General features: G+C 31.2%; 5 protein-coding genes across 6 annotated transcripts in view; 2 read left to right on the plus strand and 3 right to left on the minus strand.

Moving 5' to 3' along the window:
• LOC112690710 overlaps positions 1-10904 on the minus strand; it is a 15707-nt gene extending 4803 nt beyond the window's left edge. The window contains exon 1 of the mRNA XM_025564782.1: positions 10781-10904. The gene's annotated coding sequence lies outside the window, so the exon portion shown is untranslated. The remainder of the gene's footprint in view (positions 1-10780) is intronic.
• LOC112690719 lies at positions 1862-3767 on the plus strand. Its single transcript, XM_025564792.1, has 5 exons — positions 1862-2024; positions 2090-2220; positions 2500-3391; positions 3461-3633; positions 3715-3767. Exons 1-5 carry the CDS (start codon positions 2020-2022, stop codon positions 3765-3767), a joined length of 1254 nt encoding a protein of 417 aa, XP_025420577.1. The 5' UTR covers positions 1862-2019.
• A 14088-nt stretch (positions 10905-24992) lies between the features above and the next one.
• LOC112690730 (probable inactive serine/threonine-protein kinase scy2) lies at positions 24993-47473 on the minus strand. The gene is made up of 3 exons (XM_025564804.1): positions 47173-47473; positions 28996-30400; positions 24993-25165 (listed from the first exon to the last, which is right to left on the minus strand). Exons 2-3 carry the CDS (start codon positions 30362-30364, stop codon positions 24993-24995), a joined length of 1542 nt encoding a protein of 513 aa, XP_025420589.1. The 5' UTR covers positions 30365-30400; positions 47173-47473.
• A 99-nt stretch (positions 47474-47572) lies between these two features.
• Positions 47573-60484, plus strand: LOC112690883 (ankyrin repeat-containing protein kinase A-like). 2 transcript variants are annotated; one of them, XM_025564997.1, is made up of 5 exons: positions 47573-47817; positions 47954-48119; positions 48311-48464; positions 57696-57771; positions 58197-60484. In XM_025564997.1, the coding sequence occupies exon 5, from the start codon at positions 58269-58271 to the stop codon at positions 60153-60155; it is 1887 nt and encodes a 628-aa protein (XP_025420782.1). In that variant the 5' UTR covers positions 47573-47817; positions 47954-48119; positions 48311-48464; positions 57696-57771; positions 58197-58268; the 3' UTR covers positions 60156-60484. The 2 variants fall into 2 exon arrangements, with proteins under 2 accessions (XP_025420782.1, XP_025420778.1); XM_025564993.1 differs by lacking the exon at positions 47573-47817 and adding an exon at positions 57069-57514 and having other exon boundaries at positions 47884-48119.
• Positions 60485-62618: 2134 nt separating this feature from the next.
• Positions 62619-63854, minus strand: LOC112690739. The gene has a single exon (XM_025564815.1). It carries the CDS (start codon positions 63852-63854, stop codon positions 62619-62621), a length of 1236 nt encoding a protein of 411 aa, XP_025420600.1.
• Between the last annotated feature and the right edge of the window lie 4761 nt (positions 63855-68615).

Genomic DNA, 68615 nt, shown 5'->3' on the forward strand with positions numbered 1-68615 from the left:
TCTGGACACGCCACTGTCACGTCCATGTAATTATATAATTAGTATATATTATTATATCGTTATTTATCTTGTTTTTAAAAAGAGCACTTAAAATGGAAACATCTTACGGCACTTATTATTCCTGCTTCTACAACAGACGATCCTGATTCCGAATTGAATTCCATTGAGTCTATTAATAACTTATCAAATATTCAATCTTCTTCAACAAATTCTAATTCACAAACTGAATATTCAACTTTAAATCAACCTTTAGTTAAACGTTCGCGTCAACTTAAATTATACGGTACAACAAAAATAATGAACTAACTGTCGCAGAAAATAATGAAATTAACAAATGTGTAGTAAAAATGATTACCACCGATTATCAGCCCTTGTCAATAATAGAAAATGTTGGCTTTTTAGAATATTCAAAACAATTGCAACCATTATACACTCCTCTAAGTAGAAAATTATTGACTACAAAACTGTTGCCTGATCAATACAATGTAATTTATTTAAAGCTAAAATATATGTTGGAAAACGTAAACTATGTATCAATCACTACAGATATGTGGACATCTGATTCTACTAGGTCGTACATTACTGTAACTTGCCATTTTATATTCAATGATTGTTTGTATTCTCCAGTTCTTGCTACTAAAGAAGTTATAGATAGCCATACCGGAAAAAACATTGCTTCGGCACTTTCAAACATATTTAATGAGTGGAATATAACAAATAAAATTATAACAATAGTTTCGGACAGTGTTGCAAATATAAAACATGCTATAAATGATCATTTACAAAAATATCACCACCCATGTGTTGCACATACCCTAAATTTAAGTGTGAATGAAGCCATTAATCAAAATACTGAGTTTCTCAGGGTGTTGAAAATATGTCGAACTATAGCAGGTCATTTTAAACACAGTAATCTTGCAGCAGAAAAATTGAAAGAATTTCAAAAACAAATGAGCCTCCCCGTAAATTTTAAACACCGCAATCACTTGAATTGCGAAATTATTTAATCCCATGAATTTGAATTTTTTTGTTCAAATTTATTTACAAAGGAATACATGCGATAAACTCATATTTTTAGAATATATATGTATAAATATATAAATGTAATTGAGGATCTTACTTCGCTTAGGTGTGGGAGTCATTCGATATAATGAGAACGATCTAAAAAAAAAATCAACTAAAAGAAATTTCACATTCTCAAAAATATTTAAAAGTTAACACAAGTTAAGTAAAAATACAATAACCAATATGTAACATTAAAAGCTAACAGTATTATAGCATTACATAATTTATAATCACAAACCATTCTTCCTCTCCGTATTTTTTAAATTATACTTAAATTATTTTGATTTGTCTTTTGTTACTCTGACACTTCTTCTAGGTATTCTTCAAGCAAGTCGATTAAATGTAAATACATACATACATACATCGCAAGCATGTAGGTACCGATAAGTGCAATGAGGTACGACTATGACGGTTTTTAATTAGAAAAAGAGCTGTGGAGAACAATTCAATTAATCTATATTTATTTTTATTTTATTTATTATACTAATGATTAGTTTTGTTTTTTATAAATACCCAGAATACAATATAAAATTCATAAAATATAATTTGACTGTTTATATGATTACCTTCATTTGTTGTCCATTACTTAAAAAACACGATAAATTATAATCATACAGTGGCAAATACATGCGTGTAATTCAAAAGTAGACATTTTTAAATTCGCGATTAACAATACTATCAACGGGAAAGAGTTTTATTATTAATATTTACAATACATCATACGGATATTCATAGTTTACGACCAATTTATTAGCTTTTAAAATATTATGCTGGCAGCATGTACATTATTGTTTGATCGCCTGGTAGGGAATTCACCATCTATCGCGTTGATTGCTAAAACAAAATTCTATACCAGTTATTCGTTGATATCGAACATTTATAATAGTTGATTTTCACGATCGCAAAATATATCGTTTCGAATATTAGAATTCACCGAAGAACCTACGAGAAATAATGGCGTAAGTCGAATGGATCGGAACTTAACCGAATACGAATTATTTAACTCGTTTAATTTATTGCACAGTTACCGGGCACACATTATGAGCAATCATTGCAAGGACATCACGAACCGTGGAACAAAGAGTGCTTGGTTCCTTAAATGTGTGGGATGCAACACTAGACGGATTTACTCATCGCATGTGTACAAGTGCACTGGTAAATAATTTTTCAATACTTTATGCGCTCACAAGGCCGTCGAGGCGCATTGGGACTATTTTGCCCCAGACCCCAAACTTTTGGTGACCACAACATCCATTAGTTTTGTTATTAACCCCATAATTACCCCTAGTTGCCACTATATAGGTCTCACCAAACTCTACGACGGCCCTGTACACTCGAATGACATTATTACCGTTGCATTTTAAGATATTGTTAAAATAAATCATCGGCGTTTGTTGTTGTCTCATGAATATTTTTTCTCCCGGTGTTTTATAGTGTGTAAGGTGTCCATACACAAACGTTGTTGGGAATTCGGTCAGTGCTGCGCGATCAAGGCTGCAAACGAACGGTCGGCCACTATCGCCACTGAAGTTGAAGTCTCCGAGAACGCGGGACCATCTACACGGATGATGGTGGACTTACGCGAAGTCTCGACGGAGACAACCATAATGCATTTGGTAGATAATTCAATGCAGACGGACGTATTCGACCAATTAAACGTCTCAACTGAAACCGATGTGTTGGACCAGTGTCACACAACTCAGACCGAGATATTAAACAAGTCTCACGTGTCGACTGAGATCGATGTGTTCGACCAATGTCACACATCGACTCAGACCGAGGTGTTTGACCAGTTTCACGTGTCGACTGAGACCGTTGTGTTGGACCAGTGTCACACAACAACTCAGACCGAGATATTAGACAAGTCTCACGTGTCGACTGAGACCGTTGTGTTCGACCAGTGTTACGCATCGGTTCAGACCGAAATATTGGACTCGTGTGATGTGTCGACTGAGACCGATGTGTTTGACCAATGTCACGCATCGGCTCAGACCGAAAAATTGAACCCGTGTCATGTGTCAGCTCAGACCGATGTGCTGGATTTAGACCAGTGTCACGTGTCGAGCCAAACTGAACTTGGATATGACCCTTTACTGATCGTCAACGAAAGTGCAGTTTCTCCCGGAGATGTTCCGATGTGCGGAAAAATCTACAGTGGACCGGCGATGGCATCAAACAGAAATACTCATGAGTTATTGTCCTTTCCAAATGGTGGACCAGAGGCTGGTGACACGGACGACGGAACAACCGTATTGAACGTAGACCGTATGAGTTCGAGGACAGAACTCACAAAAGAAATTACAATGACGGCCAAACAACGGATGCGGTATTAATGTTTTTATGATAATACTAAACAAATAACCGATAATAATATCAACGTGTGCCCTCTCACCAGTAAAATCAAAGTAGAGAAGAACATCGCGTTGAAAGTGAACACGGATGCCGTATCTGCGCTACAAGAATTGTGTATGGCTCGATGGTGGAAAATACCGGAGTATCATTCATGCGTTAAAATAGCTGATAACCATTTTCAAATAGAATGCTCTTTAAGAGGGTACACGGTCAAAGGTACGGTCAGCTTTCTATGTGTTTTCACTTTGGCGTTACGTGTAATCACAAATCGTTATGTAAAAATATGTGCTTATACAGGCGAAGGATGGTCGAAAAAAGAAGCTAAACGTCAGGCAGCCTACAATGTGTAAAAATGGTCGTTAAAAATCAAGATTAGCTTCATTGTATTGAAATTGAACGTGAGATGAGCGAGGATGTGATTTTTCGGCTGCATCCGAATTGGGTCCCGAATTATTTTAGGTACACTCAGAAAAATATCTTTCAATGTTTTAATGAAATGGAATCATTATTTTGAAGTTCAACGATTTACCTAGAATTAATACTGAATTATATTAAATTAATACAATTTTCTTTAAAATAAATACATATTCAATACATTAATATCCATAATTTAAAGATGACTAAATCAAATTAACAAAAAAAAAATGTTTGAAATAATGAAGTCTATAGATTCGTTTCAAGCATACATCCTACTTAAATGTAAAAAAATATAATTAATTTAAAGAATAGTTTGATAGGTTTGAATACCTCTAAGGCCCTATGTTTTAATGATAATAAAACATTATTTCTAATAAATGTTTTATTCTAGATTAATACTAAATTTATGTAAAATAATGATTTTTTCTTTCAACCAATAACCAAATATATCTTTAGTTTAATTAAATGAGTATTTATTTGAGAGCACTAGATTTGTCTTAAAATCAATACAGTTACGTCTAGTGATGGGAACAATCGAGAAAAAATAACCTCGATTACTATTCGCTCGATTATTTTAATCGAGTGAATTACTCGATTACTATAATATCTCGATTACTAATCTCTCGATTATCGAAATCACTCGATTATTCCCATCACTAGTATACACCGTCGGCAATGATCGGAAATAGACTATATACGATAAAGTTCACTGCGTGAAACAAAGCCAGGTGGAAGGGGAAAAATGCGCAGAAATCGTGTCTTCTCTTTTGGAACAGAGTATAGATTACGGTCTACAGAGACAACCACAATGACAATAGTGCTTTAACCAATCAACCAGCGCAGCGATACGAAAACGGAATAGATTCACATAATTTGTAATTAGTAATCCCATAACCTAATCGACTATTATATTTGTAACGATATTTCACTGTTACTGCAGTCTCCAGTCTTATTAAAATTTCAAATCGGACCTCGTCCTTGTGTTCTGTTAGTCATTGTCATGTCGAGTAAACGACTCGGCGATCTGGAAAAAGTTCGTGCAAAAAAAAGACTTTTACTGTTGAAAACTAGTGTTAAGGGCTACAAGATAAAAGATTTTTTTTCAGATCAAAAAAAATCTAAAATAAAAGAATTAGTAGCAAGTAAGTGATTTTTATTAGCATTATGGCAGTAATGTAATTTTATAAAGTTGTATCTACCTATATGTAATTCGTAGGCATTGATTGGGGTGGGGGAGTAGGATATATAAAGGAAATAAGAAGGTTATTGTTTTTTAGGGCCGGTTAAAAATGTATGCTGAACACCCGACACAAAATCCTGCGCACGTCTATGAGTTAAGGTCCCCACACACTGCCGCGGTGGCGGTGGCGATATTAAAATCGCAGACCTGAACACATTGCGGCGGTGGCGGTGGCGGTGGCGGTGGCGATTTTTATCCAGTATAAACATAATATATTCAGTGCTTAAATTGGAAAAAATTAAGTAGAGGAGCTATGGTAGAGGTGAAGACATTTATTTTTTTCCGAAATGACGATATCGTCGATCGCCAATATTAATAATAAACGGTACAATGTATAAAGTATAATACACCAAATTCACAGACATTACTATTTATATTTTTCAAGAAATGACGACGTTGTCCTTATCATAACCATCATATAATCTTTAATTATAAAAATAGTTTTGATATTATAAATCGTAAAATTCATTTCCCAATTAACGTAAATTGAAATTCACATAAAAATTATTTTGGACATCAATTAAGATGAACGTCGCGTCCCCCCGTTCCGGTGAAAAAATATAGTTGGGGTACGCAAAAAAAAAAATAAATAGTAGAGGAGCTCCGTCCCCCCTGCGCACCCTCCAATTCGAGCACTGAATATATTTATATATTATATACAATAATTGTATAGTTAATTATTAATTCCTATGTCATTGATAAATTGACGATTTATCTATATAGTACGTTAGTAGATACTATATTAAGTACTTATACTACTGTACATATCATATTCATTATATATATAAATATATATATATAATATTGTATTGATTATTTTTATATGAATTATTTTTAATTAAGTTAAATAGTATATTAAACTATAACTTGAATAGTTTCTACGAAATAATCGAAGTCTAGACTAATATACAGGCCCGGCTCAAGTGTTTAAACAAACATAGACGAAATTTAGTTTTTCCGCCCCTTACGTGCAAATATTTTTTTTATACATAAAAATTGTCGAGGAAAAATGCTGCCTTAGGCGTGGGCTTATGTCGCTTACCCCTTGAGCCGAGCCTGCTAATATGCACCATATATATATTAGATAAGTACTATTAGCGTATATTTGATAAGTCAATAGAAAATACCGCTGAGCGGTGGCGGTAAAATCGAGCATGCTACGGTTTTTATAAATATCGCAGCGGTGATATTTTACCGTGGCCGAATTACCGCAGCAGTGTGCGGACTTCCATTACAATACGAGTGTACAAGTTTAACGCCACCGCTGCAGTGTGTGGGGACCTTTTAGGCGTTAAATTCCGTTTGTTGATGTTAATTTGATATATAGGTTTTGTATCATTTGTTTTCATTCCATTTTATCATTTTAGTGCGGTGCGTTGCATATCCGTAGCCATTGTCAACGGCGGCGATAAGCCTCCGTGTGCGACCGGTCGGGTACGTCATTGCATCGTTATCATTGCATAAAAATGTGTTCGTTATTTCACGTTGTCAAACTATTCGGTTACGTTCAGAAAATGTTCTAATTGTATTTTTTCTAAAAAAAAAAAAAAAAAACGTTGTACGTATTCTTTCAAGTCATGGTCTCAGTGCCACAAATTTTTGTAAAGGTCTCGTGTTTTAGTTTTAGTGCGGTGGCACTCAGACATTTTATCTTCGTCTTGGTGTCTGGCGGCCATAGACTGCGGTGGATGTCGGCACCATCTCTCTCTCTCTCGTTTTTTTGTCTTGGTGATGTGCACGTCGTTTTCAATTTGTTCGAATGTTCGTGCAGTCGTCTTCGTGAAAACTACGTTTTTGTTCAACTTGTCATTTTTGTCTACTGTAAATCGACCATCTGGTGAACTATCGTTCCATAAAATTCGTTGTTCAGTGCTGCGGACCTGTGCATTCTCGTCTGTAATTGTGTCAGGGTGGTCGCACGTACCCAGGGCCGTGACAACTATTTATTTGTATTATTTTGTAACTCCGTGGTATGCCGAAAAAGACAACATTTTTGTCACAGTTCCGGTGCGGTCGCGTGGGATGAAACCCGCCACTCAACACAGTTACATATTGTGAGTATTGGTCGAACATATCTGTTCCTTGTCGCATTGTAAAGGTCGAGGGGCCTAGCCATCACAGGCGTGATTGTTATATTATTTCCATTGTCATCGTAGGCACATTAGTTTTATTATACAGTTGGGTTTCGAAAACCCGAACGAGCTTGAGAAATATCGCATCCCTATATTAATACATCTATGTATGGGTATCATTATAATGGTAAATATATATTTTAAATAATAAAGTTAATTTTATGTATATAATAAATATTATATTTACTTGCTGTATATACACACACATAAATATATATACCCGTGTCACGAGAGAAGTAAACCGTGTCCCGACCGAAACGAGTTCGATTGTGCGCATCCCCAACAATTTGAAATATCGATACAGTACGATCACTGTATTAACGGTCGGTACCATAGACGTATAATATTATTAGTCTATGGTCGACACACATGTATAATGTTTATCATAACGGTATTATAACGTATACTCTACATAGTGTGGGTCACATCTTCGAACCGCGCGTTTGCTTTGACATTTGTTGTATACTGCCTAACATTTTGTCATTTTGTCATTATTTTTTTTTTTTAAAATGAACATTTTCAATGAAGAATCGACATGAATCGAATGATCCTTCTACATCTGTCGAACAAAACATTGATTCTTCAGAAATATTGTCACCCTTAAAAAAAATCTCCAGTTTGTTGGAAGACAGCAAAAAATAAAAATAATATATCTATACAAGACAAAAAATAAGAGCAACCAGGTATGAAGTACAAAGAATTGATGGCATCTCTTTTAAGAGACTCCGGTATTGGAATGCGTACGGTTATAAGTACAATAAGCGAATACAAAAAAAAGTGGTGAATTTACGTCGTCGTGTAAAAAAAATATCGTCTAACAAACCTGGAAAAAATTGATGATTTTAATAAAAACACTATACGTCAGAAAATTTATGGGTTTTGGTTGAGACGTGAGATTCCAACTTTGAACAAAATTGTTCAAACTATCAATAATGATCCAGATCTTCCAAATATACCTTGTACATCTTTACGAGGGATATTGAAAGAATTAAATTTTAAATACACCAAAAGAAGCCGAAACAGCGCATTAAGGGAAAGAGGATATCTCGTGGTATGGCGACAGAATTATATTGAAGACATATGGCGTTATCGCAGTGAAGATCGTACAATATACTTCCTCGGCGAAACATGGGTAAACGCTGGATTAGATATACAATATGTGGTAATGGTGATAAGATATGACATGATTGACGATTGTCGTCTAAGATACGATCGTTCCGTGTTCGTTTGAACATTTTGTGACTTCTAAATACTATAACACGCCGAGTCGCGAACTGTACAGTCGCGTCGTACAGTCACGGGACCCTTAGTTTAAAAATATTTATTTTCCCAGGCTGAATTTACTAATCCATTTTTGTATCTACATATTTTTTCGGCGTGGAATTTAAAATACCTCATCATTATTCATTAGACATTTAGGTTTTGGACAATTAATCTATTGTATTAACCCAAACGAGTAACGACAGTCTATGGTAATCCGTATTTTTTTTTATTTTTTTTATATTTGCTTTTATTGGAAATATAGCAATACAATTATTTAAAAAAAAAAGAGTAATCCGTATTTCGTATATATATATATATATATATATATATATATCCGTACAACCGACTGACGCGACAGTGTTGCTCGAACGTGACTTCACACGATACTAGATGTTGTCAAAATACTATCGGTGTGCCGCGTCTATTATTAGTTTATATGGTCGAAGGATTTAATAATATGATTTACTTTTTAGCTTGTTAATATTTTTTATTTTGTCATGCTTTTTACCATAATTTAATATTTTTGTGACTTTGTTTGCGAGTATATACATATATAGTTATTGTTTAGGTTCACATATATGTGATTTATATATGGAGTGTGGTAGTCCTCAATAAAATATAGAACTATCTCTTTTAATATCTTGTTTTAGAGCATACCCTCATTCTGTACATATAACTTAATTGTCACTTACAAATGCCTAATAATGATTTCTATCAATTTATAGTTTGAATTGGAAAATAATCTTGTACAAAGTTTCTCGTTACTTTCAGTTGGTAAAGGAATAGCTTTTAATTTAAATGAATATCTATGCAATGTATTTTATAAACACCCATACTCAGACTTAGATCATGTTTATTTAATTAGGCTGTTAGATTCACGATCATTACATGTGTTAAATTTTTAAATAGGAAATTTATTTCGGTATGGCAGTTAAAAAATAAAAAATTGACAGTTTTAAACATTTGTAAATAGTATTTTATTATTAACAAACACTTGACATCTTATTAATTTATATTTGACATAATTTATCATATTTTATGACTATTTAAGAATTATTATTTTTAATTGAATTCTGATTATTATTATTGTTTTTGCTCAATTTAGCATGTACACTTATCAATTGCCTAATTTTTATTATTTTGTAAATATATAGTTTAAATTGATTTAAAAAAATATAAAAATGAAATTGTGATATGATAAAATTTGTATTTTTGTTCGTCTTTTGTTCACTAATTTCATACAGTTGTTAGTAAGAGTAACTAAAAATGCTTAAGCAATTCAAAATGTTATAGTTTATTGTTTATTATTGCATCTTTAATTTTTAGTGTACAAATTGTATTTTTCGCACCGTAAGAAGCGTCAAAACAAACAATGAAACTAATTGTTTCATTATAATAAAAAGTAAATCGTTTTATCAAATCTATATCTGAACTAATAATACTAAACTAATAAGATCTCAATATATAAGCGAACTACAACATGACCGATACGTTTTTGTTTCTTTCAATTGGTACTTCGGATTTAATCAATTCTGTGATAATTTAGAGATGCCGTTCGAAAAAAAGCGAAACTGAAAAGGTGTATATTTGTGTTGCCTATATACTGGAAAAAAATACAACCACAAAGTATGCGATAATATTATCTCATCCGTGCCATATCATTACTCATGAACCGTATTCAGCTAATATCGAAAGGTCCTATTATTCTTTGAATTACAATCGTATATGAATTTATTAAAACACAACTGGCTAAGTTCTTGAACCTCAATTAGCCTCACTCGGATAAAACAACTAACGAGAAAATAAATGAATCAAAGATAACAGCGTTACAGGTGGTATATAATGTACAATATACGGTAATATATTGTACAATATTTTTTTCGTATCTTTCATGGAATATGCCTCGTACTCAATATGTTCATACATTACGTCATGCTGATAGCATTTATGTCCGTTAATAAGTTGATCTTGTAAGTGAGCTTATAGAATATTTAAATTACTAACGACCAACGTGTTTTACACGTAATCACAAATAGTTGGTGTTTCATATCGAGTGTCGTAACTAGAGGTTGGCGAAATGGGCAGTTGTCAAGGGGACGCGCGATTGAATTGAAATTAAATTGGTTTTTTATATAAAAAAAAAAAACCAAAATAAAATTCACCAATAACAGTTACGGCACTACATAATCGACAAATATTTATTTAAAAAAAAAAAACATTTTTTCCTAACAATAAAAACCATGCATAAAATGTTACGAAAATGGCCTAGCGATTTACAATTATATAAAATCGTGCACATAAAAAATCTCACCTGACAGGAACGACGAAAACACCTGCTCGAAATCCTCGGTCGAATCTCGGGGTTGATTCGATGGCAGCTGGACAAGCGTTCGGAATGAAAAAATCAATGATACGGCAGCGGTGGTAGCGGTGAGTGCATGTGTTACGTTCAACAGCCTTGAAGTAAATGTGGACGGTGTAGAGAAACTTATTATGTGAATCGTTTGTGAACATCCATTCGTCTGGTATATCACCCACTCCTGCATTCCTGGTAGCACTGGATAATAGTCCTCGGCTAAGGGTTACCAAACTGTTATTACTTTGGATTTCTATAGTTTTCGATATTTTTTTTTTTTATAGTGAATAATTGGATATAATATTATATTGAACGGGTAATATTGTACTCAGATAAATACACCATAATTCCGTGTAAATTAAATAATATAAAAAAAAAAATCAAGAACTACTGGGGCCCTATTCTGAACGGCGTACAAACGATTTCTGTACGTTAGAATCGTTCGTATACTAATCATTTGTATAAATGGTATTTTAAAACGTCATACGGACGTTTCCGTATAACTTATGCGTACTGTGAATGCCGTCCGTTTACAATGCATGTACATTTTACGTAGTTTAAAAAAAAAAAAATTACTTTCGTATTGTATTTTTTTTGCATTGGATAATAATTGTAATGTTAAAAAAAAAAAATTACTCCGCTAACGCGATGGTCAAATAATTGAAAATAACGTAATGTTAAAGATTTAAGTAATGTTGTTTTTGATTGACATGCGATATGCGAGTGTATAACATTTATAAATTGTGTGTGCATATGATTTTATGAATATACCTAACATTGGCTAATGGCGTTTGACATTTTTCAATTGTGCTTATTTTATTGTTAAAATTGAAAGTAAGTATGTAATATCTACCTATAATGTAATATATATTATAATACCTAAAAATACCTATAATTATTAAATTTGTTATTTGGATAATATTTTATGTTATGGTTTTAATGGTATAATATAATTATTATAGTACTTATTAATATAAGTAATAACTAATAGATAGTAAAGCTCGAGTAATGGTATATATTTTAGTATACTTAATCATTCATACATAATAATAATTAATTTATTAAATAATGAATAATGAACATTTTACTAAAATGTTAAGTGGAAAAATTCACAAATAAAAATCGATATAACCATTCATAAATTTGTGTTTCAGTTTCACTACTCAAAAAGTTATTTAAGATGCAGACGGAATAAACCGAAAAATTAAATCTGCGTCTGCCAGTCAAGACAAAAAAATAACTTTTGCGGAATTTATGACGGATCACCCTGGGTTAAAATAGTTGTACTAGGTACTAAAATACTTAACTACCTAGGTATAGGTATATGTAATATGGATTCAGATCGTTAAGTTTCGCCCTACCGTCAATAAACGAAATGATAATATGTGATTATATGAATCGGTATTCACATGGTATGCACCATATATTTAGTTTCCGTATAATATAGCATCCTAATAATACTATTTAATGTATATTACAATTATATATGAACAATAATCTTCGAACAATTTTAAGTCCGATAATTTTGAAATACACACAAATAAAATCATTAGAACGCAACAGTCCGTGTATAAACTTCCTATGGTATTTGTATAATAAATTCGTATGATGTATAAAATAGCCTTTTCTATTTCATACGGAAATTCGCATAGTTGATCTGTACGTACAGGTATCATTCACATGTACCAATAAGCCGCGGCATACGGATAAAAAGCGGGTTTTCCATACGAAAACCGTTCGTTCGCCATTCAGAATAAGGCCCCAGATCACTAATGTTTGGGAATTCCTCCTGCAAGGGAAAATATGCATATTATATTATGACCTAATCCACACCAGAATTAACAGCAATAATAGTATAAATAATAACCTTTAGGTTACATTTGACTTTTTTGTTACATGTACGATAATATGGTTATCATCACGATTTAATATTTATGATTCAGTACTCGTTAAAGTTACTTCAAGGTTGATGAATCGTCAGTTAAAACTTTATGTGTAAACCTTACGATTTTGACTGACATACTACAGTGAGTTTACCTACATCTATAAGTTGTAATTTTTGGATGATAATAAAATAAGAAATCACTTAATGAAAAAAAATTAAAAATTAGAATTTTATAGTGTAGGTACATAAGAATTACACAACAATATTATAGATTCTTAAAAATAAATGTTATAAAAACTTCTGGACCTTATATACACGTATAATTGTATTACACGGATAATACATGCATAGGTCATAAATCCATAAGTCTTAAAATTATTTTATATACGTGATATCGGCTGTAATTGATTGTTATAACTATTTTCTACCAGCTCATCTGTTCCATAATGAAATGAGCGTAACGGTGACCATTATATGAGTAGTATACAGAGTTAGTTCTTCTTGATGAATGACTAAGGCGAACTTCTATTGATGCTTCTCGGGGGTGATGCTTGAGGAAGTCTGTCATTTGGTGATGCATTATTTTAATTATTCTTATTACTTTTTATATATTAATTGTCCTTTATAGTCGGTATCCATTGTTTTGTTTAATTTTTATATTATTATTATATTTTTCCGACCAGTATGGTCAAATTTCATTCCTTTTCTTTGATTAAAATTTTAAGGTGGAGATCTTACGCTCGACCAATCCAAATTTTATTTTGTTTACTATATTTTTTATAGCATTAATGATGTATTTTAATTTTATTTTATTACATCTCTATATAAAACTATACGTTCCGACTTTCAAGTCTCGGCTATAGGTTGGCGACTCTACGGTGTGTCACATAACGTTCCTTTCTATTCAATATTAAATACAAAAAGTGTGAAACGTTACAATTTATTTATATGTTATATTTAATATGAAATGTGTTCAATAAATATTCAGACGAAATGTATTAAACATTTTTTATAGAACAACCAACTTTGAACTCTTACTATTAATGACTGATTATAGATCATGTTTAATATTTTATACTGAAATAATAAACATTATCTCTAGTTTCTTTTGGCATAACAACATTATCGATAACATTAAAAAATTTTCTGTAGTAATTATAATTATTTTAATCTGGGTATTTAGTGAACACATCTCGTATTCCAGTAAAAACACTGCCATCAACTTCGTTTAAAAACCTTGCTTAAGTTAAAAAAAAAAAGATATTCAATTTAAAATATCAAAAAAGGGTTGTATAGTCATTTAGTCAATTTAATAATTTTAGAAATATTTAGTATTAATAAAAATATTTATAGTTGTGTTTGATGTTAAATTTAGTGATATTTTTAATTGAAGTTGACGGAGTGTTTTGTTGATATATCACTCATTTTTTAATTAAAATTCTGAAAATAGTAAACTCTTATATTTGTTTTTATTGAATGAAAGAAATGATGGAATGAGGATTTCTTAGACCTAAGTTTTGATTTTTAAAAGTATAATTTTTCTTAATTATATATGTACTCGTACATGCATTTTTATTAGATTTTAAATTATTTTTTTACGAGTTGATGAATATTACTGGAAAACAATAATGTAAACATTTTTAGATGCACGTGGTCATCGCTTATATAAAACATATATGAGTATTAATCCAACCCATTAGTCATAATGACTAATAACATTTGTAGAACAAACACAACATTTCTAAGATAATACGTCTCGCATGACTACTGAACTTAATGCTAATGAGATGATTAATAAATGCTTATCATTATCTCTATTACCATTATTGTTCAAATAGCGATAACGACTAGAAACGTACCATGGCGTACAAAGCCCGTCACTTGATGAACGGTCGATGAAAAAAAGAACAGATGTTGAAAAAAAAAATATAACATTTCCAGCAATTACCACGCTAATACTTAAACACATTTATCTGACTGTAGTCGTCGGATGAATTAGAAATATTTTAAATCCCGTCTACACAGAAAACCAATTAATCCGTGTAGTTTTCAAATCGACTGATTCATCGGTTTTGGCTGTACAGTCGACAGAAAGATATTTGTAAAATTACACGTGTTAAATACAAGTTAGACGATTCGTGTTAGTATATAGAATATACTATATACCAGTGGTTGTCAACCTTTTTGAGTCCTCGGCTCCTTTTGATTTTGAAATAAAATATACGGCTCCCATACGAACATTTAAAATAGATTAGATTAGAGGCAAATCATTAAGTACCTACCTAATTGTAAATAATAGTCGAAATATGCTATTTCTTGATATCGCAAACACGGTTATCGACGGCCGATCTGTCTCACACACGCAACATGTAATATGTATTGGTGCGCGGAAATTTTATTTTAAGTTTTTATTGCGAACGCGGCTCCCTTGATAATAATCGGTGACACCTCTGGGAACCGCGACGCACAGGTTGAAAATCACTGCTGTATACCGTCGTCACGCACTTCTCGTTTTATTGTTATTCGCAGCTACCGCGACTGGGTCCATTAACTTATTATCTATATTTCAGTTAATTTGAACAACTGCATATGTTGAGAGTTTATAGATAATATATACAGTAGCGTACAAATGTTGGGGGGGGGGAAGTGCTGGCGCTGTGATTTGCGAGGCCCTGTGAAAATAATAAACGCAAAGCGCCAGATCTGGATATACTACAAAATAAAAGCGCGAGGCCCAAGAGCCGATCCAAAAGTGCGATTGCACTTTTTGCACACCCCTCACGACGACACTGGGGGAGGGGGATTAAAACCACATTCGAAGACTAAAAGAATCCAATTTTTAAACGGGTAAAATGCAAAATATGTACATCATAAATATTTTATCATAATTATTTTAATGTGTGTTTAATATAAATTGTATTATTTGTCAATTATGATGAAATCATAAAAATATTTATTTTTCATCAAAGGAGGTATACAAATATACTTTGATATTGACATAAAAACTATGTTTACAATTCAATCACCCCACCCCCCATAAGAAAATTAAAATTGAATGTATGCCACTGAATATACACATGTCTACAAAATATATATACATTATTAATAATAATAATAATTTGCTTCGACGTATAGTTTTGTGATACAGTTTTGTATTTTACACATATAAATTTTTAAACAATGAGATTACAAAATGTCATAATATATTTGAAATTAATTGGAATTTTTGACAAGACCGTTGACTAATGTAATACATTTTTTATAGTAACATGGTAGAATATGAAGTAAACATTACTCGGTTCTATATAAAAATGAATAGGTAGTTCTTGCGCGTAGTCGAAATAAATATATAATAAAATAATAATCAAAACCGTAATAATGGAACATGCAAAAAAGTGAGTGTAATACAATAGTGAGAAAACATTGAACAATGCGAATAACGAGCTGTTCGACGGACACGACCGACATCGTGTGACGGAACTTTGGATACTTATCGCGTCGTTAAACCGATTCGTCCGGTTCGGTCTAGGGCGATACCATCGAGTTACCACGTTTGTATCTATGTCAGCATCAACCCGAAATAACTCGAACAGTTGACGCACAGCAACCGGTTGAACCGCGTATCGGTTGGCGACACCGGTCGGTCCGTCTCCGGGCCGAGGACGTACGGAGCCCACCCGTAACCCAACGAATGGTCGTAGAAATAGCGTCGGTCGTCGGCGACGGGACCGTTGACCGGGTACGGTGGCGGATTGCTGCGCGTCGCCGTCGGCGACCGTCCGCGGTGTGCGTCGCTCAAAACGAGTCTGTCATGACCGGCCGGCAATGGGCACTGGCCGTGGATGCTGTCCAAGACCAAATCCTCGTGACGGACACCGTTAAACGGCTGAGCGTCGCAGACGTACGGACGAACCTTGACCTCGGGCCGGCCACCACTCAGGTCCAACGGTGCCGCCGCCACCGTCGCGTCGTTGAATCCGACCTCGCTCTGGTCGTCTTTCAGGTACAATGATGCCGCCACCTCGTCGTCGACTTCGACCTCGTTGCCGCTCAGGTCCAATGGCACCGCCGTCGCTTGGCCGTCCGCGACCCCGAACGGGTAGGGTTGGAAAGCAGATATCGCGCCCGTACCGTTCGTACCGCGGTCGCCGTAACGATTTATACTGCCGTCAGTATCGGCTCCAATCGGCAGTGGTCCCGGAACGCCTGCGGGCGACTCGAACGATGGTGCCGGTGTCATCGGCCGACCGACGAACGAACGATCAGCGACGTCGGCCGGTGTTGTCCGCACGATGCCGGACCTGACGAGGCGGTACGGCGTCGGATGCAGTAAGGACCACGGCCGAATCGACTGCCGCAGCACCGGAGTACGTGGCCGCAACCGGTGTAGATCGATCGTCGTGTTCGGAGTCATTGTCACTCGACCGCTGGTCCGCACCCAAGAACGGTACTGCTCCGATTGAAGATGCAACAGCTGTCTTCTCTCGGGTTGAAAATTGTTCCACATTTTGACTTCGGTAACAGCTACGCAATGATCAATCAGAAACCGTATGAAAAAAAAAAAAAAAATAAACGAGAAAATGAATAAAAATTATTCATAGTGATAATCGTATGTCGCTGTCGAAATATGTGTTACCGGTAGGTACTGCGTGTTTCACACGTATTTTTATAAAATATGCGTAATATCGAACAATCGCGGACGTTTGAACAGAATGCATATTTAGTAGGTTAGTTAAAATACGATCCGTATATATACAAAAATACGGAATATTCACGACACCGAAACCTATTTTTATACAGTGCAGTCGCTCTGTGAGTTTCATGGGCGTTCCCATTTGATTAGGCAAATTTTTGTTGTTTTATTAGGCGTTTTCGCAAAAAAAATGTGTGTTTGGATTAAATATTACTATCGATGATCAAACTTTATTCTGTAAACGACAGATATGAAAAAAGTGTTGTGTAAACGACAACATTTGATGTAGATGACATTCTTATTGAGCGAGCAAAAGCAACGTTATCGTATTGTGTTAGGCGCCCAATTTTTTTTAATATTAACGTATACGCCATATTGTCGTTTATAACAATTTAATTCGTTGCTTACAGCATATTTTTTATGTAAACAAATGATTGATATTTAATATATAAGGAAAAAATTAGTCAAGTGATAACTACATAGTTCAATTTAATTTTAATTATTCTAACAGCTGGAAATTTAAGAGCTGATTTATAACGATTAAAACCTCCAAATAATTTATGATAACAATTATTATTTTTTATATCGATGACGGTAATAATATAATTATCAAATTTGATTCAGAAAACGTAGATCACACGAGGTAAGAGAATGTTTAAGAATTGTTGTTTTATAATTTTAATTGTTATTAAAATTAAAAATAATTTTTTCATTGTATTTTAATGTTATTTTATTATTTTGTTAATTGTATTGAACGAGTTATATTTTGTTTATTTCTGTCTAACGAATTTTTTATTTTCATTTTTTTTTTAATAAAAATAATATTAAAAAAAATAAAAATAAATATATTATAATAAATCCTAAAATAATAGTACATTTTATTCAAATTTATTAAGAAAAAACTTGTTTAAAATATTATTCGTAAAGACGTGGGTATATGTCAATTAATACATTTTTAAATGGCGTTTGAAGCATTTTTTTTTTAGTAAATTATGTATACGAAATAAGTAAAAGTAAGCAAATTAAAATGTGGTAAACGCCTAGAATATTATTTACATATTTAAAAAAGAATCAAAAAATTAATATATTCTTAGGAAATTAAATGTATCTTGAAGATTAATATAATAGGTGTATGTGAAAAAAATTTAAGGACTATCTATAAAACTACAAAAATGATACCGTTTTGAAAATAAAAGTAAAGATAATATCGTTTTTAGGTTCTCATGAAAAGTATGAAATGTTTCACTTATACCAAATAGCCTTTTAACCTATTTATAATATTCTCAAATATACATATATATATATATATGTATGTATACAATATTATACATACAATATAATATTCAAATACTTAGTTTTGATATACAGTTATCTATAATGGTTGTTATGATTTAATACTAGAGCTAAATAAAATATCAACTTTTTTCTCAGGTATATATATTCTATATATATTCTCAGGTATATATATGTATATTCTCAAGTATGTGTGTGTGTAAAGTGTTAATTGAAAGACATTAATACCTTTTCAGACACCAGAAATAGCAATTTTAATTGTAAAAGTTTACAATTTTACCTTATTTAATACCATTATACTAAAATTACAATCATGGATATTTTAACTATACATCTATTACCTTCTTATTGGTGTAATATGTCATTTTTGATAGTGAAAAATGTTCAATTAACTTTGATACTTCAATATTTTCAATGTTACATATCTGCTTGCGACGCAGGGTTTTTATGATTTATCACACGTAAAATGTATTATGATACTCACTTGAAGAGAATTTGACGAAAATATTGTTGCACAAGTCCTCGGGTGAATCACACTCAATGCCGACAAAGGCTCAGGATCGTAAGCGATGGTAAAAAATATTAAGTAACGTGTACTTCATCGATCCTGAAAATGAGACGCCCGGCAATGTTACCTGTTGGTCACGGCTTAACTGTGCAGGAGGTGCTGGCTACTACACGAGGTTTGCGGCGGATCGAACGATTTTCAAAAACAAAAAATACCTGTAATGCAGGCGAATTATCCTCATTGGTCGATTGGATTTTATAGGTTTAGTGTTGTGTGACTGAAATACGGTTGAACAATGAAACGTGCTCGTCATGTGATCGAAATACAGTGGCGTAGTCAAGATTTTTAAGTGGGAGGGGCTAAACAATTTATAGGGCAGGTTAGGCTAGAAAAGATTTGAGACTTCACCCATCACCAAATTTAAAATATATTTCCAGAATTTTAAAATGGTTATAATAATATTTATTAAAATATAATTAATAATAATAAATTAAAGATGGTCATTTTTGGTGCATCGACATGATTTAACATGGTATAAAAACTATAATGATAATACAATTTTAGTGTTAGACGAAAATCACCATAACGTTCACGATAATTACCAAAAATATAGTAGTATTCACGGTAAAAATTATATACTTATGTATCTACAAATAACAAATACTCGTAATTCGTTAACATTTAGTTAATACCAAATAGTAGTATACTAATTTAGTACATACACATAAACACGATTCATAAAGGGAGAGGGGCTATAGCCCATTAGCCCCCTCTCCTTGGCTACGCTACTGTTATAATATGTATAATCAGATTTCAAAGTATTTTAAATACTTACAACAAATACGATTACACATTATGCTTTAAATTTTACAGTTTGTTTTTCATAAAAAAATTTTCACAGAGACCCGATGTATAAAAAAAAATATTTGTTTTTATGTTCATGGTCTCTAACATAATGTTGTCGCGATTGATTTTTTTGATGCATGCTGTTAGTTCAACAGTTTTTAACCCTTAACTACACGCACAATTTTTTTTTTTTTAATTTCTACACCAATTTAGTTTACACAGAAATCAATGTCGTATTGTATATATATTTGTTTTTATTTACTTATAAAAGAACAAATTTCTATTGTTTTAAATTAAATTATGGTCTTTAATTATCGCATTATCGTTTTCATCGCTTCCCACTTCTTCCGATGTTTCCGTATCCAATATGTCATTCACTGTATTTGGCGTAAGTTTTGACCCAATTTAATAATAATAATATAATTATTATATAATAATTAAATATTAGAAAAATAAATGGCATCATCGTCGATATAAGACGTAAAAATTACTTACATTATTACACGCGCAAAGTATTTCGTTCATCGATACAAAAAGGAGCTTGTTTATGCAACTATAAACATCAAATTACGACCATAAGTGTCAACTATAAATGTTTAAAATCTTACTATGTATAAAAAAAATCGGTAGATAATGCACGAAATCCGTAATTTTTTTTTTATAATGGATTACCAACCATATTATAGTCAGTATACTAAAAGTCAGTTATATTAAGGTGGCCGCACACGAGCAACTTTTTGTCGCGCAACTATTTTGTCTTTGTCACCATCTAGTTGCTTCGGTAATTGAGAGCGCGCACACGACGATCAACTATTTCCTGTAATAAATAATTACATAATAAAGGATTTAATAATCCTGTATAAATCGAATTGGTATCACATAATAATTGTGAACAAAATAAAACGTTATAACTAGGACTCGAAATGGACCGGAATGCACCGGCACGCAGTTTCGGTTTGCGACAAATTTTTTTTTAACGTTCCGATTCAAACAAATTTATACTGTACCTACCATATTTTGGTAAAATTTAAACATTTTGCAGAATTGTTCATGGTAAAATATTTAATAAACGTCAAACGATCGCAATACATAAGTACATTTATTGCTTATTTATACGATAATCGCCGTCTGCCCATAGTATATTTTAGTTTTACTTACACAATATATATGTGACTTTTAAAAGTTAAAAATAAGTAGTTAAAAATAAAACATTAGGTTGTTTGATTTGTAAAAATAAAACAAATTTAGGATTATCTGTTGTTGACATAACTCTTCACTTTTCCAAATCTTGTTCAATCATTTTGAATGGAAAGTCAAAAGAAACCTAAATGTCTAGTCTAAGAAAAAAAATATTTTAACACAATAAATCTAACGCTCATCTTAAAGCATTAGAATTACATAAACAATCAAAAGAAAAACAAATAGAAAAAAGTTTCGAAATAAGATTTTTGAAATTATTGAAAACAAAGTTCACTACTACTGAAAAAGTTTTTAGAATTATTTATAAAATTGTAAAAATTCAAAGACCTTGTGTTGATTTACTAAATAAAATAGATAATAGATTAACAAGTTTTAAATAGTATGAATATGGGAAATATTTTACACTCTGATAAAACGTCTGTGGATATAGCACTCCATATAGCACCAGAGATGAAAAAAAAATGATTTGCCAAAATATAATTTTAACTAAAACAGTATAAAATAGTAGGTACAACTTATGTATTAAAAAAGACTTAGTATTTTAGGAAGGAGAAATTATAATTTTGGTGGGTTAAAGCCCCTAATTCTATGGTATGTACTAAAAAAAAAAAGAGTTCCAGTTCAGAAAATTTTCAATTTCGAACACTGATTATAACGAAGAGCACAAGTGGTGCATGGTTGGCTATCAATCACGTAAGGTGACATATCCATTAAGTATGAATAAAATCATCACCTCCAATTTTTTTGAAAGGCATGTTAGAATTCAAAGATCTCTGTAAATAATTAAATAAGCAATCTCATTAGTAAGAATACTTTTTTCTACAGATCTTTAAACGGACAAATTAATAATACAAACAGCAACATCTTGACATGAAACACTGTGTACGTTGTCGTCGTTTTGCATATATGCATATGAGTATATATACCATACTTTTAAATGGAAATTGGATTTGTTGCGTTGATTGCTACATTTATCGGTAAGTTTTTATTACTAGTTAAAAATTATTACTTATTAGTATAATATGTTATAATATTGTGCATAGTGCTTTTTAAGTAAGCAAATTATAGCTGTTTTTTTTATTTTAGTTTGTAGGTTATAGCATTGATTTTATAATAAAAAATATATGTGTATTATGAAATCAGGGCATACATCAATTACGCCGAAAATCGCAGGTAAAGAAAGAAAAATTATGGGATAGAAAAAAGGTATACATCAACTGCGCCGATCGATATTCCAATGTTATAAATTGTGTACGCCAATTGCGCCGATCGATATTTTAATGTAATAAATGGTGTACGTCAATTACGCTGATCGATTCTTAAATATATATAAACGTCTATAATACTATTTCTATTATAACTACATATCGGTTTTTACGTGTTTTAATTTAATATATTATCTATACCATAAGTAAGTTTGAATTATATTATTGTATTACTTGAAGATAAAACAAATTACAAAATGTGGACAAATACCGTGTAGGTTATAAGTAAATCCATAGTATTGTGCAGTACAATTCCACGCGTTGTTCGTATAGTCGTTCGTTTAGTTGTCGTGGCTCGTGCTTAAATTTATAATGGAAATAGTATTAAGTGAACGTGGTAAAGAACTAATTATTTATCAAAATTATAAATTTTCTTACAAGGAACTTACGAAAAAAGGGCATAAATGGCGGTGCGCACACAAAAGTTGCAACTCTAAGCTGTACGTAGATGAGGGTAAAACTACAATTTTATTTGAAGAAATTAGACATGAACATCATCCTCCTAATAACCTGGAACGTCAAATTATATCAAATCAGGTGAAAAGAAAAGCAATGGACGATTTAACAGAAAAGCCGTTAAAAATAATAAGTAAGAAAATATCTAATCATTTAACAAACAACCTCAAAACCGACGATATTCCAAATATAAGACAAAACTTATATAGAGCTAGACGAAAAAATACTCCGATATTGTCCACAAATTTGAGAGAAACCCAAGAAGCTTTACTTAGCATTCCAACAATTACGAATAAAGACGAAGAATTTTTATTAATAAACGATTCTGAAAACAAAATAACGGCATTTTCAACAATGGCTAATTTGAAATTTCTCTGTAGTCAAGAAAAATTATTTATGGACGGGACATTTTCTTACTGTCCCAAATATTTTTATCAATTATTCACAATCCATACAGTTAAAAACGGTCATTATATTCCATTAGTTTTTTTTCTTTTGCCAAATAAAGAAACTAAAATTTATGAACAAGCATTTAATAGTTTAATTGAGGTATATAAATCGAAATTGTCTGTACATTTTCAACCAAAAATTTGCATTGTAAATTTTGAGCAAAGCATACATAAGGCTGTTCTTACAGTTTGGCCGAATATAATATTACGTGGTTGCCGATTTCACCTCTCTCAATCATGGTGGAGAAAAATCAAAAATTTAGGCTTATCTTCGGAATATAAAAATCATTCAAGTGACATTGGAAAATGGTTAAAGTGGATATTCGGCCTACCACTACGTGAACCTGAAATCGTCAGCAGTTGCTTCGCGGTTGATTTTATGAGCATTAAACCAATGGACGAACGAATTGATACGTTTTGTGATTACTTTGTTGATACGTATATTGGCGAAGATGCAACTTTCCCACCGTATCTTTGGGCATCGTGAAATATTTCAGGCGAAAGAACGACAAATGCCTGTAAGTCGTTTCACTCAGCATTTGGGAAATATTTTTATTCACCACATCCAAACATTTTTGTTTTTTATGAAGTTTTGAAAATTATTCAACTCCAATCATATATAAAAATAAATAGCGTCGAGAAAGAAAATAAGAATAAAAATCATAAGAATAAAAAACAAAAAACCATGGTTGAAGACAATATGTCCAAGTATTTAAATGGAAATTTAGATATGTTTGAATTTGTACAACGAATAAGCTACCACTACAAAAAATGATTATAAGGTAATTAAATATAAATCTATTTTTATATCTACATTTTCTAATTTTAATTTAATTTTTTTAGATTGAGATTAAGATTCAAGGCACTTCATCAGAAAGATAAATTTGTATGTAATATATATATGTAAATTATTTTTATTTACTTTTAACTAATATAACGTTTTTAATACCAGCGCAATAGATGTATTCCTATTTAATATACCTTTTTTATACCGGCGCAATAGATGTATACCTTTTTAATATACCTTTTTTATACCGGCGCAATAGATGTATACTATACAGGTAGTGTCCCAAATTCGGCGCAATTGACGAAACCCCTAAAATCAATGGTTATAGGTTATTTGACAACTAAATAATGCCTACTCCACTATCTAGTGACGGATTTGTGTGACGGTGTTGGAAACCGGTTCGATGTTCTGAACGCGCACCACCAAGCGAACCGATGACTATGCGTTTGGCCACAGCTGGCTTGTATTTTGAGGTTAATGATCATAAAACACTAATAATTATAAAGTAATTAAGTATGATGTAATTTAATTTCCATGATGCATACCTACGTCTCATAACGATAAATAATGCCTATATTCCATATAATGAAGTGAATGAACATTTTTCGTGAAAAATTAAAACGAAAACAATAACATTTAAAAAAAAAATATTATTTTATAGTGTAACGAAAATTGTTGTAGGCAAACATCGTAAATACTGTATAACAGACGAAATGCGTGACATAGTGAAATATAACAGGTGGACGAATACAGTAGAAATCATTTCGTTCGCAGGTATTGAAAAATTATATTTGTGTACAGAAAGGAGGTTGTTTTGCATTGTTAAACCCGCATCTGTGTAGGGTGTAAGGATTATGGAGGTGTATGGTCACCGGGAGAGGGCTGCTAGCCATAATTCCATTGTCCGGCCCGAGACTTCCAACTGGAACGGCGGTGAGAAGATTCCGGTACGGCGCCACTGCGTACAAATATTTCAACATACGTGATTTAACAGGCTTCCTCCAAATTATAATCGGTGGGCCTCACCGTAAATTTTTTTTTCTTTAAGTAAGTGTTAGTTTTGTCGCATGCGTCGTTTGATCGAAACACATCGTTAGTGAATAGGATTGGTATTTTTTTTTTCTCTGAGGCAGTGTGGTTCACTAACTGTACTCCACGGAGCTCTGGGGAAACATACGAATTAATATTGAATCAAATATTATTTTTGTAAAATTTTTACATATGAATGCAGTTATGAAATCACCGATTAAGTATCTATTCATATATCATTAATATTTTTATATTGAAATTTGAGCTATCCAGATTATAGAGTATGTACGGAACAGAACATAATTTGAAGGGACACTGTGATGTCATAATCTTCTTGGCAGAAGAAAAATTATACGTGAAAATGGAAATGTTTAAAATACAATAAATACATGGATAAAAACAATTAAACAATTTAAAATATTAATTTATAAATATTATGAAATATACACTTCAAATCCTAGATATGTAAATAAGCAATATTAAGTATGCAGATCTGACTTAATTCACTATAGGCTCGATAATCAGCAAATATATATTATAAGATCAAAGAAAGTAAAGTATAAATAATTATAGATCTGATTGTGGATTACAATTATACGATGCATTAGAGCCCAGTATCGTATATCAAGAATAAAAAATACGATTTTCATGAGCTTCCTATAAGATGAATAGCAATAAAAATATATGAACATGGAAATCATGAATAAAATATCGAATCCATTAAATATTTGTTAATATATTCCTAAACATTGTAATACCATTGGATGGAACGTTGCTGTCGTATTATAATTACTATGGTTACACAGTGGATTATACATTTTAATGTTTTTTTTTTTCAAATAAAGTTTTTCTTCAATAATAACTAGGCTTAGGGACTTTAGCATTTGCATATTTTTTTAATTATTGTTAAATATAGCAGAGTGCGAAATAAATTCGTTTCTAGGTGCCATGATATCAGATCTAAAATTTGAATGTGCATATTTTTGCATATTTGATAGATTTTGCAGGAGATTGCATATTTTAAAATGTTTATGCTTATTTTGCATATTTTGACAAATTTTTCAAATTTCAAATTAAAAATTATAAATACATATTTCAACATATCGAAAAAAAAATGTATTTAGAGGACTTAATACTTCCAGTAATATGCTATCTGCAAACTACCTCTCATATCTCGTTATAATTTTCGTGTAAGTATAAATAATACTATAAACCTGTATCGACCGTATAACCCGCTAGATATCGAACGGATGTCGATAAAGTTAGTTGATATAGAATAATAGATTATTTGTTTAGTGTCCAGTTCATTTGATTATTATCCAGGGTCGTTGCTAGGGGTAGGGGAAAGGTGCCTACGTCCTGGGCGAACATAAAAATGGAAACCTTGCGTTTAATGTTAAAAATTACAACGGTCAATGTCGTATATTTTGTTTACAAAATCTTTAACATCCTTCATATTATAATTAAAGCAATCATCGAAAAAAATATCTATTAAGCGTAGTATTTTCAAATCGAAAATACGTAAGGGCATATTTTGAAGATTTGCCCTGGGCGCAATGTTTGGTTGCTACGGCATTGTTACTATTCATCGTTGTTTTTGCGTCTCGCAACCAACGCAACACAACGTCGAATCATACGTAAAACGTCGTACGCGTATATTTTAGAACATTGTGTAATGCCGAAAGTAAAAAAAGTCTACGAGTAGCTGACTATAAAGTTTTGTTTCGGAGTTTAAAGATACATTTACATCCGATGAACATGTTTTATTTTGTGTTCTATGTGTTCATTTTTTTTTTTTTTTTTTTTTAATGCATATAAATGCATATTATAATTTATATTTTAATGATTTTAGAAGCATATTTGTGTATTTTTTAGAGCTTTAAGTCCCTAAGCCTAATAATTACCTTTAATGTGTGACAACATTATTACTTTAGTGAAAGATTATTAATATAGTGGTTATTTACATTCATATTATTCGGTTTGAACTGATTGCCGAGCGTGACGGTCGAATGTATTATCATGTGATTATACTTATTTAGAACCCAGCGTAAAGAAATTTCACTTCAATAACCCACCATATCGAATGTCCAAAGCTGAGAAAGTTAGCTAATTTTTCGAACTCTTTTTATAATTTGAATTAAAGGCATTTATGATATTTTTTTAATAACTACAGTCATAAATATGATATTTATAATATATATATATATATATATGAACTATGATTGTAAAATTACAAATAAATACGAAAAAATAGGGGCTACTACCTACTACTTATTTAAAAAATTAAACATGTATGTATCAATATTCATTATAGCAATCCGGATGTTATGCCTTATTTCTATAAAAAACTAGTTATAATTATTTAAAACACCATATATTATACATACCATACATATAATTATTTATATGAGAATACAAGTAGTGCCTGACTTAAATTATAATAAAGTATTATAAACACGGATAAAATTATAAATTTATATTTAATTTTTAAATTATTATAATTTTATTACATTAAAAAAAAAAAAAAAATAATATTTAAAAGTATATAAAATATAAATCATAACTAAATGAAAAAAAAAATTGTAACAAAAATGGATGAAATAATAAAAATTTGATTAAAAGTACAAACTGTTGAGTCTAAAAAGTAGGAATAAATTAATATAAACCATATAATATAAAGTAATGAAAATAATAATTATGTTAAGTGTAAACTATTGGAGCCGTATACGATAATAACAATGTAATTAATTAATATTAGAGAATTTTGACATAAGACTAATGACTATTGAATTAAATAACTAATAAAATATTACTAATTATAAATTATTGAACAACAAACATTTTTTTTTTTTCATTTTTTTTTTTTTTAATGTTTGATAGAATTTGTAGCTTAGACATATGACAAAAAAAAAAAAAAATTATTAAAATATGTAATAAAACGTCGTTGATTATTGAAATTAATAGTAAATAACAACTCTTAATATTATATTGTGTACAATTAAAATAATTTAACAATAATATATACCTATTCTAAAAGTTATGAAATACAATAAGTGACTTTTTGGTACGTTGGGATGCAGTTAATAACTTTTATGTAGGTTATAGCGTGGATATAGCTGACAGGTGAAACGATCTTTAGCTGTATCAATTGGGGTGGCGGATGAGGATTACAACTGCGGATGGAGATTGGTTTTTACGCATAGCGCTGTATGCTTCTTAACTCGAATGTAGAATAATCATACTGGTTTAAATTTTCTGTATATTGGTACAACATAATAATATTTAGTTATGGTCACATTTGTATTTATTTTGAGAAGTTATAGTAAGTATGGAGTTTTAAAAAATATAACGCTCTGATTAAATCGTTCAGTTCATTTTTTTTTCAATTTTAACAGTTTTAGTTTTTTTAATATATTGATTAATGTACTAAAGTTTATAAATATTTATTGGACCCTTCGCGGAATTACGCTTTTTTTTTGTCTTGAAATCTTTTTTCTGAAATTGAATATTCATGGTTTGGGGTGCTATTATTATTATTAGCTTGAGAGGTGATAGGACTCATTATTTTACTGTCTTTGCTAGCACTGCTAGCTAGAGATTTTGGCATAAATATCTTGGAATTCTTCACATTACTTTGAGTGTAGTTATCATTTATTTGTAGGCTATTATGATTTTTAAATTGAAACTTGAAAACCTCAACAGTACTAACAGATGGAGTGGTTTTATCATTAGGATTTTTATTTAAGTCATTAAAATAGCTCATTCTTTTATTTTCAATAGAAACATGTTCATGTATATCGTTGGTATAAGAATTCAATGTTTCAAAGTTTTTGGCGAAGGTTGATTGTGGTTCTGGGTCATCAAACAAATGGAAATTATTGTTGTTACCACCGGAATACATGCCATAACTCTCGTCCCCATACTCCAATAGTCTATTGTATTTACCACTTTCTCCATTTTCTAAGCTGTTTACATTTAATGACCAATTGAGATTTAAATCGCTACCTGTTATAAAATAATTATTTTGATTTGTATCATAACGGTTGTCATATTCAACGTTATAGTATTTATTATGTGTAAAATTATGATATGAACTCTGATCATCTGTAGCAAAGACATGAGACGGCTGACTCAATATTTCTTTTGAAGTCGCTGGTAACAATTCAACAGCAGAAAATGGAGTTTTTTGATTGGAGACTTGTTGATATTTTAATGTTGTGGGTTTGGGTTGAGTTGGCAATGGCGATTGCGCATTGTAAAGTTTTATGAGGGGGGTTGGAGTTTGTCGCAATGCTTGATACTTGTTATGATGTTGCAGTGATCGTCCAAATGTTGCGGTAGCAGACGTAAAAACCGGTTGACTCATTGTTAGTGATTTAATTTGATGCGATTGATTAAAATTGTAACCAGTAGAAGCAGTTTTAGCGCAATTACTGTTACTACTTTCTTGTTTAACATAATTGTTGTATAGACTGGAATTATTGGCAACAGTGGTAAAAGTCTGATAATTTAATTTTTTCGGTGGCTCTGGCAAAAACTTAACAGATGACAATAGTTTTTTTTGAATGGAGGCTTGTTGATTCTTGGATCTTGAATGTTTGATTTGAGCTGGTAATAGTGATTTCGAATTATGTTGTTCTGTGATAGGGGATGTACTCTGTAACGTTGTAGTAAAATGTGGAGGCTTCTTCAATGATTTGTCCCAGGTCTCTGGTGACAATTCAACAACAGAAAATGGTCTTTTCTGTGTGGAGGCTTGTTGATACTTGGATGTTGTAGGTTTGATTTGAGATGGCAATAGCGATTTCGAATTATGTTTTTCTGTGATAGGGGGTGGAGTCTGTAGCGTTGCAGTAAAATGTGGCGGCTTTTTTAATAATTTGTCCGAGGTCTCTGGTGACGATTCAACAACAGACAACTGTTTTTTCTCAATTGGTGTTGTGGGTTTGAGTTGAGTTGGCAATAGTGATTGCGAATTATGTTGTTCTGTTAGGGGTGGTGGATTATGTGATCGTACAGGTAAGTCGGACGGTTTGCAAGTGTATGAAATCGGATTTTCCAAATAATTCTCGCTTTCTTGGTACAACATATTTAACAAATTGTTTGCATTTGGCATTTTGAATTTCATCAATGGCGAACGAATTTAAAATATTGATGATATTATCTAAAAAAAAAAATAAATATGAGGAAAATATAGAGTACTTGATATAAAATATTGTGTTAAGTACCTATTGCTAGTAAAAATCATAACTAATTAGGGTTGAAATAGATGAAGATTTAGCTTAGTGCTTTTCGTTTAAAATTTTATACATATGGAACCGTATTTCTCAATTTTTTAAGCGTAAAATAGAACATATATCAATTATTGTAGAACCAGGATCTAAATACATAGGTTACGCAACATCAGTAAACGGATCTGCTTTTCAAATTAAAAAGAGTATTATTGAATTTTTAGAATCAAATAGTATAAATATTACAGATATTGTTGCAATTGTTTGTGATGATACAGTTGTAAACGCAGGCTTTAGAATAGGAGTTATTCGACAAATAGAAGAACATTTAAAGAAATCATTCTAGTGACTTATTTATCAACTTCATGCTAATGAATTTCCATTATGTCATTTATTTAAACATCTGGGCAACATAGACTTTCCGGTTCATTGGGAAAATAGATAAAAATATGTCACAAACTACCTGTGGTAAAATTTGATCAAATTGAAAGTAATTTACTTTTTTTATAAAATGAAATTGATTTAAGCACTGACCAAAAATATTTGTTTGAAATGTGTTTAAGTATTTCTAGTTGTTATTTTAGTATTGGTTTGTCTAAAAGAAATCCAGGAAAGCAAGTACATTATAGGTGGTTTATCACTGCTAATCATATTTTACGATTGTATGGTATTTCCAACGGATAATTTAAGAATTTTAGCTTAGTTTATATTAAAAGTGTGCGGTATCATGTAGTTTTATATAAATATGAATACATTTTGTTACATCTGGATCAAAACACCTTTGAAAAACCATACAATTTTCACGGTATCTACTAGACAACATACGAAAAATTATTGATCCTGTAATTCAACGAAATGCATATTTTGGATTACCTGAAAATATACTTATATGTATGTTATTCGATGATTGTAAAGACATTAAAAAAATAGCTCTGCCAAAAATTATTTTCATTCAAAAAAAGATTTTCGATTAGATTAAGTGTTCAAATCACTTTTTATACATGCTTAAAAATATAATTATTCAATTTAATAATTTATAATTATTTGATAAAATTCAATTTTATGTTTTTTCCCAAACATTTTATAATATTTTTCTAGAAATTTGAAAGAAATGACTTGCAGGTCGAAATGACAAGGCTTTGCACTTGAATAATTTTTTCAGGTTTCGGGTTTCGGGTGTTTAATATATTCGAGTGTTCAAATACCGCAATACAACATTTAAACAAACGTTTGGGTGTTAATAACCATTATTATTCGGGTTAATATTGGTTAATACGCGTGTTAAGTAGTCAAGGAAAAATATTATTTTCATTGATGGAGGGCGGTGGGGAAATTGAACCCCCTCCACAAATGAAATATTTATATTTTTGTTACCTACCTATGTAATAAAATATTAATATTTTATACAACTGTGCAACAGTTTTTTAGACGAAACTATCATTATGTTAATTTCAAGCAATGGTGTAACTACGATTTATTTTCGGGGAAGAGGGAATTATTTTATATGTGTATGAAGCTTATAAATTATATCTATTAAAATTAAAAATACTAACACTATGTCCTATTCGTAGTTAGTACGAACATATCGTATGCGACAAAAAACAATTTTGTATTCTGCGTTTGTATTTGTGGCATAGACGGAAATCGGGAGGGGGGTCTTGAGAGGATTAAGCCTCCAGAAATATAAAGAACAGGTCTTAGCCCACCTAGCTCTAAAAATTGTTAAGTGACTAAAAATGCAATAATTATTATAATTGTAAAATGCATTTTTAATAACCGAATTAAAAAAAAAAATATTTTGTGATAAAAATTAAATCAAATTCGTAAGATTTTACAAGCTTCTTGTCATGACTTGGGACGATCGCAATTAATGTAATATTAATAATATGTAATAATACCCGTATAGATTGTTTAATTTAATTAATTAATAATTTCTGTTTAGAATATCTACTCCAAAAATGTTTAAGATAAGGCACCTAATTGTTTTTTTGTTTAAATTGTTGATTAAAAATGTCAAACTGTCAAAGTTCGTAAATTGTCTTGGAATAAATATTGCGCACTGTGGTCTCTATAGGTGTAATAAGAAAATAATGCTCAGTCCCCCCTCCTCACAAATTTTACCAAATTTCGGTCATGTGCATAGTCAGTTATTCGATATTAGTTTCATTTCACAAAATAAAATTTTAATGCAACTAATTAAAATGATTATAATAGAAATCGTATTTATACTTATCATTAAATAAATTACGAAACATATGTTTTAGAAATCAAATTAAGATCCGATTCTGCGATGCACATATAATTTAGAATAGGATCATATTATATTCATATTTATATATGAATATAATTCATGACGTAATTTAAGGCAAATACCACAAAAATATTTTTATTGCCATACATAAAAAATAAAGTAAGTATACATAAACAAAGAAATACGATTTCTTTAAATCATCATATTATAAGAAAAAAGTTACAACATATTTGCATTGAAATTATTTTTTAATTAGCTAAAAGTAATAATTTACTTAATTATTTATCCCTTATCACAAATTTGAATTTATCATCAACACTACGTCTTATTATACCTTGAAACAGAGGTGTTAGGAATAAAAAGGTGTTTATAAAATTATTCGGCAACATAAAGTCATCAATTTACTTGGCATACAATGTAATAGAAGATTATGGGTTTAATTTAATCTTTACTATTCGGCATATATTTTTATATAATAAAACAATTATTAACTTATTACTATATAGGTCTGTGATTCTCAAAAATGGAAAATGTGTGGAATAAAAATTGCATGCATTTTTTCTGTATCACTTTTTCGTACTAACACAAATATTTAAATACTTAAATAATAAAGAAATAAATAATTGCTGCAAAATGTGTGTTATTGTATTTCATGGAATGTGCAATAATAATTCTATAATAATTATAAGATAATAAAATAATATACGAATAAGTATTACGATTTTATGGAAAACTTGAATTAAAACAATTTAGGGACCACTAATATAGGTTATACATAGTCCACATAGGTAAAATTTATTTTGTGGTTCCACAAGTAGATACCAGAACATTAATTTAACTAATTTGGTGTAACTCAACATAAAGTAAATCACAAATACTTAACATTAACATGATGGTAAAATAAATGGTACTGAAAATGTGTATAGATTTATTTTTATACTTATTAAATAAGATCTTTGGAGAATAAATTATTGACTTTTTTTCCATCAATAATTTTTTTATTTTGTAGAAATGTCAGTTTTCAGGCATGCCATATGGCACTTTTTTCTGTGAATAAAATGTGAAGTTAAAATCAACAATGCACCGGATTATGGTACCGTTAGGGATAGCTCAATACCAACTCCACCACTTTCAACGTACCCGTCTATATCAAATCGGTCACGGTAGTTCATTTTGTAGCACGAGTGTAGAGAAGACTTCGAGTGTTATACATGTATGATACATAATATTTTATATTTTGTACTATGCCATCACAAAAATATATGTCAACCTTAAAGGAAAATATACGAATAGTAAGATTCAGTTTTTTTCTTTTTTTTTTTTACATAGCAGGAACCACAAAAACGTGGTACTGGATATATATCAAATTGATCGATAAATTAAAACATGAAAGGTAAAAATTATTTATTTTCATATTTTTACATATTATCCTAATGTTTTATGCTTACTATACCTCATATTTTTCTGTTTTTTAAAGAATATATATGCATATATTTCATTGTTTTTTAACACATAAAGTTTAAAGTTCTGAATTAATTATCAGCTATAATATTCTTTCATATATTTAATAAATGTTTTTGATTTTATCCTAGTAGGACTGAATAAAAGAGGCAAGGCGGTAAAACAGACTTAAAGAATACTATCGTAAAATATCATTTGAAATACCCCCAAAAAAAAGGTTTCAAAATAAACTGCTATTGTTTCACTTATATTTTTTCAAGCATTCAATATGCACATTAATTTATAATATAGACGACCTGTTGGGCGAATCACGTGTATATTTGATCATTACATTAATTAATAAATATACATGAATTATTAAAGCATATCTACGCATGAAATAATGGGAATGTTTCCTAAACCCCCATCCAAGAATTAAATAACAAGGATTATGAATTACACTAAAAAAACATTTGAAACAAATCCAATATTTTGAATCATGATATTTATACGGATATGGATATTAGAATTTGCACATTGTGAAGTAAATATTTTTTATATTTATCAAGTATAGGGCTATTTTAAATATTATTGATCACGGTTTCAGAACGCCTGAAACTAATTGTAAATATATTTGTAGAAAATACCATGATAATTAAAAAGTATGTATTTCTAAAAATTAATTGAAAAAAAAATCGATTTTTCACTAACGTTAGAATTTAAAAAATATACTTGTATTTAAATTATGCACATAATATGTGGATTTAAATAATTAAATTGTAGGTGCAAATAAAATATACCTTAATGTGACGTGTTTTTGGATGTTGTTGAACTAATGAACCACGATTCCTCCGAAGACAAAAACCGGCGATCGAAATCGTATTGAACACTGATCGAAGTAGGTAGCGACTGACCTCGGTGATCGCAGTATAACCAAATAGATCTTATAGTTGATGATGTCGGATACACGAAAAACGAGAGTGCACACAACACACGATCCTAGTGACAGTTTTTAGTATTAGTCTTTGTGGACCTATCCAAACCTACGTTTTTTTTAACTATATTTTTTAATATTAAATTTTCTGATATTAATAACTCAAATTATAATATGCGATTTACAATATATATATATATGTTATGGCTAAATTATCCGAATATTGTGCACTCCAACTACACTGGTTGGATAAAGTAAACATTTAACATTTAAAATAATAGTTTTGAACACATTACCCGACTAAAGTAACTTTAGCCATCATGTTATTGGCTAATGTAAAATATTATTAATAAATTCATAATTATATTTTATTTCAATAAAATGAATTAATATAAGTTAACAATTAAATAATAATTAACTACATGATATTCCCTATATTAACCTGGTATTTTGAACATTAGCTACTGATTGATGGTATAAAAAATGGACAAAACCTGGTATTATATTTTCAACGGTATCCTAAATTTAAGATATAAAATTACTTATGGTGCTATTTTCATAATGTGAAGGCCATAAAAAGATAAGATGGGACTATCTATCACTACCATTTATTTCGCGGTCATTTATTGTAATCGTTTGATGTTACCTATATGAGTTTAAATTAGTTGAGATTTAGTTTTGTTCGGAGTAAAACGTCAACGACTGAAATATGAGTTCAAAGGACAATTTTTACGTGTGTTTTAATAAATTAATCGCGAAAAAAAAACATAGTTCGATTATTGTTAACTAGTATTAAACATCGTTAAATGTCTAAATGTCATATATATGTTTAAGTATAGCTTTCAACCATAGCTGTTTGTACCGAACTATTTAACTATATCAGTTTCTTCGTATCATTCGTATCGTGCTGTCATTTTTGTTGAATTTATTATTTCCATGTATATAAATGATAATTAAAATTCATATTTTAAATTACTTTTTTTTTCTATGCTCTGACCCGCTAGATTTTAATTTTCTAAAAATTGGCCCTCTAGTAACTTTGAGTTGCCCATCCCTGCTATAGACGGTGGTGATTCAACGATCTACTACTACGTTCAAAACGAAAGTATGTACGATATTATAATATAGGTCATGGGGGCAAACACAGAATGATTGCTGAAACAATGAAAAAATATAAAAATATCACACAAGAAATTAATTAAATTAATCATATCAGCCATATCAAGCGATACAATCTACTTCCAAGATCTGATTTTTCTGATGAATACAAGCTCATACTCACAGCTAAAGAATCTAGCAACCAACAGAGAGCCATGGCTATCACGATAAGGAACTCTTTTTAGATAAAAAAAAAAATATATCAAGCGATGTTTGGTAATGTTACAAAGGTAGCTACAAACAATATATCGTCAGAAGAAGACTTAGAAAACGTATTGCAAAGTATTGGGAGAAAAAATGAAGAAAGCAATTCTACCAATCCTAATCAAGTAAATATAAGAAATAATAAACAATACATAAATTATAGTACGAGTTACAAAATTTTATATTAGATACTAATTTTTTTTTCGTAGGACGAAGAAATACATAAACTGTGTGAGACTTGTGGAAGTAATATTCAAGTAGTAGTAAACGAAGGTATCAATCGACGAAGTATTTGTAATTTATGCGCAAAAGAGGTAATTTATTTTCAAAATTAATTTTTACTATAATTAATACTATTTAAATTAATTTATTTTGTAATATTAGGTATTGGTTTGTTATATAGTATCTCCGTCTTTTATTGTTGTATAGATGTTGGTGAGATAACCAACCAGTACCTAACTTTATTATTTATTATACTCAAAAATACTATAAGTACTCTTTATGTACACCCAAAAAAATTAAAATATTAAATTAAAAATCACACTATTAACATAGGTATAGTATATGTATCATTTACAGGCGCGTACTGGGTCCATTTTCCCTACCGGGAAACTGGATATAATTAGGACCCACTTAATATAAATAAATATAGAAATCAGTCTCATGTATACCTATATATAACAATAGCCAGGTTGTCTACCCATTTTTTACATAAAACTATAAAATAACCATAAACCTAAATATACCAAATAAACCAAATCTACATTTTGATTTAAGTTCTATAAAAATAAATATATACACAACAGTATTAAAATAATTATTTTTATTTAAGTAATCTTGAATAAATTATAAATAAAATATTAAAAATTTTTTTTTAAATGTCATATTAATCAAATAATATGAATAGTATGGTCTTAAAAATAGTTCAATACAAGTAAAATAATATATAAATTGTTCAAAAACCAAACTTTCAACATTCTTAATATTTCTGTGTTTTTATAATTTTAAGTTTGGAAAACGATTGTTTACTCACTACTTGAATAAGAGAAATTTTTAAAAGAAACTTGTAAACTTCAAAAAATACATTATACTCTAAAGCAGGTGTAGTATGCGCAAAAAATTTAAATTATTAAAAATTGTACACAAAAATAATATAATATATACTATTTATAAAATGTTGGTTGTAAGAAATTCAAATAAACAAATTATATATGTATACGTAACAATATTCTTTATGCTTTCATATTTTTCGTCAACATTAGTTTGTGAAAGCTTATTCACTACAACAAATTAAATTTAATTTAATTACTCATAAAAAAATGTTTTGACCAATGAAACAATTGCTGCTTGTGTTTCATTAAGAATGATTAAAATTTAATAAAAATAATATAATAAATCTGTAATTTTATTTTTATTTTTAAAAAATATAATATTCTTTAGGCACGTGAAAAATTTTCAAAACCTAAAAAGGAAAAATTTGGCAGTTGAACCAAAAAAGGTTGGTCACTAAAGAATATATTTTGAATTCATAAATAATATTTGTTATGTACCTATCATAAACATGAATTACATTTTTTTTTTCTTGTACACATTATATTACTATCATTTTCCTGAGAATATTCAAAATTATCGTTGATAACTATTAGGTAATCCAAGTTAATTTATCAAAAACTTTATTATAAACAAATACAATCAGAGTAATATATACCCGCATGTCTTGCAGTATCGTAACAAAAAATTTCACGCGAAACTCGGTCGTTCAAGGTGCTATTCCAAAATTGGGTACGGTCTCCTCGAAATACCATGCGTCGTTCGATGATCTCGGAAATCGGTCAACGATCTGAATATCGCGATCGAAGGCATATTTTTTCTATTCATATTTATGCCTTCGACAATGATAGTAATCGTTGACCAATACACGCGAATAGTATGCAGTACCTATTATCGTCTGTCGCGAAACCTGACCGGACGCTGATTTATAGCCCGCACCTGTCGCCGGGGTCTTTCCGGCCACCGATATCGTCTTGGCCGCCGGTCGCGTCCATTTCGTCAGCGGCCTCTCCTTGGCCATCTTTTTGGGCCTCGAGCACCGTTTTCACGTCGCACAGTGGGAGGAATTGCATTTCTAGCTGGCCAAAAATAGAAAATTTAGGTATGGTGATTAACGATTACAACCAGGAATATTTGTTGCCACTGATATGACGATAGTAAATATATCACATTATGTAATAATTGTTAATTAATGAACTGATAGGAGTAGGTAAAGTACTGAAAGATTATTGAATTTAGCGTATCATATGGTAATCGCTTATTATTCACGCAGTTTTCATTTTAGTTTGTCCATAGTCGTTATTTCATAAATAAAAATCTAATTGTTTTTTGCTAAATCAAAAATAGATTAACCAATAGAAATAATTAAGTACTATTTATTAATTAAAATGTCGTAATAAAAATTCATAGATATCATGAATTTAAAGAAATTCAAATTTATTTAATTTTCATTTTGTAGACATTTTTTTTAGAGGCTCTTAGAGGTGTGAATTTTTTTTTAGTTTAAGCTTATATATATACACTTTGAAATATGACATTTATAAGTTGCCCCAATTTGCCCCTTATTGAAATAAATATATTTTTCTAGATGAAATAAGCAATGTAAAAAATCGCTGTTTATTCGAAGTTTTGAAAAATAATGTTTTTGCATCAAGTACTTATGAATCACGAAACGCAACGAGTACTTACAAAACTCATAGGCTGGGAGAAAAGTGGGAGTTTAGAAGGCAATGAGAAATTTGATTAATGTATTAAAAAAAGTTGAAGAATTTAGTAGTAAGTTAAATAAGAAATAGTTAGACTTAAATCACTTTTTGACTAAATTTTTTTAAAAAAAAATGATGTGGTTGGATTTAGAATTTAAAATTCTTTTATTGAAGAAATGTAAAGAATCGTATGAAACTTTTACAAGTTCTGATAGGCTACGTTAATCTTTTTTTGAAGTCAAATGATCGTTCTAAGCGCAGACAATTAAAAAAACTTGAGAGAAATAACTTCATCATATAAATGAATCTGTGCAGTAAAATTGACTTTGTATGTTGAAGAAAAACGTGCTACATTCAATATTGTTTCCCACGCAACCAAGTATTCTCCTCAACGTGTGATAAAATTTTAAAGAAAATTTTATAGAAATGAAGCGAAAAATAAATATAGTTCTTATACAGATGATAAGGATGTAGTATTTATCGTTAATACTCGCATGACTAAAAATTCGTATCACAAAACTAGATTAGGTGCTAAAAAACATGAGGCTGATATATATTCTTCGTATGATAGAGTTCAGTTAGCTAAAGATAGATGATAACCTGAAAATATTATTATAAGCGAAATAATTCCACTTTAGAGGCAAGGGAAAGTCAAAGGAAGATGCCCAAAGAGGCAAGTAATAAAAACTATAATCGATTCAGAGTACATCATTCTCGAAAATCATAACGTATTTATACAAACACATATCTTTTTAATTTCTTATTAGTGTCATCTGATCTATTAATTACAAGTTTAAGAACACAACTTAACAAATCAAAAACTAAATTACCTCCAGAAGCCATTAATTTATTTGATATCGAAAGCTCAGAACAGAAAAAAATAGAAACTTGTAACAGTGAAATAAGTAGTAGTTATTCTGAATTTTTTATTTTTATTAATTTTTTTGTTATCCGATTAAGTATCAGATAAATTAAATATTTGAAAATAATGCATTTTTTTTTAAATTTCTTACATAAATGTTTATTGTTAAAAAATAAAATGATTTTGTTTGTAATATTATCCAACTTCATAATTTCAATGTTTACTTGCCTCAACTGTATTTTCTAAACAGTTATCTATCTCAAGATAAGTATTGAAGTTATTAAAATTAAAGTAAGAAAATGTTTGTGCATATTAAATCAATAAAAAAAATATTTATTTGTGAGTGTCGAACTTTATTTGATAGGTGCTAAATTTTTGGCCAGCTAGAAATGCAATTCCTCTCACTGTGCGTCGCTTCGTCGTGCCATGTCGGTTTCGCGTACATACCCGAAATTGTTGTCAGCTTTCGGGCGCGCGCGTCCGTCGCGTCGGCCGCCAGCCATTGCAATATCTGTGACAGATCGACGTCGGCGGGAAACGTTGGCGACAATGCGTCCATCTTTTACTGCACGATGTCGAATGTGATTCAACGAAACACAACGGAACTGAACTGGCGCCGAACTGTCTCGATATGGTTTATTTTTATAATTTAAGACTGCGGCGCTCCTGCGTGCTTTGAATTGTTTAACGTTTAACATAATCTCGGACGGATCTCGACGACCGGTTGTTACGGTAACTTAACGGATTGTTGCGGTTCACGATTTCTACGATTTATATCGGCTAGCAGGATAAATTTGCATACATACGCAGATCAAACATATACAATACAAACGCGTGTACAAAAATAATTACTGAATTAATATTTAGTAAAAAAATTATTAAAAAAATTCTACGCAATTTTTTTAATTTCCATAAAATGTATTATGCTGTGTTGGGACAAGAATGTATACTTTTAAATTTTAACGTATACATTTTTTTATAAATACGGTATGGGCTTGGGAGGGAACCGTGGCCCCTAAAGCCCTCCTTGGAGCCACCCTTGCAACTGATTGATATAATGACATTAATCATTCAATAGTTAAGGCGGTAATTAGTGAGAAAACTAAGGTAATAAGGTCATAATTAATGTAATTGGTCAAATCTATAAATAATAATAATAATAATAATATTATTAAAAAAATAAATAAATGGGTGTAACAAAAATTTAAAAAAACCTGACCGAGAATCGAACCGAATCTTCTCTTGAATTTCTTAAAAAATACTTGCGTGAAACAGAAAAAAGATGACGAGCCTCCTTGTATTCTTCTACTGGTGGCACCTCCAGTTAATGCATTCCATAGATCGGATGATATAATACATTTCCATAGAATGCATAACCTAGGGGCGTCATCAGCATACATTCCATACATTCACCAGCTTTTTAATTCCACACATCGTCTATGTTACACGGCGCCAGAACGAGACAGCTCGGACACACAGGTGTTTAACAATTTTTAGTATTATTTAAAGTGTAGTGTTTAAATTTAACCAGATAAAAATAATAAAAATTAAAAATAGATAAGTATCTATTATTTTATTTAAATAAAAATCTTAAGGCTATCTTAGAAATACTTATTTATTACGATAAATAATTAATCTTAATTAATTATTAATCTGGATTTTTTTTTTTACGATATTTATTAAAATTGTCAAACGCCGTAATTATTTAAGAATGAATTCAACCAAAGGGTATAAAATTGACCCTATACACGAATTTGTATGTCAACACTTGTTCAAGGTGAAATTCACAAGTCCATAGCGCTGAACGACGACAATGAATTAAACCACGTTATTCACAATAGTCGCTAAAACAATGGGAACTATAACAAAATGGCAATATAACTGCGCAAAACGATACTTACCAAAAGACCACTACAAAGTTGATTGAAAACGTGGTTTTAGAGAAAAGGCTGTAGACGGACGATGACTTCACAAACTTTGCATGTACACCATAGGCGCAATTAGGGGGGTGCAATAGGGGTTTTAGCACCCTTAATTTTAAATGTAGCACTCCTGTTTTTTTTCAGATTTACTCGTATACATAGTAATGAACATAGTAATTACAAATGAATACCATTTTTATTTTATTTTCAGAAATTTCAGCAACCCCAATATTTGGGCTTTAGTTGCGACCATGATGTACACACGAATACGGACCAAACGAGAGAGAACGAGTGGGTGCTGATAATATATCCACGAAGGCTACCGGACACCACAATGAAGATAATTGTCTCAGTGTCACTATCATAAAACTAGTATACGCAAACTTATGAAACTTTGTGACACTGAGACGATGACTTTAACTTAGACTGAAACATAACCGAACTTATGAAAATACTGAATAATGGCCGTTATTTTTTGGACGTTTTATTTTTTTTTTTATTTCTTGCGTTCGATGATCTCAAAGGCAAACTCTATTGGCCGGTCACCCATGGAAAAAAATCGTTTTCGATGACCGATACTGCAACAGAGCAACACGCCAGGAGCGTCTAAATACAGTATTTAAGATTCTACGAATGCGGGAATTGTTATCATTAATATTGCTATGAATGTGCAACGTGTGATAGCACTACAACCCAATACACGCTTTTTCAAACTCATGTCTCAGATTTCAGAACAAGAGGCAAGAGTATAAAAAGTGAAAAATGTACGAACTACAAACAGGAAATTACAGGCCTAACTCGAATGTTTGATTACACTTCAGAAAACTTAGGTAAATTCTACATCAAATAATTTTTTTTACATAAGCAAGACTAAAATAGACTTAATTCTGAAATCTTATAGTGTTCTGGCTAAAATAATTGAATCTATGAATACATCGAGTATTCCAAAAATTAGAGTTTAAATTAATTTAAGTTTAAATAATTTAAATTTTATTTTTATGGTTTATTTTTTTCTACGGAACACATGTGGCTTAAAAATAAATTCTAACATAATCGACTCTGACATCGTCCGCGATCGACCATTTGGCCGCCCCTGCTTTCTATTCTTGTACATAATAATACTTTAATAATAATTATTTTAATTAGACTAAATATAAATTTAGACTATTTCATATGGCTTATACATTGTTATTTAATATACAAAAAATTTTCTCCTATAATGCAAACATTTTATCACCATTACTTATCTTTTAGTTAGAAATTTTAAAGTAATTTTCTTAAAAAATTTTAAAAAATTACTTAAGCTTCGCAAAACACTGAAGTGATCTTCGCGGAACCTTAGGTTTCTGTGGAACACAATTTAAGAAACGCTGGTCTAGGTTAGCTGATAATTTATTACCTTAAAATTTATGTTATCAAAAATAATGATAATCAAAAAATTTAGTGAAACAGCTTACGCATATAATAAATAATTAAGTTATATAATATAAATAAAATATACATTTTCAAATATAAGATAATATTACTCTACTCGTAAAAAATAAATTAATAATTTGATAAAGTATAAAATTCATATTTTTTTTTACTTTTAAATAAATCTAGACTAATGTGTTATGCCAGACATTTTTACTTAAGGTAATTTTAATCTACTACGATAACATAAATTTTAAGTATAGGTAATTTTTGTCCCTCAGGCAACATTTTTTGGAAAAGGGTAAAATCGACTATTACGCCCAGAATTTTTGACTTTGGGCGATTTTTACCAATTTTAATCTCCTTCCTTCTGGAAAATAATTTAGAGTTAAAATTGTCTGTTAAAGATCAAAATGTTTGTGTATTTATCAATATCTGTAAAATGTGCAAATTGAAATAAATTTGCGAAAGTATCGAAAAAAAAACTTTTTTTTATGAATATCCAAGAATCTTGAGCGATAGTAGAATAATTCTTTCAAAAAATACTTAGAATAGCGGGTCATAGGTTTAAGGTTTAGGTTATGGGTTTATCCGTATAGTTAATAAATATATCCGAACATAACATGTAGGTTATTAATTAGTTAATAGAATATTAACAAAAAATTCAATTCAAATATAAAATAAATATAATCAATATACGGACACTATTAACACCAAAACATTCACAATGATGTTAAAAAAAAAACTTTATACTATTGAATATATTTTTAATCATTTTCATTAAAATGTTCCAATGAAAATTTGTTTTATATAAATAAAATAAAGATCAATTAATATTTGGATTGAGTTAATTTTTTAAAATTACTGCTGAAATTTGGAGGAAACCAGTCTAAGTTCCCCCTAATTGGGCACTGTAACTGAGGAGTGGCAGTCATTCCTCTAATATATTTTGATAGGTAAAAGATATAAATGTTCACTTCAAATAGTAGTAAACTAATTGTAGGCGTAATATGTAGGCCGCGCACGTTCTGTTCCGTACGAAGTGTGTACATTAATATAATATTATATTAAACATTGCACTTACATTTTAACTCTAAATTAAAGTAATAATTTTTTATTATACATAAATTATAATATTTTATTTGTTTTAATGTTTATATATTTATTTATATAAATATAAATATTAATAATAATTTTAAAATAATAAAGTAAAAAATAACGCAATTGAACGAACATAGAAATGTGTACGGACATCTTATACAGTTCTGAAGCGATTTAAGTGGGTTTAAATGGTATACAGAGTTTAAAAATTAAAAAATAGTTAACGGATTTATGATCTTCAGTTTTTATAATTTGTATGGCGTTGACGCGCTGACGCATCGTGGCCGTGCTAACCGCAATACAATATACGGTCCGTTCAAAATAAGATCGTATCCCGACAGGCAAGTTGTGCGTATGGGCGTGGCTCAGTTCTGTGGTTCGGCCTGATGCCGACGAGAGCGCTTTCAGATGAGACACTTTGTGGCCGGTCGGCCACTAGAATCGCACACAAAAAGTGTTTCATGTTAGAGCGTCTTTCACATGAGACACTTGTTGTCAAGGCCATAACTGGAAAAATATTTCGGGAGGGGGGTCTAACATTATTATTTAATACAATTTATAGTTAATAAACTATATTTACCGCTAAAATGTTTCTACTTTTAAAAATTTTGGGGGGTCCGAACCCCCGGACCCCTTCCCCAGTTACGGCCTTGCTTGTCGTATCTGATTAAATACAATTACCTACTTTAATAATTATTATTTATTTTTTACTCAACCATGAAAGTAGAAGCTCTACGACTAGCTACGACTAGCTCTGTTGCTTAAAAGAAAACATAATAAAAATAAAAAACATAAAAGGTTCCACTGGATGCTTTCTATTATTGAGAATAGATTATAAAAGGATAATTTTCATACTCTATCTTACGATCTTTTTTAATACGAATCTACATGTTTTAACTTAATTTAAAATTATAATATAATTTAATTTTGGTAATGATTTTATTAAATAAATAAAGTATTATGAATTATTAAATAAATAAAGTACTTCTGAAACCATTCACTGTACAATTCTGCGGTTATTCGTATACATGTGTTTCGTCTGAACGTACTAATTCAAGTTTATACATTATCAGTGGTGTCATGGTTCATAGTACCATATTAATGGTGTCTGGTGGCTGACGGGGACAAGACATGCCGTCGATTGGGTTGCGCAGTATATTTGTAGCAATGTTATCTTAAACCTACGTTACACAATACGAGCTGCTGACCTGATAGTGGACAGCTTTTTTACTAGTGTACTTGCATGATAATAGCTCAACCCGCCTCACCCGATCACACAAATGCGAGCTGATGGAGTAAACCGAAAACGGCACTTACTGCACGTGTTTTTGTCATTTTTTAATTTCATTGTAGTGCATGTTGCAGCAGTATCGCAACATAATATTATCTAGGTCTTATGCAATGTTGTCACAAAATACAAAATTTATTACAGTTAATAACGGAATAAAAGCGGTTACAAAAATACTTTGCGCTGAAGTACTTCGAACTGTAGAAAAAAAAAAACGATTTGGGTCAGGTATTGGATGCAAAGGAAAAGGGCACCGCTTACAATATTTAAAGAACTATACAATGAAGATCCCCCTAGATTATAAAGCAGTTATGAGAATGACACCAACTCAGTGGGAATAATTTTGAATTTCGTTTCTCCAAAATTGGCTTACGAGCTACTGTCAATACCGAGCACACAATACGATTCGAGCTGCTGCTTGTGGTGTAGTGGGAGAATGCGAGCAGGCGATGACCATATTCAGGTGACAGTTACGAGTATAATGCGATTACACGATGCGAGTGGCTGCACTGCAGTAGTTGTTATGGAAACTCGGTCGTCTAGCTCGTACTGTGTAACCACAGCTTTGGCTAGGGTCACACGAGCGTTGGAAAAACGGTTAGTTAGTCGCGCGATTCTTTTCAGACACAAAGGCTAATCGCCGACGGGCAATTTTCAGTTGCGCGATAGTTGCGCAACAATTGAATCATAACCACGCTCACAAATGCAACTAAACTGTCGTGTATGACACAAAACAATTATACGAGTATATAATCGCGCAATCGAATGATTTGTGACAAAACACAAACTAATTAGTTGGTCAAACTGATTAGTTGTATGTGAGCTGATTATCATTTATCACTGTGGACGTCACCAATTCGATTATACTGTTGCGCAACTATCGCGCAACTGAAAATTGCCGGTCAGCGCCTAGTCAAAGTGTCTTAAGCGCTCTTAGTCTGGTACCGATTGCAGTTGCATACAAATAATTTAAAACACATTTTGTCACCACGAAGGTAATTATTTCGTACGCCACTGCCAGGCGGAAAGAGCGTACCCAAGGATCTCGGATCCGGCCCCCCCCCCCCCATTGAAATTTCTAAATACTCGACAGTTTTTTTTTTTTTTTGTTTAAACCGACGCCAACAAGGAAGCGGGTTGTCCCAGTACTTCCTCATTGGCGCTGATTATATAATAAACCAATAATGTATAAAACATACTATAATATGTTAACAGTAATTTGCTAGTATTGGGTTAAACTATAATTATAATTAGAGAATAGATTAAATAAAAATTTGGACTCCCCCCTCCCCCCCAAAAAAAATTCCTAGGTAAGCTGCTGTTGAGCGGTTAGCGTAACTATATAAATGATGCGTATCGCGCGCACGCGCATTTACCTAGCAAAACGGACGCGACAAGTGCCACATCGGTCCCTTGATCAATGGGGTGGAGTCTGACCGCCGAAAACTGGTAGCTGCCGGGGTACAACTAGAAATGACACTCGATCCGCTTATTGATCCACTGCATCTCATCTTGTTAGACACCAAAATTCGAACCGTATCCGTATGCTGACCAGACGATGGTAACGCGTATTTGTTACGATATTATTAAAAACGGAAACAATTTCCATGCGTGCACATTGTTTTTGTCGTGTTAACCGTTCGCCGTGAGATATCAGTAGTCGGCGGCGACCAGTTCTCGTCTGCGGCGCGCAGGTCGGCCCACCACTAAACGTACCCCACCGGTTGATTCAACGCGTCGTGTTCTCTACAGGGGCGCTCCGGTGGCGTGCACGTTTTTCTCCGTCTCACTGCGCGAGCGAAATTATCACATGTATAGGTAATAACCTTTTAACGCATCGCGCTGTACCGTTTTATAATACGTTTACTCGTATAGCAAGTTGCTGATCATAAAATAACGCGGACGTAACCGTTCGAGGTGCAGTTCCGGAACAAAATCATGCCCATATGCAGTAAGTGGCCTCCGAGTACTGATCACATGGTGATATGAAGTGATATGAGTCACGGATGTGTAAACATATGGTGAGTAGTTAGCGGTTGACGTTTGATAACGTTCATGATATCATGTGCGTGTCGGTAGCTGTCATTACTCATAATTTATAACTAGTTCCTACGCTTATTTTGCGAAGTTGACGTTCAATTAAATGTTATGTACCAGATATTGCAGTGCTGTGTTTAATGGTCAAATGCAAAATGCGTGATAGAGGCATCTTCTACACTCCAGGAATACATTGAATTTGCATCCTCAGCAAAACAATTTTACGGTATTTTAAGCAGTTGAAGTTTATGCTGACTGTCGGTGTGTTGCAGTTAAATCCAGGCATGTAAGTATATCGGTTATTTCTTCCCGTCTGTCTGTATATTGAACAGTTGATTCCAATCTGTATGTTTTGAAGCCTAATGTGTGATATGCATGGCTGTTCTTTTATTGAATAACTATTGTTATGTATCTATTATGATCAATTAAAATTACTTTCATGTACTTAAATAAATACTATGAGTTTGTTATTTTTAGATTTCACTTATTACAACTTTTTTTAATCAATGATTAAACATACTGTTAAATGAAAAATTTAATCAAATACTGTTGATTCAAAGAAACGTCCACTTAATAGACATTATCAGTCAACAATTCTATTATATAGTTTTCAGTTTGTCATCAATAAGAGGTAACTATTATTTCAATTAAATAAACAGTTTATAATATAGTAATATAATTACAATTGCATACTTTAATAACTATTATAAAAATTTGAAATATACAAATATTTATTTCAGTACGATATCTTATGAATTTAGTAATCCTTTTAAATTTTTAGTTTAATCTTTGATTTTAAGTAAAATCAATAAAAATTAAGATTTTTGCTCCTGTATGTGGACTACCATCATGTTTCTGCTCTAGTATGTGGTATACAGTTTATGTAGACCGTGTAGTATATTAACATGTCAAAAAATTAATTAATTTAAAAAAAATAATTATGAAAATCTCCCCCACGATTGCATTTTCTAGCTTATAACATTTTACTACCAAATTTATCGCATGTTAATGTGTTTTTGGCAATGTCTAATAAGTTGAGTCCTCTTAAAAACGCAGTGGCACTTTCTTCACTTTGGCCAACAATCAAATAAAAATCTTTTTAATTGCATGATAAATATAATAATAATAAATAAATAAAAACTATAATTTATTAGTATAATGAACACTTACACATAACCATATTATACAATCAATGACAGATAGATACCTAAAAAACTTATTAAGTACCTACATATTTGTTTTGAATCAATAATTTTAACTTTATAATTTATTTCTGTATCTACCTAATTTAAACAACTTTATAGTGAGAAAATGGCATATATAATCAGCAACCTTACTTACTTATACTATACTACATGTGATTATATTTAATTTTTTTTTTCCACTCAAATATATGGTTTAGGTATATGAATTTAGTCCGCATACATGTGCAGCACCAAATAAAGTATAGTCATACATTTTGATATGAAATAATTGTACCACTTATTTATTTTAACACTGGCATGGTTTTACCTTAAATTATATATTAGTATAATAAAAATTGCTCTTAAAAGTTAATTATAATTATTATATAATATTTTATATTATATAATTATTATAATTATTATTATTTCTCATAATATTTATTATTGAGTGATTTAAAATTGTGTTTTATTTTTTTTATTGATAACTAGAGGAAAATAATTTTCAGAAATTATTGAGGTTTAGTATCTTTATAGACACTGTGTTTGCAAAGACTATTCAATTTTTAATGGGTGTAAATATTTTTAAAAACTTCTTGTTCTCTTTACAATAATATACCTAACAGGATACAACTAAAAAAATAATTTATATAATATAACATTGTTAAATTCAGAATTCTAAAGAAAGAAATTGAAAAAGGGCAACTATTTTACCATTATATCTTATATATGAAAAGGTATAAGTGAAGGATTACTTTTTAGTGTAATACCAAGTTGTAGGTATGATATTAAATTTGACTACGTACACATCATAATCATTTCAACACATCAATTAGTTATTTGAGCATATTTACTGCAATGAGAATATACTATTAATATATAATATAATTTTTTAAGTTTTATATATATATATACTCGTATATTATAGATTTATTAATTTTTATTATTTTTATATTTTTTTAAATACTAATATTAAAAAGGAGCAGATATAGCATAGACAAGCATTTTCCATGTAATGTATACATCATTGATTTAATTGCCTATATATAAAAAAAAAAAATTGACAGTCATGTAATTTACTCGTAATTGACAAAATGAATTGTAAACTATAAAAAAAATATTATTTATGAAAACTAGAAAAATAATAATTAAATAAAATGGTTAGTAATTTAAATAATTATCTTATACTAATTATTAAATATAATTATTTAACTAATCATTTTTAGATAAAAGTACTTGAATTAACATTTTAAACATTATATCAGTGCGGAGATTTGTTTTATAGTTATAATATTGCTGTCATTAATGTCAATAAGTAGGGACAGTTAGAGAAAAATATTTTAAATAACTAGGTAAAAAAAAATATATATATAAAAAAATACTCAATGTTATCAAAAATGTATTACTAATAAAAATATGGTTCTTTCTTTATGATCAAAATTTAAAAAATAGCAATGGAGGATACTCAAGTAAAGTATTTGGGACAAATAAAGAAAAAAAAATTGTTCCAAAGGTTGTATGGGTATATCAAAATAAGTGAATACAATCTTTACTAAATGTTAATATAATTAGTATAATTATTATCAGTTATAATATTATATTAAATGTAATTACTAGACATGTTTAATAAATTAAATAGTCAACTGCGATAAAAATTAATTATCTATGATTTTTATTTATTTTTTTTATCTATTAGAGTAAAACTACTATCTTTAAAGTTTTGTACAATAAGTAGGTTTGATAAACGACATAGATAATTATAGTTAACAGCAGTGCTTAGAAGGAACGCGTTCAAAGGAACTTGTTCATTTTCGTTCCATTTTTAAAAACTTGTCGGGAACTTAGTTCCTTTTTCATGTTTAAGAACATATTGAAATTTTGTTCACTTTTTAGAGGAACATGAATGATTTTTTCAGTTCCTTTCTACGTTCATTTATTTTCAATAAAAGTAACTTGTTCAAAAATTCTATCCAGAAGTAATAAACCGCAAATATGTTAAAAAAAAAAATTCGTTAAAACAAATTACTTTTATTCCCAAAAAGCATATAGTTATATCAGGGATATATAAAAAGAAACAATGTATTACATTATAATTTATTTTATGTTTTTATAATATTTTCTTCACAATTCAAACTCTTCAATATTTAAATTTTAACTGATATTACATAATACAAATATTAAATATAAGTAGATATAATACTTATGCAATAGTAAAATATTACACTAGCAATATATCAAATTAGCTATCTAGACAATATATATCATATACCTGTATCATAGTACCTGTGGCTCTCTAGTTTATTATTTGGGCTGTTATCTTTGAATAAGTAATCACTAATCAGCGATGTTCATATTAAATTTTTTGAATGTATACTGTCAAAAATTTCCCTTTAAGTCTATATTAAATTAATAAAAAATAAGAACCAATAAATTATGAAAATGGAAGAATGGTATTCGTAACCTGTATTACTATTGTTCTATAGTATATTTTATTAACCATCTCAATTTAAAGTTGAGTGAAAATCCTGTTGATATTTATCACTAATTATAATTAAATTTACTTGAGAGTATAAATTTTTTTTAAATTTTTTTTATTAAAAACTTTCAGTATAAACTATTATAGTTCGACAATTACATATTGATAGATACAGTGATACAATAAGTAATACTTAGCATTATTATAATTAGCATAATGAACATAATGATATAATAATAAATAAAATAATAATGTCAGATAAGAAATAAACAAAACGGAATATTAGTGTATATAATAACAGAAATAATATTAAAAGTAAATGTCATAATTAATTGGTTATTAATATAATGGAGAGAAATAAATTTACTATGGAGGTTAAATCGGATAGGAATTTTGAAAGAGCTAAATTTAAATTTGAGTTTTGCGGATTAATTTTCGGTTTTGAACCAGATGTAGCAGCGGCATATAACGGAATGGATTGATGGGGGTCAATGGGGAGGGACTCGGGAAATAAGTTTTTTGTATATATATTTTTTTTGGAGTTGGAAGACTTGATTTTGTGATGATTTAAAATATAAATATAAATATTTAGAATTTAGTTTGGTAGAACTGGCAACCCTTGAAGCTGACCGTATGATTTGCAGAACAGTGGACGCATTTAGCTGGACTGGAGTGATCCTTGGTGCAACTATCTGACTCATGAGCCTCACCGCATTTGACGCAACGTGATGGGTGATGGCAGTATTTTGGCGTGTGATCATTGTCTTGACAATTGAAACATTGCGACGGACCGTATGTCATTTTGTTCGGTTTTTTAATCACTACATTCGTGTTTAATAATGAAAAGGTGTTGTAGATATGTTTATTATTTACATTGGGTTCGATGTCGACAAAAAATATTGTGAGAGGACGGTTATTTTTTTTAATATTGCGAACTTGCCACACTATGTGTCCATTTTCCGACAATGCGGACGAAATGTCAGCACTGAGAGTGGAATGATAGAGGTTTCTGATATACTCGTAGATCCTAAATGGACGTTGGCAGCGAGGACGAAAAGAATGGAAACTGGCATTAGTTTCCATCAAATAATTTGGCTATTCATTGAAACGGTCTTAACACATCCTTGAATGCGAAAAAGTTATTTATGTTCCTGATGTAAAGAGGGGGAGCCGGGGGCTCAGTCTGGTCAGAGGGTAGAAATGAAGATACAACAGTGACTTCGCGGGAAGATGGCGCCGCACCTAACACAAAGTCATCGTTAGTGTCGAAGTTAGGTTAGGTGAGGCGAGAACAGCGAAACGGTTTGATGAGGTGAAAGTTTTAGTCTTTTTCTCCTCGTGAAGAGGAGAATTTGGAGAATAACTGGCTAATATTATTTTTGATGACGTAGGCGTACTTTATATATAGACTGTGCCTTTATTAACCTTTATTACATATGTGTAGGCACCTATATTTTAAATAATAGTTTTATTATCCCGTTTGGTAGACAGGTAATAATAATAATGACAATAAAACAATATCTGACCGTATATTTGAAAATAGCCTATAGTGTTTAAATTTTTTATCATTCACTGGCTTGTTGCCGCTATAAGATCTTCAAAGTTTCATACTAAAAATGTATATTTTTTATTGATAATCTACTTTCCCTGTTAAACATGATTTATTTTCGGCTGTATGTAAACTACGGCGAAATTAACTTTTTTTTAAAAAGGTCGATGTGTACACTGCGGCAAGAAAAAAAAATTAACATTATACAATTTGCGGCAATTTATTTTATATACCTACCTATGTACGTATGTCGTTTAATTAATTATGTTATGTTGGGTCTTACGTGTTCACATGAATTATTACCACTTATTTTTAATTCATATTTAAATTTGAATTTAAAATTATTTTACACTATTAATTGTTTGCCATTCTAATTAAACATTATTGAAAACTCTATCACATCGAATTATAATATATTAAACTTTTAACTACTTCTACTGACATCTAACACTAGTAAGTAGGTACTAACTGGTATTATCAAACGTAAATGAACCAATATTCAGTATGTTTCATTAAAACTTATAAATACATTTGAATTTATTTTACCATTTTGTACGCTAGATGCAACATAATATAGTTATTTAAACGATGTACGTATATAGGTATACTTAAGTACATATTACATATAGGTACATATTTTTCATATTACATACTATATAGTATAAAATATCGTAGGTATATCAAATAAATCGTCGCAGATTGTATAATTTTTTTCTTGCCGCAGTTTACCATCTCCCTTATTTTCAATCAAATTATATTTACTTAGAACCTAGCTGTACGTAAGAATAAAAATATATCTGAAGGATAGAACATTCGATTTATTTATTTTTTTAATTTTAAGACTATGTACACAGTTGTTGTTATTAATGTTGATAATATACTGTACCTTTCAACGAATTTTATATCTAGAAAACATTTTTAATAGATTAATTAAATTCGAAAATTGGTATAGTGTTCAATTGCATAAGATATAATGAAAGATATATCTATAGATAAAGTCAATTTCCTAGATAGATATAGACGAAGATAATATTTATATTATAGACTAAAAATATGCCAAAATTGCACTACAAATATGTTAAAATTGCAATAAAAAAATACATTAAAATTACGTAATAAAATCATATCAAATATATGATCATTAATTACTTACTTAAATAATATTATTGACATTAATATAATATTTAAAAAATATATAATTTTTCTGAATTAAAATTTATAATTGTATAATATCTCTAAATTGTGTTCTTGAAAATTATATTGTCTTTTACTTAAAATATAATGAATGTTTATTTAATGAAAAAGTACGTTCAACATCTACACTTGTTATTGGTGCATATTTAAAGTAATTTAAAAAAATTTGGTGTTACATCTAAATTAAAATTTTGATTTTCTGCCATAACTTCATATTATGTTTTAATAGTTTTATATTCTTCATTTTTTTCTAAGACATATTTTAATTTATCTTTAACTTTTTTCCTATTGGGACTGCCGGGAATATTTATTAAAATATTTTCAACTTCACTAAATATGATTTAACTATCAAGTAATTGTCTATTTGATTCCTCTGAACTTGTTAGTTTTGTGGATAACTTAGATAAATATAATTTTAAAATTGTTAAATTACATTTAATTACACGTAAAAACTTACGTCGTAATTGTATTTTTATTGTAAAATTACTTAAGAAATAATAATTTGTATATTTTATCATGTAAAGTTTACAAAAATTGCAAAATCGTTGTAAATTGCAAAGAATTGCATTATTAAATTAAATAGGAGACTGTAATTAATTCGATTCGTATACTCGTATATATTTGATCAGATTTGATTTTCCTGGTATCAATATAAAGTTGCAATATCAATTACATCCGGTCTTTAATTATAAAATAATTCTTATTATGATATATTTCCTTAATTTCCTTATTTTCCCAGAATTAATGCGTTTAATATAAATTATTTAAGTATAAGTATGATTTAATCGTATGTAATTTGAATTTTTAGTATATTTAGGAATTATAAATATATCGTTTTACAATTGAATTTATTTTATATACACATAACTTTGTACGTGTCTAACTATAAATAACTAAATGCATTAGTATAATATTAACAAATAAATATCGTCGTCGTATGCAACAGATGACTGATATAACCTTGAAAAATCTAATTTTTTACTGTAGCACGATTGGCCGAAAATCTGCTCGTTTGTTCTGGATGTCCTTCGTCATTCAATAACGAAAGCGTTTTGGCTTAAATAATGTCCATAATTTTGATTGGCAAATCCTGAGGTTTTTTATGGTCATCAATAAAATTACCTAACACTGTTAGGTAATTACAAAAATTACTGTTGATTTATAATTAAATAATACTATAGTTTTATATTTATTTTTTCAACTAAAATGCTGATTTTGTTATGTTTTAATCATATAGTCAACACATTCTTAACCACTAGTGAGCCCATAGATGGTTATTTGGAGATCCACGGGGTGGATATAACATTTTTATAAAAAAAATTCCAAGAGTAATATTTTTCAAATAATGGTTTAGTAAAAAAACAATCTGTAATTTATTCTTATATTTTAGCAATGGTAATATTTTTTGTAAATTATAATTAAAATATTAGATAACAATTTAAGCTAAAGATTTTAATTGCAGAAGAAAGGGGTGGGAGCTGAGCTATGATTAAATTCAATGGATTCCAGAAAAGGTTAAGTGGATTTTAACGTTTGATAACCGTGTACATATAATAATGTAACGAATTAAATTGTAAATATATTTATATATATCCTTTCTTAATATAAGTACTAAAACCAATTATTAGGTATCTGTGATTAGTGTAATTAACATTCCAGTATTCCACACGGATTAGTCATTAAAAAGCGCTTATTATTTCTACAAAAATTAGCATTGTTAATGAATGTACGGGAAATCATTATTTATATTTAAAATGTTTCAAAGTTTTAACGAAAAATTCCATTTTATTGTTTACATGGTATGCGTACATTAAGATACATACTGACTATAAAACGCTCGTAAATCTACACCCTTGAATGTGTCAATAAAAAAATAAAACAATTATTATTATATATCTATTAAAACGAGTTTGACAATATAAAATTATCATAAGCTATATGAGGAATGGAAATGTATAAAAAACCAATTTAAAGAATACAAAATTCCAACCTGTAGATTATCTAGAATACTCTATTTCGTAAGGCAAGATCCAGGCTTCTAACTGCCAGAATTATGAATGTATCTTTCAACAGTTTTAAAACAAATATACAAATATTAATATTGTCTATGCATTGCGACAAGCGTATTAAAATCTCGAAAATAATATTCAATAATATAGAAACGGCGAGAGTTATTATCACGTAATATATTCCATAATTATACAAGTAAAAATATATTATGCTTTTATACATATATTTAGAAATTATATTTGTATTTAATTAGTTGTGTTTAGTAAATATATGAACTACTGTTTAAACGTGTTAAATATTATTGTATTATGGTTTGTTCAAATTTGTTATTCGACTATAGTTGAAATAAAAATAAAAAAATCGTAAATATTACGAAGACGAAAAAAAAATTTAATTCGAAAGGAAAATAAATATAATATTTTTATATAATAAATTTATATAATATAAAAATTTGCCTCGTACTTAATCCGTTACTTTGTATAGTATATTACTTATAACAAATTTATGACCATACAAATATGAAATTATACCAAAATAAGTATATAAAAACCCGATTTTGTTTAAAAAATAAGAAATTGTTGTTTTTTTTTTATAGTTATAAAAATTTGTCCTTTGATTATTATTAGTATGACTGCAAATAGATATATATTTTATTTATCAAATATTTTATAGTAGAAATTAGTAGTTATACACACACACACCACACTCAAATATATTTTTGATTAGTTTGGATTTTTTTAAAAATATCATATATAATTTTTCTCAAATGTTGCATCCATTTACTACAACGCATTGATTTTCATAGAAAATTGTATTCATTTTAAGTGTCAGGTAGCAACACCGTTTTGCAACCGTACCACAAAAAAAAAGGATCTACACAATTGTGACCTACGCATGGCAGACGCAAAGAGAAGATCTATTCTGTAATTGAGGTTTCCGATGCGAGTGTGAAAAACCAGTATAGGGAGTACACAATACGTCAATACATTATCGACCACCCGCGCCTTAAGTCGTTTACATTAGAAAATTCCGTATCGAAATAATGACCACGTGTTCAATTACCAACACCGCCTCCCATTCCCATTTACCTATTAATTATTATGATTCCCCATATCATGACACAGTAGCTGCCGACATCTGGGTAGCGATGACAGTTGTCGTTCTACCTTCGTACCGGTTCGATCGAAATACGCTTTCCGTGAGCCTTCGCCGCGTGTGCCACACTCCAAACACTTGACGTATCATCCCATCACCCGGTCTAATACGGAGAGGTAATTTTTTTTCGCGCATTATTTCACAACCAGCTCAAATTAATTTTAATAATTATTATTTGTATTTTTATTATTATTATAATTATCATTATTATTATTATCACCACCACCATCATCATCATCATCATCATCATCATCATTATTATTAATATTTTTATTACTATAATTATTATTATTACAGTATAACCTGCTTATAAAAGAAATCGCTCGGTCCCGCCTAATTTTTCCGTTATAAAGAAACAGAAAAAAAAATCAAGGTATGTATACATAATTTTAAACCAAATCATTTATAGGTATACTAATTATAAATAAGTATAAATGATTTGGTTAGATTAGGTTAGGTATATACTGTACTTATACAAACTAAATATATCTTTATTTTAATATTCACATTTTTATCTTTTAACTCATAACTATTACTATAGCAAATACATTTATAATTTATAAAATACTAAGTGATATTTGCTTGTTTTTGATGATTAATGGCTACGTGTTTTTGAGTTTTTGCTGTTAATTCTAATAACATAACATTTAAAACAACGGCTAAAACTACTAGTAATTCTTCCGAATACTAGATCCTCATTTTTAAACCGTATATGATTGCATTGTTGAGAGTAAATAGTAGCTATAAGAAGTTTTTATCGTAGTATTATTATTATTATTATAATTATTCTATTTATAGACTACATTATTCAGATACGCTCGTCGGCGGGAGGAATTTTGTACGCAGAATTCAATAGAATCCAATTTAACGATGGACAAACGACCGTATCTCAGTCAGAACAACTGGAACCAACATTATGCGACTTACTTTGTCAGTCAGGGCAATCCATCCGAACAGCGCGCTTGGATGCAAAACACCAACGTTAGAACGGGCTCCGGCGGATCGTTGCCCAGTCGAGTAAACGAATCAATCGGTTTCGACGGTTTTCCGCCGATCCCGGTAATCGGTTCGTATGGTAATCCGCCATCGCAGTCGACCGCATTTTCGCGTCCCACAGAACACGTCTCCTACGCCGGAACATCTAACGACTCGGCCTCATCGTTTTCCACCGATTATTCGGTATTCGTATCGGCCGCAGAGGTGGAAAAAGTTTTCGGGGACATGATTTACAACGGAAAAAATAATCCTGAACGACTATCGCGGAACACGCGTGATTATCCGCAACAAAATTATATTCACGCCAACACCAGTATCTACAGCGGCAACAACAACAATGGAAGCAGCAGCAGCAACAACTACGTCAACAACGGCGGAAACAGCAGCATCGGCAACAGCAACTACGTTAAACAACATACAATGTGGTCGAATAGCGTTTACTTGCCCGAGAACCGTTCGTCGTACCGTAACGTTGAAGATCCCGGGTCGCAGCATTCGCCGCAGATGCAATTTGCTTTGCAACAACCGCAAAACGTTGTTTACGGTGGCGAACGAACGACGTGGCGGATGAATCCACCTAGCGTGCAGGAGGAGTACGGGAACCGTCGCGCACCGGTCACTGGTTTCGGTTCTGTCCGATTGCAGTCGACCGCGGTTACCACGGCGTTTCCCGGTCCAACGGAACCCTTGTACCTGGAAAGCTCTACCGAAGTCGCGAACGATTTGTTTTTCGACGACCGTCAAGGGCATATGCCGTCGTTTCTCGCGGAACAACTTATCGACATGATGAATGAACAAACATCGTCGTTCTCGGAACAACCTGACGACGTGATGAGCGCACAGACGAACGGCTACTGCAGTCCGGAGTCGCCGTCGAAAAGCCATTACGGTCCACCACCGAACAATATGAATAGCGATGGCAACGGTTACAGTGCCGACGGCGCGCAACCGGCGCGTAACCAAAATCATTACGGTGATTCCAATGGGACCGGGCGCGACCGATCGCCGCATCACCGAACTGTCGTGAGAGACTTCGATCGGAGTTCACAGCAATCGCTACGCTTCGAAAGCGGTGCACGAATGTCGACCGCCCCCATGGATAATAAATATTCCTCGGTTGTAGGTGTCAACACGATTGTCAACGCCGGATCTTCGTCGGGTCCATACAACAGCTACGACACTGATTATCCTGTTGTCGGGGTTTCGCCGAGCGAGGCGGACAAGACTGCCAGTCCGACTGGCACGGAGTCCGCGTCATGCCCTCCCGTCGACAGCGGGCCGATTGAAAATCTCGATTTTACCGAACGTCCGAAGTCCGAGGCGGTCGTTAACGGGAACCCGCGGATTGCCGACAGCAATGCGAATGCATCGCTGCCAGCACGATGCCACGGACCGGAGAGTAACGAAACCTCGGCATCGCCCGTCGTTACTGCTGCTACGTCAGTACCGTCGGTCAATATATCTAAAATCGAAACGGTCGAGAAAGTGCCGACTTTGAAGTCGGACTGTGATAATAGCGGTTCCAAAAAGGTAATCGCGAACGAAACAACAGACCATAATCAACCCAAGGAGCAACTGCACCGTGGCGTCAAACGGCACCGGTGCCAAGACTGCGGTAAGTGTTTCAATTATCCACACGAATGGAAACTGCATAAAAAAACGCACATGAATGTCAAGCTCTATACGTGCCATAAATGTAGGGAATCGTTCCCCCTACTGTTTTTATTCGAATCCCACAATTTTCGCAAACACTCTAAATAATACAGACGTATAATCGATCTTATGCCAAGATCCTTGGCCCTACCGTCTACAGTATATACTACAACTTGCATTGCATGCATATTATTCTTGACAAGTATTATAAAACATTAAATTCAGTATTGGTGTCGCTAAACTACGTAAGAAAACGAGCACTTATTTGCCGATATTTATCAGCTCAAGTTGTACGCAGTAAACAAGTTTAATAGAGTTTCAATTTTCAAGTTCATCGATAGCTGTTTCGAGAACATTCGCTTCTAGTTTTAAGTAGTTCTAGTATATATATGCACTCAAGGTGTTTTTGATTTTAATTATTTTTGATTATAATGAAAATATAATAGGTTTTTAATAAACATTTTCACTCTATATTATACTAAATCGTATAATATCCATGTCTGTCATAAACGCCTTGATGTATATTTATTCCATTTATTTTTTGTTAATATGTATATATGTATTTATTGTTTTAAAGAAATAGGTAAGTTATAAAAGTTGTATTTTATTTGTTCACCTAGTTGTCTTGCATTGTTTGTGCATGCGATAAGTATTGCTGAGTAAGATTAACTCCTACTCGCATTTTTAATTACTTAAATATTATATAGGATATATATGATATATTTTTTCTTTATTGATGGTTTATTATTATATAATTTTTTACTAGTGTAGTATGCTATTCATTTTAATTTCATAGTTGTGTTTGTATAAAGAAATAAATACATCAATTGTATAAGATTTCATACAGATGTTAACAGTTTGATCACAGAATAAACATATATTTTAAATAATGAACCTGTTTCTAATAATATAATTATTTTATATATCTGTATATTTTAGATACTGGACGAAATGAGGAAATGAGTAATATATTTTAAGTATATATTTTATTTATTCTGTGATTTAACTTATGAATTTCATAAAGTTTATAATGTATTATAATTTTTCATTAAGTTTACTGAAGTACTGTTATTGTTTTGGTATTGTTTACTATAGTTTTCTAATAAGTTAAAATTATTTTTTTATATTTTTATAATTTTAAATTATAAGATTGATAAATCTTTTGATAATCCCACATACAAAGACATGGATAAATAATGAATCATTAATTTTATCTTTGGCTATGTCTATTAAATAAATACTTGTCTTATTAAAATCCTAATAATTTAAAAGAAAATTTTAGGCATAACAAAACAATAAATTGGTAGGTAATATATGAATTAAATTTAATTAATTTAAAAAAGTGTAATTTAAAAAATACACTATAAATTTTGAATTTCAATGTTTTTGTACAAATAAACTCTATATAAAGACTGTCTTTAAATTTTCCAAATTAATTATAATTTTTTAAATATTTTTACTTATTTAAAGTGTTTAATACAGATAGATTTGTATTGATATGTACTAATATGGTATTAAAAAATTAAAATTTGATCTTGTGTACAGGTGATTTTTCAATAATTAATAAAATACTATAATTAAATATAAATTAAGTGACCAATGAAAACTTTGTTTTATTTAAGATTATTGGATTCAATTATTACTTTTCTATTGAAAATCAAACAATTATGTATAAATACAATATACTTAGTTTTGGGTGTAGTTATTAATATTAATTCTCTATTAATTTAGTATTATATAAAATATTCATTAGTTAAGTTTTAAGTTTACCAATATATTCATAGATTATAATGAAAATAATATTACGTTTATGTGGTTATGCTCTGTTTATTAAACAATTTTAAACTTTACATTTTTTTTTTTTCCCCCACTTAACTCTAAAACCAAGTATTTATGTTAAATTGTACTAATTACTGTTAAAGTTCTTAACCGTATAAATAAATAATAAAAATTATTTATCAAAGAATTCACACAGATGCTTAAAAGGTACACTACTAAAATATACTTCATAATGGCAATCAAGGGAAATTGATGCTCAAAAATGTTTCAAATAATTAATCCTTTTTGTTAATAAAATTTATAGCAGATTGGGTTGACAGGAACAAAAGCAATTGACGTCTCAGCTACAAACACCACAATCAAATACTTGGTCCACTAAATAAATTTCCATTTTATTCATACAATTCTGGATAAATATGAAAGTAAGAAACAAATATAAGTTTTTGGATCATAAGAGTAAAAAAAATACAAAGTGATCTTTTATTTATAATTACATGATGAATATATGTATTTCTATTTTTATAAAATACATTTTATACAAAAAAATAATAAAAAATAAATGCTTAATTTGGAGTATTATTAGATATACTTTACATTGGTAAAGTATGACCTGTTTCGAATTAAAAATTCATCATCAGGTATTTTCATCAAACTGTTTATTTATTTACATTTTATACAATAACATGAATCATACATGTGTGGTGACGTAAACAACGCGCCACGAGTCGTCCGGGTTGTATACAATGTTGTCGGTGGATAAGGGGAGATCTCATGTTCTTGAATATGCGATGATTATTTCGTTTCTCCCACGACAATCTTTATGGATGGTATGGAGGATTCAACAGCGTGACCATGAGCGGTGAGTCGTGTAACACCGTCTAAAAGACATTGATTACGCACGTCTACCAAAAGATTGTAATGATTCAAGAAGTCCACACCAATGATGGGTTTGGATACTTCCGCGATCACAAATCTCCAAGTGAAATCTCGACGAAGTCCGAAGTTGAGGCTGAGCGCGATAGTACCGTAGGTGTTAATAAGCGTGCCATTGGCTGCTGATAAGACGTAATCGGATTTTACTCGACGGTCTGGAACAGCACTACGTGGATAAACACATAGGTCGACACCCGTGTCGATGAGAAATTGAGTTTGAGAAGTTCGATCAGTAATGAATAGACGGCGCGGGGACGGACTGGTCTCACTGGCCGTCATCAGTGATGACCCGTCACGTTTTCCTGAATTATAGGTACAAGGTTCCTTGCATTTTCGCGATTGTGATCCATAACGCCAATGATACCAGCATAATCCATCTGCACCATGGAGAGTACGGCTCCGAGATCGAGATCTTGAGCGGTAAGTACTTGGTCTTGAGTCCGGATTACGCGAAGGACGAGTATCGATCGCTGCCACTTCACTTCTCAACGTCGCAATTTTCTGATTTATATTCAAGGTAAGCTGAGAAATTTTAAGATTCAGCATGGCTTCAAGAGTGTCACTTCTCGATGTCTCTGCTATTTGAGGTAGCAAAGGACCAGATGCATCCGCGATATTGTCTGCATGGACAGCGAATTCTTCAAGCTTACTCTCTTTAACTATTGCTAACGCCACTTGTATACTTTTTGGTAGGCGGCCCATCCAAAATGTCTTTAATAATGTTTCCGGAACGGAAGAGTCAGCCAGGTTTTGGAGGTGGCGTAAAAATTGTGACGGTTTACGGTCACCAATCTCAACACGCTCCAGAAGTTGACGTGTTTTTTCCTCTTGGGAGGCACTAAGACGCTTTATTAATTCAGATTTAATTTTGACATACTTACTGTCCGAGGGTGGCGTCATAATTATGTCTTTGACTTCAACTGCATATTTCGGCGGTAATGTTCCAACCACATAGCCGAATTTCGTGCTGTCAGCTGTGATTCCCGCGCTGGCGAAACTACCTTCGACCATAGCAAACCAAAGTTCGGGATCTGACAAAATGAAATCTGGTATTTTGACGGCCACTCGAGCAATCGTTGCGTCTGTCTCTGCCATCACGTCGAGGTCACCAATTTGTGGGATTTAAGTAATAAAAATCACTCACAATTTAATTTAATTAAAATAGACATTATATTATATAAATATGTATGTACAAATATCGATACGCGTTACAATTGCGGAGGAATTGCCGAATATATCGCGGAGTGTAATTCACGGTGTGTCGCGGATTGTACTCACGGACTGATTGAGCGTCTATCCAGCCGGTATATATATATCTGCGTCGATTATCTAGAACATTCTCGAAACGAATAATCATCGCATATTCTAGAACATGGGATTTCCCCTTATCCACCAACAACATTGTAAACAACCCGGACGACTCATGGCGCATTGTTTACGTCACCACACATGATTATGGAAGACAGGATAGTGTATTTTGGATAAACATAATTTTTAAGAATCAAAGAAGACTGATTATATTTTTCTTCGAGTTGAATATCTTATTATTATTTAATATACTTTAATAATTACCATTTAAAGATGATTAAAAAATGGTTTGAAATTTGGTATAGTTAAATCAGCTCTTAAACATCTAGTCGCTAAAATATTTTAAACAAATTACCCTCATTGTTTTTTTTCAACGTTATATTTTTAAGCGAGCTAAGAGTATGTAAATATAATTTAAAAAAGTTCAATAATCTCTTAAAAATTAAAATATTATAAAAACCAACAAAACATGATAATATTCTTTCCTTTATGTTTGATAATAGGTCAGTTTACTCTAATATTAAAGTTAACTACACAAAATTGAAAACAAGAGGGTATTAGGTAGGTTTTAATAATAATTTTGTATTAGACATATATTTTCTAAATTGAATTTTTCTATTGCAGGACTATTAATCAAAAAGTAACTAATTTGTTTTTTACAACTTGAATTTATGGCAATTACCATAAACATTAATGATTGAGTAGCTTTAGGAAGTCCATTACAATTTTTTATGCCAGCACCATAGCTTAAAAATCCTATTAACCTTTGAGAGTAATATTTGTTTTTAAATATATTTACCTAATTCACAAATTCACTTTTGCTCCTAATTCCTTATTTCTACTTCTTCCAAAGTAATAGCATTTGAGCAGAGATGGAACTAGTAATTTTTACGCCCGGGGAAAATGTTAAAATTAAGCGCTATCATAGAGTAAATACAATAATCAAATACTCTTCTCGAGAATTTTTTTCTAGCAATTATTATACAATTATACTTATTGCGTTTACTCTCTTATTATCGGTATTTAACAAAGTTATAAATATCAAATAAGTTGTTAATAATTACAAAAAATACACCCTCTAAAATTTTACGCTGGGGATGAAATTCCTAGTTCCGCCCAACATTTGAACTTCAGAAGTAAAATTTGACTTTCCATCAGTATATGAATATCATGACCTCAATGATTATTATTTTCATTTTTAAGGTCATTGACTATTTTTTAAAATTAAAATTTTTCTGTTTCAAATAATTATTCTGTTAACGCAGTTTTTGTACAGCAGATCAAAGTTTTTCATCAGATTTTTTAGCAGCAAGAAAAAAATGTCTCCAATTAGAAAAAAAAGTCTTAATAATTAAAAAAAAAAAAACATTTTATTCACCTTGATTTAGAAGGAGGAATAAACATAAGAGTAAAATCAACAATAAACCTTAAATAATATAGGAAGAAAATGTAATTCACCTTTATTTTATTTAGAAGAAGTTATGCGCATAGGAATATACTCAACAGGTAGCAGCGATTTAACTATCAATGTTTACTTCTACTAAAATAACAAAAACAAAATATATTTGGTAATTCAATAAAAACCATGTTAATTATTCAGATATAAGAAATAATAACAAATACATTTCATCTTCGATAATTTTGCAGAGTTATCATACAAATCGATGTGTCACATTACATTTTCTGATACTAGTAAATCGGGCGTGAAAAATGGGCGACAAGCCCAAAATCGATGACACATATTAATTCACATGAGAAATTTGCATGAATTATGTTACAAGTATTCATTTTTAGATTCGTTTAGAAACGTTTTAGAATTCATCTCGAGACGACCTTAACTAATTAGGTTTATCACGACGATCGGGCGTTTTCTGATTATAAACGTAATTTAAAATGTTTACAATGTACGAAACAATGTGGAAACGAAAGCTACTCGAACTCGTAGTCCCTAAATCAATTTTGGTCCTCCACGATTGTCATTTGAATCGCTGCTGTTGGCGGAATGGTTGCTGGCGATGTCTTCGACTCGGCCGCTACTTCAGACATAATCTCCTGTTGGTGGTCGCCTGAATCGGATACCATCGTCGCGATCGGTCCGGCATCGGGAAGACAAGGCATTCAGACGAATGCACGAAACGTCTGTTGATCGGCCAAAACTTCTTAGGGAACTGTGCGTTTAGCCAACAACAACCTGTTGTGTCGAGTTTCATGGTTTTAACGTCGACGTGCGGGAAAAAAAACAAAATAAATAAAACAAAATTACTCCAGGCCGGTGTGTCTGTTGAAAAAGGATTGTTCGGCGATCCGTCGACCGCTATAGACACTGTCTCGCCGACCGTCCCGCTGACAGACTCTGGGTTCGGTTCATCTTCCGCAGGGCTGCGTGTGATCGTCCGGGGTCCCTCCGAGTCCGGCCCCGTCACGACCACACCGTCATCGTCGCCCCGCTGCTGCGCCCCGTCCGCGACCACCACGGCCGAGTTGTTAGGTTCCGTCGCGTCGTTCGGTTTCGTCACGTCACGTCGTTCGGTTCCGTCGCGTCGTTCGGTTTCGTCGCGTCGTTCGGTTCCGTCGTGTCGTTCGGCTCCGTCGCATCGTCCACCGTGGTCGAGTCGTTCGGCTCTGTTACGTCGTCCGCACCGGCCGGAGCCGCGTCCACCGCTCGCGGTCCGGCGGCGTTCGCGCTGTCCTCCGTGACGAGTTCTTCAACGGTCGTCGGCGACCGCTGCTGCTGTTGGATGTGTGACGACGAGACGGAGAAAAATCTCGCGAGCAACGTTTTGATCTTCGTCGGACGTCTCGTCACCGACGGACCCGACCGACTCTGGTGTTGCGCGGGATCGTACGGCATCCGATCCTCCTCGCCAGCCGGAAAGGGTTGGGTGCCAGCCGTCTTGGAATCGGGATCTGCGCAGTGTATGATGCAAAACCAGGTAAATGCTGTGCAATCGCGCGTGAACGTGTGCGCGGAAGTAAGAGTAACGTGTGCGTTTACGAATTCGACAGTGCACTACAATTCGAATTATCCAAGACTGCAAACGGGGCACTGTTGATCCTCGATGCGAATAAATCAATCAAAAGTCTCGGCACCCGACGGATTGAGCGGCTATGCTTATTTTTGATGGCTAATGCCGCAATTTAAAATACGTTATACCTGCGTTTTTCGCTTTCGGATCTCCGAGCAAAGACAGTTCTCCCGCACATCTGGATGACGTCATCTCGTTCGTACCGATGATGGTTTTAATACGAACGTTTTCCCGTGAGATTGATCGCGGGTCATGTACCGAGACGGCCGCCACGGATTCGTCCTGCGTAGTTGAAAAACGAACGTTAATTAAGATCACGTTCGGCAATGTTAATACAGTGCTGCTGAGTAGTCCGGAAAATAAGTACCACTGGTGTCGTCGATTCCATGCACTCGACGTGGCGTACTTTGCACTTCCGGTGGCAGTAATTGTTGCAACTTGCGCATTTTGCCGTTGGACTGAACAACGACCTTTTCTGGCATTCGGAACATCTGCGAGACCATTTGTACTGCGGTTTGTTCACAAAAACGTGTTCGATCATTTGCTGTGCTATATTGGTTGTTTAGCCAAATAAAATATTACAAAAACCGTGAAAAAATCGACTCGTACAACTGCGTCGAAAGGTTTATGGGAATTATTTTAAAATAATTATTAAATATATGCTGTTCGATAATTTAACCTAGTGACTTGATTCGTTTGGTAAACAATTTATATCGGCTGAGCAATACATTTTTTACATCGATTTATCGACTAATTTTTTTTGGATCATTGCATTCCATCAATCGTCGACCGATTTGAACCAACGGCGTACGGTAGTTCATTTAGTTATCTTTGACTTATCGTAGACGGATTTCTTAGTTGTAGACGGTTTACTAAAAATTAAATGTAATCGTACTCGGATTCATATGTAAATACCATAGGTGTGTGCTCGGACACCCTCCGAAATGTTGTAAATGGGGCCCTACAATTAAGTTTGAGAGTAAGGAACTCGTATTTTAACTGATGTAGTTCAAATCAAATGTAATTTATTTCAAAATATTTGGTAAAAATACTTAAATAAAAAATATTTAAATTATGTGCCGTAATAGAACGATAAAACCTTTTTTTCTATAATTACGTTTTTATAATATCAATGATAGATTTTAATCAAAAAGTTTTTGGAAATTTTTGAAAGTAGTATAAAAATGCTGATTCTGTAATATGAGAAGTAGAAGCAAAATACGGTTTCCAATTCTGTAACATTAGGAGTAGGACCAAAATACGAATGCTGATTTTTTAACATAGGAAGGAGCAAAGTACGAATGTCGATTCTTTAACATAGATAAGAGTAAAATACGAATGTTAATACTTTAACATATGGAGTTGGACCACTTCCTATCAACGGTATATTTGCCGTTGCCACCCACAGATATCTATATTATACTAGATGACGAACTTCCGATATCACTTGAAGCACGCATTGATTATGTTATCATTTGTCCGCCATGTTTTGGGTTGACAAAATATTGTATCAACACTATTC

Source organism: Sipha flava, unplaced genomic scaffold, assembly GCF_003268045.1.
Source record: "Sipha flava isolate LNK unplaced genomic scaffold, YSA_version1 114_pilon_pilon, whole genome shotgun sequence".
NCBI classification, from domain to species: domain Eukaryota; kingdom Metazoa; phylum Arthropoda; class Insecta; order Hemiptera; family Aphididae; genus Sipha; species Sipha flava.

Excerpts from the sequence above, each read along its gene's own strand:
- LOC112690719 (XM_025564792.1), top strand. Across the intron at positions 2,221-2,499 it reads GCATGTGTACAAGTGCACTG|TGTGTAAGGTGTCCATACAC; the intron begins GTAAATAATTTT and ends GGTGTTTTATAG. Across the intron at positions 3,392-3,460 it reads ACGGCCAAACAACGGATGCG|TAAAATCAAAGTAGAGAAGA; the intron begins GTATTAATGTTT and ends CCCTCTCACCAG.
- LOC112690730 (XM_025564804.1), bottom strand. The coding sequence starts at position 30,364 with ATGAAATTCAAAATGCCAAATGCAAACAATTTGTTAAATATGTTGTAC. Across the intron at positions 25,166-28,995 it reads TATTGAAAATAAAAGAATGA|TGGCGCCGTACCGGAATCTT; the intron begins GCTATTTTAATG and ends ATTTGTACGCAG.
- LOC112690883 (XM_025564997.1), top strand. The coding sequence starts at position 58,269 with ATGGACAAACGACCGTATCTCAGTCAGAACAACTGGAACCAACATTAT.
- LOC112690739 (XM_025564815.1), bottom strand. The coding sequence starts at position 63,854 with ATGGCAGAGACAGACGCAACGATTGCTCGAGTGGCCGTCAAAATACCA.